The sequence below is a fragment of the Astyanax mexicanus genome, chromosome 14 (genome assembly GCF_023375975.1).
Source record: "Astyanax mexicanus isolate ESR-SI-001 chromosome 14, AstMex3_surface, whole genome shotgun sequence".
Taxonomy (NCBI): Eukaryota; Metazoa; Chordata; class Actinopteri; order Characiformes; family Acestrorhamphidae; genus Astyanax; species Astyanax mexicanus.
Window position 1 is genome coordinate 29,198,739 of NC_064421.1, and position 70,130 is coordinate 29,268,868.

The 70,130-nt window shown below is 40.8% G+C and overlaps 3 protein-coding genes across 3 annotated transcripts; 2 read left to right on the forward strand and 1 right to left on the reverse strand.

Annotated features, from left to right (window-relative positions):
• Positions 1-1,600: 1,600 nt before the first annotated feature.
• rin3 (Ras and Rab interactor 3) lies at positions 1,601-12,914 on the forward strand. The gene is made up of 10 exons (XM_049463993.1): positions 1,601-2,128; positions 3,223-3,839; positions 4,036-4,150; positions 5,120-5,192; positions 5,278-5,369; positions 5,867-7,324; positions 7,641-7,949; positions 9,304-9,435; positions 10,120-10,283; positions 11,593-12,914. Exons 2-10 carry the CDS (start codon positions 3,285-3,287, stop codon positions 11,929-11,931), a joined length of 3,237 nt encoding a protein of 1,078 aa, XP_049319950.1. The 5' UTR covers positions 1,601-2,128; positions 3,223-3,284; the 3' UTR covers positions 11,932-12,914.
• Positions 12,915-19,732: 6,818 nt separating this feature from the next.
• pth2 (parathyroid hormone 2) lies at positions 19,733-22,606 on the forward strand. Its single transcript, XM_015604624.3, has 3 exons — positions 19,733-20,207; positions 20,964-21,073; positions 22,180-22,606. The coding sequence occupies exons 2-3, from the start codon at positions 20,964-20,966 to the stop codon at positions 22,538-22,540; spliced, it is 471 nt and encodes a 156-aa protein (XP_015460110.3). The 5' UTR covers positions 19,733-20,207; the 3' UTR covers positions 22,541-22,606.
• A 3,036-nt stretch (positions 22,607-25,642) lies between these two features.
• On the reverse strand, positions 25,643-49,257 carry tmem121aa (transmembrane protein 121Aa). Its single transcript, XM_007244668.4, has 2 exons — positions 49,002-49,257; positions 25,643-28,375 (listed from the first exon to the last, which is right to left on the reverse strand). The coding sequence occupies exon 2, from the start codon at positions 27,841-27,843 to the stop codon at positions 26,896-26,898; it is 948 nt and encodes a 315-aa protein (XP_007244730.3). The 5' UTR covers positions 27,844-28,375; positions 49,002-49,257; the 3' UTR covers positions 25,643-26,895.
• Positions 49,258-70,130: the final 20,873 nt, after the last annotated feature.

Sequence of the window (70,130 nt, forward strand, 5' to 3'; positions counted from 1 at the left end):
TGCACTTTACACATACTCTACACATAATTTCCTCTCAGACTACACTTACTCTACATGCACTTTGCACTTACTCTACGTGCATTCTGCATTTACTCTACACGCACTCTACAATTACACATGCTCTACACTTACTCTACATCTATCTTACATGCACTCTACCCTTACTCTACACTTACACTACACATACTCTACATCTATCTTACACACACTCTACCCTCACTCTTTGTACACTCAGTCTACGCTTACTCTACACACACTTTTAACATACTCTACACACACACACTCTAAAAGCACTTTACACTTACTTTACACATACTCTACATGTACTGTACACGCACTCTACACATAATCTACATGCACTCTACATGTTTTCTACACTCAGTTCACACTTACTCTGCACATACTCTACACTTACACTACACACACTCTACACTTACACACACTTTACACACACTCTACACACATTTTAAAAGCACTTTACACTTACTTTACACATACTCTACATGTACTGTACACGCACTCTACACATACTCTACATGTTTTCTACACTCAGTTCACACTTACTCTGCACATACTCTACACTTACACCACACACACACACTACACTTACATGCACTTTACACATACTCTACACACACTCTAAAAGCACTTTACACTTACTTTACACATCCTCTACATGTACTGTACACACACTCTACACATACACTACATGCACTCTACATGTTTTCTACATTAAGTTCACACTTACCCTACGCACACTTTACACTTTCACATACTCTACACTTACACTACACGTACTCTACATGCACTCTACACTTACTATACACTTACTCCACACTTACCCTAAACATACTCTAGTCTTACTCTACATCTATCTTACAAACACTCTACCCTTACCCTACACTTACACTACATGTACTCTACACTTACTCTACATCTACCTTACACTTACTCTTTACATACTCCACTCTTACTCTTCATGTATTTTAGACTTGCTCTACACTTGCTTTAAACGTAGACTACACTTACTCCACATCTCTTACACTTACTCTACACATACTCTACAGGCAGTCTACATGTCTCTATACTTGCTCTACATCTATCTTACACATACACTAAACTTACTTTACACATACTTTACACATATTTAACATCTATTCTACACATACTCTACACATATTTTACATGAATTAATCACATACTCTACACATACAGTACTCTACCACTCTAATTGAAAGTACAGTGTACTATTAACTGTAATGGTGGGTAATATGGCCCTAAAATAATACCATGATATTCCATTATTATTGTTGAGAGTATGAAAATATATGTTAAATATTTCTTAACTTACAGAATATAGTACTGTAAAAAAATATGTTTAGTTTTATTTCAGGCAAGTCTGAGTTTGAAACATTATGCAAAAACTTTTTTTTTTTCAAACAACAACAATTTACCACAGCCAGGGTGGTTTCGTATAAAATAATAATAATATATCATAATTTAATAATGTAGCAAAAACTCTAGCTGGTGTGGGTGCGGCTTCAGCATGTTGCCCTGCATTCCTTGTGGACATTTTCATGGCCTGTTCAGCATCTGGAGCTGCTTAGACTCAGACTGTGGTGAGGTGGGGGGTTGGGGGTCTTTGCTTTAGATCCTGTTGAGTTCAGCAGCTCTGCAGCTCTGGTTTATGCTTCTCTAAACAGAGAGCGCGATGGGAAGGGAGTGTATTTGTTGGCGTTTCACAGGGTGACCATGTCGATATGTACGTTAGAGTTGGGCTGACCACCTTGGACAGCCCCTTCCTGACAGCCTCACTGTTCACACAGAGACAGGAAGTCGAGACGGAGAGAAGGACCAGCCAGAAAGAGAAAACTTGCTGGTGCTGGTAAAATTGCTTTTGTGGGCTTTTCTTCAGCTGATCGCCGTTAAAGAGAGAACTCAGTTCCTTTCTTCAAAACAGGAGGTGAAAAGGAGCGAGAGACGGAGATGGACAAGCTCTTCTGTCCCAAACAGGATTTCTGTATGAGGGACGACCAAGTCTGGACTATGAGAAAAACAGAACAATGAGAAAAACAGCTGTAACCCAGAAGAACACAGCTGCTACCAGAAACTGCAGAACGTCCAACGGGTGAGTCAGAAATAACACTACAAATACAAACTGTTCTCTGTTCTATATATACATGTCTGTACAAAGGTGTAGGAAAATATGTCCCAAACAAGAAACAAAGAAAGAAAGTGTTTCAGTGGGGTGGAGATGTTTGGGAGCTGAGACGAGAAGTGGAAAAGTAGTTTGTTGCCAAGAAAATGGAGAAAGATGAGATGTTAGGCTTGAGGTTTAGACTTGGTGTAACAAAACAAGGTTTTGTGGAGAGATTCCACCATAGACATACATACATTTATGTCATCATACACTCATCATCAAGAAAGGAATCCGCAAACAGGAATGAAACTTGGCGGGTAGATTTTGACATTGTAAGGCATTGCGGATCATTAAAGTTTCACAGACGGCAGTGCACATAAGCAGGGCAAGGCTTATCTTTGTACCTATATAAGGTGTCTCCATTGCAGGCGCTTTGAATCGAGCTGCTGTTGTGTTGCAGCGTAGTTTGTAGATGAGGTATAAATCCTCAGAGAAGATTTCCAAAGCAATTCCAGCAGCTGGAAGAGTTCCAGAGGGGTCGTAGGTCACCGCAGGGTCCGGGAAGCGGGATAGTCTTATCGACATATCACGCTCCGAAGCCTGGGAGAAGTATCTGGGATAGATCTACACACACCCTGTAAAGGGAGAACCAACAGATTGTCCTTCATGTGCAGAGTAAGCCAACTGCCATGATTGCGGACATTCAGCATTTAGCAGTTGACCTACATGATTCATCCTGTTATTGCCAGCACCGTTGGCAGACGGCTGCACAGCACAGGACTGCATGCAAACAGATCATTACAACAACTGCCCTTCCTTTACACAATGTCAGCATCACCAATGAGTGCACGATTGTAGTGTCAGACTGTTACTGAGTTACTCAAAATAGAAGGGTGTCATCTTCAGTGACGAGTCACACTTTTGACTTAATGGAGATGTTCATCGATTCACAGTGGTCATCGCAAAGATCAACGATTTGTTGTCTTTAGTCTGTGTAGAATTGCAATCCAACTGATTCTAAGTTATCTTACTTTCTCTCAGGCTTTTTTTTTAATATTGATTTGTACCTCATGTCTATACAGGGTCACCCAGAGGTGGTTATAAATCTGTGGATTGCTGCTCTTCTGATTCCTCATTATGCACCATGCTCTCCTCAGCACCAACCACAGCTTCTCCTATCCTCAAAAAGCCCACCTCGCCCACCTCCCTGCTGCCCAACATCTCTGCCTCACCACCTGACACATCACCGTCGCCACTTGTGGACATTTCCGTTGACTCCAATTCCAGTTCTGTGCTTGCAAATCCTCCTTGCAGCTGGAAAACTGTATCTCCGGCTCTGAGCCCAAAACACTTTCCACCATCTCCCACCCACAAACCCAAACCCATGTCTCCTCCTCAGGGACCTAAGCCCACCTGCCCACCGCTCCCCACCCAGCAGCCATCAGCCCTCCCCAAAGGGTCCTCCAGACCCCCACCACGCCCAGCTTCTAAACCGTCTTCCCCAGCGCTGCCCAGACCCCCACTACCACCACTGGTCGCAAAGGTCTCCTTCCCACCAGTTCCAGCTGACCAGCCTCAGAAACCAGCCCCTCCCAGTATAAGCATCCTGGACAAGCTGATCAAGACATGTCCGGTGTGGCTGCAGCTGGGAATGAGCCAGGACAGGGCTGTTAATATACTCAACAAGGAGTCGCCTGGGGTGAGAATCTCACAATTACCATGTTCATCACAAAAATCGACTGAAGAATAGTCCAGATATGTTCACCATACAGAATCACACACTTACACACAGCATCAGACATGAGAATGTGCTTCAAAAAGATCAACAAGATCTGCAACACATTTCCTCACATGCACAAACAGACTGTTCTGATGGTTTCGATTTGTTTAATCAGATTTTCGTTGTGAGGAGGGACATCGGACAGAAGCTGATGATCATGACAGTGCGTCTGCCTGACCAGCAGGGGGAGTCGCAGGTCCAGGAGCTCAACATAAAAGAAGAAAAGTCCTGTGAGTTCAGCTCTGATATTCAGAAATGATATTTAAACCATATTTATCACTATACAATATACACAACTATACACATACACTTTACTCATACTATATACTATACACATACTTTATTCTGTGCACTCACAGTGTAGTGTTGGTGAGGCAGTTGTGGGCTGTGTGTGTGTGTGTGTGGGTTGTGGGGGGGGGGGATATCTGACCATAGGCTTCCTGTTCTCAGCCCTGAACTGCTGCTAAAGGTGACGGACTTCCTGCCCCTCCTCCCACTCGTTTCAGTGTGTGTCTGAGTTTGAGAACGGGGTTTTCTCTGGTCTTCATAATATTTCTAACAGTGCTGGATCATATTGCCAAAATTCTATAAAATATATCACAACATATTTCTTCATTTCAGTTGATATGGTATAATTCAAATATGGATATGAACACTATAAAGCCTGTGGTGTAGCTACATACATATAGTAGATCATCAGCAGCCAGAGTCCGAGAGAGAGAGAATAGTAGGTCATCCTGTTTCTCTATCAGCAGCTGGAGTCTGAGAGAGCGCATTGTATTCTATGCTGTTTCGCCATCAGCAGCCCGAGAGAGAGAGAGAGAGTACAGTAGGTCATGCTGCTTCTCCATCAGCATCCAGAGTTTGACTTCATATGTATCGCAGGAGGCATGTGCTAGTCTTCACCCTCCTGGTGTTGAGGGCATTACTAGTGATAGGGGGAGTCCTACTGAGTGGGTTGGCAAAATGGCCTTCCACATGAAATGAAAATGAAAAAAAAAAAGAGGAGATACATATCAATACAGAATTATTGGCCAGCTCTAAGTTTAAATATGGTTTCTAAATTGTACAAAGATTTGAAACAATTAGTTTTAGTATTTTTTCAGCAGTTCAGTAGCTCCCTCCAGCACTAATCTGTATATCAGTTATCTTATCCTGAGGTCACCTTTGCATTTCTAATCATATGTTTTTCCCCACAGTACTTTATCTGGAAGGCTCTGTTTTGGTCTTTGACAACATCTTTAAACTCATTGCATTTTACTGCGTCAGCCGGTAAGTTGGGCTTCAGCTCCGCAGTTTTTTATTGTTTTGCTGAATTATTCAACACGTTTTAAACAGTATTTTTATCTTTATCCAGGGATATCCTCCCTTTCACCCTGAAGTTACCTCAGGCCATTTTGTGGGCGAGTAAATATGAAGACATGGAGGTGATCTCTACACTTGGCATAGGTAACACACGGCCTTCAAGCTCGACTTGAACTAGTTCCTTATGCATCATCATCCCCAAACAATAAAAAATACAAAAAATAGTGTTACTATTTTTTCTTGGTGTAAATGCTTAATGGTTAAAAGAAAATAAGTAACTATTAAAGATGAACAATGTCAGGTACTTTACACTGTAACTTGTGTTCCTCTTTCTGTTATTCTTTGAAGTTGTGATAGCTGCTTAAGTTGTGCAATTGCCAAGAAATGTGGACGTAGTGTGATTGTGGTTTCCGTCCTCAAATAGCCACATCACCTCACTCAGCAAAACTCCCTTCTGCTATAAGTTTAAAAAGTTTTTATATTATTTAAAATGAACAGCTGCCCTTTACATTTAAACAAGCTTATAGTCGTTTAAAAAAAGATTATGCTATATTAGCATTAGTTTTTTATAGACATACAGTATTAGCATGGACTGCTGTTTCTTGTTTGCTAATTGTGAGGTGTTACTTTTGTTTCTACAGAGTTCTGGAGCTCAACGTTGAACAGCCACGCTCAGGACAGGTTTGGTAAAAATGTGTCCGGCGGTAGCGCTCAGGACGCCACAGACCACAGTGGCTCCTGCGAGATACAGTTGTCTGCTGGCAGTGATCGTCTCTGGTACGTCAATCCCGTTTTTATTGAGGAATACTGCAACAGTTTGCCATCCAGTCCTCCTGTACCCATCCTCAGGACTCAGAGCCTCAATGCGCCCATTCAGGCCCCGCCAAAATACAAGAGGCCCCCGCCGCTGCCACCACGTCCCATTAGTGTCTCTGAAGGAGCCCTGGCTCCGATTTCCACGAAGCTGGCCAGAGATGAGGTGACGTCAGAAGAGCCTCTGCTGATCTCACTGAGCTCTTCTCCTCCTGTGGTGCAGAAAGAGGAAGGAAGCCAGCATGTGTTCACAGAGAGGGAGGGAACTCCAGCGCCCAACACCGAAACAGAGACGACCAAACCAGACAAGGCACAGCCAATTCAGAGCGAAGTGACGAAGCAGGTTAGTCGCACACCTTCTCACAGGATTCCCCCAGTACCGCTTCGACGCCGGCTGTCGGAGAACCAGTCTGTAGGTGAAGAGATTCAGCCAGAGCTTTCTAACAGCAGTGCCAGCTCCTCAGTGCCAGCGGAAGGGGAGGTGCCTGGAGCTCTTGTGGAACCTCTCATCTGCCTGGATGATAACATGGAACAAGTTGAAAAGCTTGTGGATGCCTCTGAACAGCCCATGGTTCTAAAGGATGAATGCCTGGTGGATCACTCAAAGATATCGAATGGAGCTTCTGCAGTGACCATGCTGTCCACGGCTCAGGCAAAGAAGCCTCCTGCTCCAGTGCCGCCTCCTAGGAAAAAACGACTGTCCTGTGCTGTGACCAAAGCTTCATCAGAGGCGGGTGATGCTCCTAGGGCAACCAGCCAACAGCCCACCTCCTCCAGTCAACAGACTTCCAGCGCACCCACGTCAACCAACCGCTTGGTCTGCGTCAACACAGGCCACCCCAAAGTTCCTGACGTCTCGCTGTTCTCCCCTGAAGGGGGGGCTCCCCAGCCTGACCATGATTCCTACTCCACCAGCAGCACAGAGGAGGAGGCAGACACTACAGTGACAGGGGCTTTAGTGAAAAGGAGCCCCACCATCATGCTGGACAAAGCAAAACAGCGCCTTTCAATGGTGAACTTCTCTACCGTCTTCACAAGCTTCATGAGTGCCGACCGCAAACTCCAAAAACGAATTGTGGAACTGGCTCGTGATGGAAATACCTACTTTGGGAACCTGGTGCAGGATTACCGGGCCTACACACTGGACACCATGCGCAGGCATTCCACCAGCACCGAGATGCTCCAGGAGATCAGGCAGATGATGACCCAGCTAAAGAGCTACCTTATTCAGAGCACCGAACTTCAAAATCTGCAGGAGCCAGCCACATACTCCGAGGATAAGCTGGGTAATTTATTTATTTACGCCTTCTATTACAGAATAAAGTAGCATAAAGCATAAAGGGCAGTGCTTCTTAAGTAACACATTTAGCTACCTAGTTACTTCAGTAACTATGTGTGAGAAAGACTTAAGACCTCAGCAGTACTACTCTAGTAATAAATGTACCTCAGCAGTTCGATAGAGTACAGTAGGTCATGCTGTTTCTCCATCAGCACCCAGAGTCAGAGAGAGAGAGAGAGAACCGTAGGTCATGTTGTTTGAAGCGGCTGTGTGAAGTGTGATGATGCTTATATAAACTGGTGTACATCCTGCTGTGTTCTCAGAAATCATCATAGAGGCAGCGCTCTGCAAGAGCGTTCTGAAGCCTCTGAGAGAACCGATCTACAACAGTCTGAAAGACATCCACTCCCGTGCCGGCACTCTGAAAAGGCTGAAGGAGAACCAGCAGATAGTGTTGGGCACCACCACCACAGATCTGGGGGTGACCACCAGTGTTCCTGATACACCCATCATGGAGAAGATCCAGGTGAAGCTGGGGAACCTGCATCAGGATTATTCCCCTCAGAAGAAGATCGATTTACTCCTTAAAACTTGCAAGATCATCTATGAGTCCATGTCTGTGGGCTGCCAAGGTCAGAATGATTAACTTCATTACCTTAGACATTTTCTCTAGATATAGATCAAACATACGGTATATCTGTGATTAATTAAGTAATTTTTATGATATTTTTATGGTATTGCAAAAAACTTCTAATAGGCAAGAGTCTCCAGCATGTGCTTTTAAATTAACTATTTAAATGAAATAAAATGCTCTAAAAAAATCATTGTGATAACAAAACCATACTATAATACCCATTACTGACTTGCCTGTTAGAACTTGAAAATGTTCAGAATATATAGAGTTTTGTCTCTTTAAACACAGTTTCCAAGTGAGAATTGAGAAAATAAGAGTGGGCTGCCTCGGTTGCTGTAACTCTTGTTGTTATTATTAATTCCTAATAAGGAAGCAGAGCAGCTGCAGGATGTTTGGGCTGGGTAAGGCTGTTTATTGAAGGGAATAAACAGAGTTTAGAGGGTGGAGGGATGAGGGGATGGAGGGATTAAGCAGTGGAGGGATGAGGGGTAGAGGAATGAAGCTGTGGAGCGATGAGGGGGTGAAGAGATAAGAGGGTGGAGGGATTAGGCAGTGAAGGGTTGAAGGGATGAAATGGTGAAGTGGTGTAGGGATAAAGCAGTTGAAAGGATGAAGTAGTGGAGGGATGAAGCAGTTGATGGATCGAGGGATGAGGGAGGTGGAGGAATGAGAGGGCGAAGAGATGAGAGGGTGGAGGGATGAAGCAGTGGAGGGATGAAGTGGTTGAGGGATGAGGGAGGTGGAGGGATGAAGCAGTTGAGGGATGGAGGGATGAGGGAGATGGAGGGATGAGGGGGTGAAGAGATGAGAGGGTGGAGGGATGAAGCAGTGGAGGGATGAAGTGGTTGAGGGATGAGGGAGGTGGAGGGATGAAGCAGTTGAGGGATGGAGGGATGAGGGAGGTGGAGGAATGAGGGGGTGAAGAGATGAGAGGGTGGAGGGATGAAGCAGTGGAGGGATGAAGTGGTTGAGGGATGAGGGAGGTGGAGGGATGAAGCAGTTGAGGGATGGAGGGATGAGGGAGATGGAGGGATGAAGTGGTGGAGGGTTGAGGGGTTGGACGGATGAAGCAGTGGAGGGATGAAGCAGCGCTTTTATATGAGGTTCTATGTATGAGATTCTGTATAAGATTCTGTATGAGGTTATATTTAAGTTCATATATGAGGTTCTATAAGAGTCTTTGTTTGAGGTCCTACAAGAGGTCCTATATGAGGTTCTTTAAGAGGTTCTGTGTGAGGTTTTATGAGACCTTCAATATGAGGGTTCTATCATTTCTGTACGTGGTTCTATAAAAACTTCTGTATGAGGTTTTGTATTAGATTCTATAAGAGGTTCTGTTCTGGGTGGTGCAGGTAAAGCTCATGGTGCTGATGACTTCCTGCCGGTGCTGTTGTACGTTCTGGCTCGCTGCAACATGGCGGCTCTGCTGCTGGACGTGGAGTATATGATGGAACTAATGGATCCTGCACTCCAGCTTGGAGAAGGTGAGCACAGACAAACAGAAAAATATACTGTCTACAAAAAACACACATTTCACACAACACACGTATCCTGTGCAACAGAGTGAACCCCCTGCTTTTTTTTTTTTGGGGGGGGGGGGGGGGGGGGCAGTCCTGATGAGTGAAGGATACTTTTAAAGTTCTTGAAATTTGAAGTTTCGGATTGACTGATTTACATTTCTTATTTCACGTATTTTATTTCTTTACTTGGTTGAGTAGTTCTTGTCAAAATATGGATTGGAACATTACTAAAATAGAGTATTCACTGTATACCACCAACTCTACCACTTAAAAACATAACTGATGCTCTTAAACACATTAAGAAGCAAGAAATTCAAGTAATTAACTTTTGACAAGTTCAGCACAGCTGTTACCTGAAAGCCATTCCAGGTCACTCTTCCTCGTAAAGCTGACTGAGATGTGCAGAGATGTGCAAAACACATTTCTAAACAGCTAAACATTCCACACTGCAGTTTAATGCAGTACATGTTTAATGTTTATCTACCAGCCACCAAATAGCCTTAATATATTATAATATAATAACACATATTCTTAAAAAAAATGAATTTGCTCATTCCCAGTCATGTGATAGGAGCAAATATAACCATTATCAACATTTTAGTCACACATGTATTCAGTCATATGTAATGTGTAATATGTCTTTCCCAGGCTCCTACTATCTCACCACGACATACGGAGCTCTGGAGCACATTAAGAACTACGATAAGCAGGCCATGACCAGACAGCTGAGTCTGGAAATCCAGGATTCTATTCACCGCTGGGAGCGTCGCCGCACTCTCAATAAAGCCAGAGCCTCACGCTCCTCCGTACAGGTACGAACAGCATTCAGCATAAATCCTATAAATAATTACTTCAGTATATTATACCTGCATTGGGTGGAGAAATAACACACTATATAATTTTTGGTTACTTATTATTCTGACATTTTCGTGGGTTTCAGACACATGATTTTGTTTGTTTTGGTTTGAATCATTGTTTTCCTGTGTTTTTCATTATAATTATGTTTTTCTCTGGTGCATTATATAATCTGAGTTTACTGACAAGACAACACAGCTGCCTAGCTAACACATTAGCACCCATTCCAGCAGTAGAGAAATAAACGTAAACCTGACAAATAGTATATCTGCTTTTTTATATGTTTTTATTTATTTAGCTAGCTACAGTGTGTAGCACTGGGGATTATTTATAGTATTATATTATTTTAGTTTATCTGGTAACACTTTAAAATAAGACTACCTTTATAAAGGTTTCATGAATGGTTTATAAAGGAGTTTAATTATGGTTATTAATTAGGTTGCAAATACTTTAAAACCTATTAATAAGCAGTTAATATATAACATAAATAGAAATGGCAACAGTGAGCTGAAAATTAGCAAAGTAGTAATTCCACTCTCATTTATACTGTCAAACCCCAGATCTTTCTAGATACTGATTTAACTTTGTGCTTTCCATCAATCAGCATTAAACCTGCCATATTAATATATTTCCAAGTATGTTTAGCAATTTACCATAAATTCAGCAAATAAGTTGCCACTGTCGCTTTTTTAATTGATGTGTTTATGTGACATTTATAAATCCTTTATAAAGGTAGTCTTATTTTAAAGTGTGGTACTGCTTAGCTTAACTTAGCTTATCTTAGCAATTTGGCTCTCAACATGTCTCTCTCTCTCTCTCTCTCTCTCTCTCTCTCTCTCTCTATATATATATATATATATATATATATATATATATATATATCCAACAGTACATATATCTATATTTATATTGTGATGTCATAGAATAGAATATTAAAACAGGTATGAATTAATAATGTGGCACTATTAAAGACCTGAATTTTGTAAACCAAAATATTTCAGGAAAAAAAAAGATTTTTCAAAACATCATATTAATGATAAGAAACATTAAATAAAGTAATTGTAATTGGTTGTTTGCAACTTGCAGCCTTCTGCAGTATCAGTGTTGCCAAGCCTAGCACTGTGATAAGGATGAATCCTGGTTGCAGGACCTCATTATCGTGATGTTGGGCTATCAATGTTTACTGTAATGAAGATCAAAGGTGATCTGTTGTATCATATGAAATTGTGCTGCTAACGCTCGACCCATTCCTTTCCTTCTGTGCAGGACTTCATCAACGTCTCCTTCCTGGAGGCCGGGTCCAACACTAAGACTCTGGGAGTGCGTCCCAACACCACGGCTCAGGACCTGGCGTCGCAGTGTGCGGATAAGTTCGAGGTGCTGGAACCGGACTCCTACTGTCTGACCGTGTTGGTGGATGGTCACTACCAGTCTCTGACCCCTGAGGAGTTCCCCCTCGCCATCAAATCCAGCCTACATCACAGCGAGCCGCGGAAAGAGTATTACTTTGTGTACCGGCATGGACTCTGGCCGGGATTGGACTCTGGCGACCTGGAATTGCCTAGTCATGAACCTGAAGGACACCAGGAGGACAGCTTAATCTGAAAACAAATTAATTAATAGCAGTGGATGAAAAATTGGCCTTTTTTCACAGGTTTAAAAAAAAACTCTTTATTGTCAAAGGTAAAACTGTTTAAGATTATTTCCGTATTTTTCTCATTATAAGGTGTATCGGATTATAAGACGCATTTTAGCAGGCCGATAATACTCACCTCTGAGCGGTGAAAGAGCTAGCACTTAGTGTGGTTAGCGTCTAATGCTAATACTGCTTCAGCAGTGCTACAGGCCGATAATACTCACAACTGAACGGCAAACAAGCCAGCACTTAGCAGATAATGCTAGCACTTAGCTAATACTGCTCCAGTTTTTGCGCTGAAGAACTAAACTGAAAGTGGCTTTACCGCTCTTTACAATCTGACTGGTAAAATTTATACATAAGGCGCACTGACATTTTTGGGGGAAAATGAAAGGATTTTCTATAAATCCTGCGCCTTATATTGACACAACAGGGGTCCCTTCAGTGTGAGCTGGTAGACTCATAGTTAGTATAGAGATACCTGTTCTTTTGAAATGCAGTAGCATAGGCAGTGCAGTGCCGTTTAGAGCAGCAAAAAACAGACATGAATATTTATGCAGTCTCTTTATGAATTTCAATATAATTTTTTTTAAATTTACATTACATTGTTGAAATCAGTTTTCTCTTTGACATTCAGGAGTTTTTTTTAGAAATTCCTTTAAAAATATAAAATAATATTGAACCCAATTCCATTTAGAAATGCAATAAAATAATTATTGCCATTACAGCATATGACCTGCTGAAAGAGAACATCACCAGAACTGAATAAACATAATCTCTGTACAGTTTGGACTGATCCCAGTCCCAGAGTGAGCAGTGATCAGTGGTAACTACTCTAGATCTGGGAAATCAATGTTCATGTACACATTTATTTGCCTTTAGTTTGCATATGTTTTGTATTTTTATATCTTATATTGCATATATTTGTACCTAATAAATTGTACAGCTTGTATATTTTAGCTGGAATACAGACTGAATAGGTCGTACTGTACCATCACATTTATCTTAATTGCAGTTTTCTGGATTATTATATATTCAGTTACCAATAATCGCATCATGTTTGAGTGTATGACTTAAATCACATAATTGACACAAAGGAAATGAGGGAGTGTATTTTTCAGTGTACACAGATGGAGTGCAACAAAACCAAGTTCACTATACTGTTTTGTATACTGTTTTTATGCTGTACTGTATTTCTTATTATTATGTTTTTTAAAGGTTTTTTTTATAAACAAAGAGTGATATTGTTCACAATCATTGTGATGTTTCACTGATTTGAAATGGGGAGAACAGTATCTTGTTGGTGCTACTTCGGGCTCAGAACGCTGTCTATATATACATATATAAATATATAAATATATATATATATATATATATATATATATATATATATATATAGATATATATATATATATGTATGTACACTATCGTTCAAAAGTTTGGGGTCACATTGAAACGTCCTTATTTTTGAAGGAAAAGCACTGTACTTTTCAATGAAGATAACTTTAAACTAGTCCTAACTTTAAACAAATACACTCTGTACATTGCTAATGTGGTAAATGACTATTCTAGCTGCAAATGTCTGGTTTTGGTGCAATATCTACATAGGTGTATAGAGGCCCATTTCCAGCAACTATCACTCCAGTGTTCTAATGGTACAATGTGTTTGCTCATTGGCTCAGAAGGCTAATTGATGATTAGAAAACCCTTGTGCAATCATGTTCACACACCTGAAAACAGTCTAGCTCATTACAGAAGCTACAAAACTGACCTTCCTTTGAGCAGATTGAGTTTCTGGAGCATCACATTTGTGGGGTCAATTAAACGCTCAAAATGGCCAGAAAAAGAGAACTTTCATCTGAAACTCGACAGTCTATTCTTGTTCTTAGAAATGAAGGCTATTCTATGTGAGAAATTGCTAAGAAATTGAAGATTTCCTACAACGGTGTGTACTACTCCCTTCAGAGGACAGCACAAACAGGCTCTAACCAGAGTAGAAAAAGAAGTGGGAGGCTGCGTTGCACAACTAAGCAAGAAGATAAGTACATTAGAGTCTCTAGTTTGAGAAACAGACGCCTCACAGGTCCCCAACTGGCATCTTCATTAAATAGTACCCGCAAAACACCAGTGTCAACATCTACAGTGAAGAGGCGGCTGAGGGATTTTGGGCTTCAGGGCAGAGTGGCAAAGAAAAAGCCATATCTGAGACTGGCTAATAAAAGAAAAAGATTAAGATGGGCAAAAGAACACAGACAGAGGAAGACTGGAAAAAAGTGTTGTGGACGGATGAATCCAAGTTTGAGGTGTTTGTATCACAAAGAAGAACGTTTGTGAGAGGCAGAACAAATGAAAAGATGCTGGGAGAATGCCTGACGCCATCTGTTAAGCATGGTGGAGGTAATGTGATGGTCTGTGGTTGCTTTGGTGCTGGTAAGGTGGGAGATTTGTACAGGGTAAAAGGGATTCTGAATAAGGAAGGCTATCACTCCATTTTGCAACGCCATGCCATACCCAGTGGACAGCGCCTGATCGGAGCCAATTTCGTCCTACAACAGGACAATGACCCTAAACACACCTCCAAATTGTGCAAGAACTATTTACAGCAGAAGCAGGCAGCTGGTATTCTATTGGTAATGGAGTGGCCAGCGCAGTCACCAGATCTGAACCCCATTTAGCTGTTGTGGGAGCAGCTTGACCCTATGGTACGCCAGAAGTGCCCATCCAACCAATCCAACTTGTGGGAGCTGCTTCTAGAAGCGTGGGGTGCAATTTCTCCAGCTTACCTCAACAAATTAACAGCTAGAATGCCAAAGGTGTGCAATGCTGTAATGGATTCTTTGATTCTTTGATGAAAGCAAAGTTTGATGTAAAAACAATGTTGTTTCAAATACAAATCATTATTTCTAACCTTGTCAATGTCTTGACTGTATTTTCTATTCATTTCACAACGTATGGTGGTGAATAAGTGTGACTTTTCATGGAAAACACAAAATTGTTTGAGTGACCCCAAACTTTTGAACGGTAGTGTATGTATGTATGTATGTGTATATATATATATATATATATATATATATATATATATATATATATATATATACACAATCAGTTTTTTGTATCTTGGTTTAGCTAGTCCAGAAATGCATGTTTAAAGCAAGTCTTAGGAGTTGCTTAAATTGTAGGGGAAGCCTATGAGCATGAAGTACCTATTTTCCGGCTTTAATAATTTATTTAAAAAAGAGGTTATCAGTACCAATAAATACAAAAGCCATTACATATAAGCCATTTCTTAATTTTGAGAGAAATCAGTTTATTTATTTTTGTGTTACAAACTCAAATCAGAACAGTGTGGAAAAGAAAGGAATGGTTAATGTTTGGTTGTTTGTTGGAAGGGCTAAAATGGAGCTGAATTATGTGATGTTTCTGCTAAACGCTTGCATGCATGATCGTGTTTTGTATTTATTGAGTAACTCAGAGCTCCTGATTGAGCTGAGTGAGATGAAACTGTGATGTTGTGCAGGCGGTGAGTTGTGCAGATTGTCCTGGAGGGGAAGGAAATGGGGATAGAATGTGACGCATTCAGAACGAGTGCTTTTCTTCAGGGGGACAAAAATACCTCATTCCTTCTGCTGACAGACTCAGTAAACGAGGGATAAAAAAACCAACTGGTACTTCTGGTTTGATGAGTGTCTCACCTGTTAACTACAGGAAAAGGAGTGGCCGTGAGCTATTAACTGATATCTAGCGGTTCTCTGTTCTACAGGAATGAAGGGCAGCAGAAGTTTATTCTGTTACTCTATGAGTTTTTAGGCTAATTGCAAAGTAGAAAAAAATACTGATTATAGTCTGACTGATGTAAATGTTACGCTGTTATCATCATCTAACCTCCAGCCCTGCACAAGTTTATTACAGAGAAGCGAAAGTTGAATCTTATTAATGAAATGATTTTCTGTTGCAGAAATATGAAGTGTAGATGTGTGTAAGAGAAGTGGATGAGTGGGCTGGAGGGGGAAGTGAGAGCTGTTGTGTAAAATGTGTAAGAGCGTATGACTCACAGGAGCGTGCGAGTCTCTACGATAACGATGACGATTCTGAGGATCAGGGCTAAGATCATTTCTCTTCTTCACCTCTGTCTTTGCTTTGACTCGGTCGAGTCGCCGTCACCGCCTTGCTCTATAATGAGTGTTAGGACCCTCTGGCCTGAAGCCAGGCCCTCCACCGCTGCCCATTATTTTAAATGAGGGCCAAATGAAGTCGGCCTATGGTAACGCGACCTCCATCGCCTTTATGCAAATGAACACTCTGTCCTTAAGGGTGGACTGCAGCTTTTAACAAGAGAAACACTCATCCACTCCTCATACTGACACAATGTTCACCTCCTTCGTGAACATTGTGAACATTGAACATTGTGTCAGTATGAGGAGTGGATGAGTGTTTCTCTTGTTAAAAGCTGCAGTCCACCCTTAAGGACCGAGTGTTCATTTGCATAAAGGCGATGGAGGTCGCGTTACCATAGGCCGACTTCATTTGGCCCTCATTTAAAATAATGGGCAGCGGTGGAACATTGTGCGGTAGATAGAACTGCAGACAACTGAGAGGAAATTGTTGTTTGATAATGCATTGGCACAAAATAACTTAAATAAAAAACTACTTTATATTTATTCATCATAATAAATAATAATATTTTAAGAGACTGAATAATAATATTTTAAGAAACTGAATCAGGGACTAGCTCGTTAGCACTTACACAACCTGTGAACTGTTCTGAGTTCTGAAGTGCTGGGTATTTTTCAGGATTCTGATGGTTTCATGGTATATCTCAGTATTTTTATTATTATTATTATTATTATTATTATTATTTAAGCATGACTGATCTTTAATTTAGTTTTTTTACTTACTCTACTGTTAGGAGTACATATAATCTAAAACACTAAGGCTTTGATTACTATTGAGTTTAAAAAAGAAATACTTTAACACAACTTCCTTTTCAAAACTCAATATTTTAAATATTTAAATTTATATTAAAGATTGACCTAAAATACTTAATTTAAGTATTCAAAGATATATTTCTCAAAAGCTCTATTCCACAAGCAAGACTAGTAAAGTTTAATATCAATTTATAATGTTATTCCTGAAGCCATTAGAGGTAGAGGCATAACAGTATTAAAATCAGCCAGTTCCCTTCTTTTTCCAGTTAATAAATAAATTCAGTTTAGTGTGCATTAATATTATACCTCAAGCTACAGTACTAATATACTAAAATGGGCTATAGTTAAATCTTTAAAGCTTTTTTTTCTTTGTGGTTACCTCCTTTTCAGACGTTTAGGGAGTTTTATCCCTTGTGCTGCACAAATTATTCCACGCCCAGGAGCGACTCTGGGCTAGTCTGGGGGAATTAATCTGAGTAAATATTTGCTGTTTGCAGTGGTTTTATATTATTCAGATGAAAACACTCATACAATGAGGGTCAGCAGTATGAGCTCCTCAGATAAAGTTCTGTTCTCAGCGAGAGACGCTGTGAATCCACAGAGCTGAGCTAGGGTACTGTCACTCCAGTTTATTAGCTTGTTATGCTAACTGGCTAGAGTTAGCTAGCATTCTGTATCTTCTTCTTTGGCAGTGCTGTTTTCGCCAGTGCTCCACAGCGCCTCTAGCGTTATGGTGGTATGTGAAAAATGCATACCGGAAGAACCAGTATACCGCCAAGCGCTAACTTAAAGCTTAGCATGTTCAGCTCAAATACCTTAAAACTATTAGCTTAGCAGAGTTTAGCTATCCAGCTAACACATTAGCACCCATTACTCCAGTAGAAAGCTTATCTATTTCAACTTCTAACTTTTATAGCTTTTATTCCCAAATCCCAAATCTCGTGTTTTGGGGGCTGTGTTATGTGCAGTGTGCTCTGCTAAACCCCCCAGTGCTGAACACTGTAGCTAATTATGACAAATAAATAAACGTACATCAAGACATTTTAACAAAAAGCTAATATTTTATTTTTGTGTTTTTTACTGGTAAAATGTGCACTAATTTATTAGCTGAGTGGCTAAGATAATGAAATACCCAAGCAGCTGTTTATGTGTAATTTCTCTACTAGTGGAATGGGTGCTAATGTGTTAGCTAGGTAGTTGTGTGGATTTGTGTTGTTTTGTCAATGAACTCAGATTATAAAACAGAATTTTCACAAAAAACATTAATTAATTTTTCAATGCACAGAGCCGATAAGTAGCAAAAGTAAGATGCAGGTTTTTGTTTTTTCTTTGGGAAAGCTGGAAATTAGGTCCCAAAATGGTGTGACTGACAGTTGATTTTGGGCCATTCCTTCAAATGGGTACTATTTGCTTGTTGAAACCAAATTAAACTTAATTTTGTATCTTTTTTCAACTTCAAATCTAATAACACATATTTAACTATTTAAAACATGTACTGCTCAATCTCAGGTAGCTTTACTTAACTTGTTACAAGGTTTCTAATCTGAAGATGTTTAATTTTTTCTCAGTCCTGTTACCTGTTATTAACTCATGTGACATTTAAAAAGCATGTTTAAAAGCAAATCCACAAATTCATTAGATTTTTCTCTCAAGAAAGTCTTTATTTTGAAGAAATTGTTGACTGCATGTTTAAACAAATGATATTTATAACAACAAAAAAAAACACTGTATATATGCATGCATACTGGTACTCCTGTTACTGGTACTTACTTCTGGTACAGGAACTCACTCCTATTACTGGCACTCACTGAAAGTAACAGGAAATAGGTTTTAGCACAGAATTAGCAAAAACATGAAAAATAGCTAAATGGCAGCTATTCTAATACCACGAGGACACTGCACATTCTAGTGATTTTACAAAAATGTGTATTTTAAAAATAAACAAATAATATCTAAGAATTAATTTAGGTAACAGGAATGGGTGTTGAGATTTACCTCCTCAGTCAAAGGTGCAATAAGATCAAGGAAATCAAAAAGAGAACTTAGTTTCGGTATTCTCATAATCTTTAGAAGAACCAACTGATGGCACTTCCTGTTGTAGATGTGACTTGTAGAATGTTCCAGATGTTTCAGATGGGGTAATGTTTTACGGTAACAGGAATGAGTTAAACCCAGGGACACAACTAAAATGTGTATTTTAACTTAAATATTATGGATTTGTTATGAAAAAAAATGTAAGCATATTTGGAGTTACACAATAATGCAAAAAATAAATACATCTCTGAAGGATTTTAACAATTATATATTATGGTAAAGTTTATAGTTAGAGAGTGGGGACAGGTAACACTAAACAAGCCTCTCTATTCTCTTTTCAAATATATTGATATTTGTCATTCCTTTTAAGTTGGCCATGTACATACGTGCGTTCACGACTGCGGCGGTGTCAGTAGGGTTGTGTTAACACATTGTGTTGTGGGCGATTGCTTGCATCTGACAATAGCCTAAAAGGACCTATCAAATTTAACGAGAGTAGTGTCGCGCATGGCCTAGAACTGTGATGTGTGCGTAGGCTGCTTGGAAAACACTGTAGACATGAATCTAAATTGGAATTTGCGTCCTTGTTACACACCGGTCTCCATCGCAATGACCTTCCAGGTTACACCTCCAGCGAAGGTTGTAAGGTTGTTAGGCTTTCGACAGAGTCGACTGAGGTCGAAAGGCATCGGTTCCACATGGCAAAAAAGAGAAGAAACATCTTGTTTTGATCATCTGACGACGTCGTGGGTGCTTGCGTCTTCCACTTGTTTTTTTTTTTCTTCTTTTTTTTAGTTTTGAGACATCATTAAACTCTGTGACGTCAGAACATATCGTCCATACTTCCTCTGATTCCTCTCTCTATTTTAAGGTTCCAGCTGAACAGGACATCTAGGGGCGTGTGACACGCGGCCTTTCATCTTCTTCTTCTTCTTTTACACCTTCTGCACCTTCTGACAAACGAAGGCAGTATATATAAAACCGTATGCAGAATTCTGGTGCATTCGATCAGAAGCGTAACTCACATCTACCTGTACCGCACCTGATAAACCCAGCGAGGGTTTACACCTGTGCAGAAGATCCGGCAGCGTCCAGCAGCAGCACCACCGCTCATCACTGGACCAACAACTAAATCAAAGAGCACCTAAAGGAGCTTCTCTACCTGCTGCACAGTGTATGGAAGATCTGGAACTACAGTTTGGACTTCAAAGACCAAAGCTTTGAGTTCCTCAGGAACTCTTTGGACGCAGCTTCACACATAATACCCAGGACCTTCACGTCTACAGGTGAGCGAGATATTATTTTATATCTAAAACACATTTTTACATTGTTTAAAGGCAGCAACTTCCCTTTAGACTGTGTGGACATCTTAAACATCATTAACACTGCGTGAATAATATTTAACTTCAAAATTCTCGTGTAAAATTGTTCATTTTAAGTGTGTATATCAATTATGTGATTTGCCCATGTAAATGTCACTTATTTTATTTATTTAACTTTTTATCCTTGCACTATTGTTCTTTTTCTCGAGCCTATACAACCCATCAGTATCAGTATATTGACAATAAAGTGAAGTTGAGTTGAATTGAATTGAATTAAGAACCATTTCGTGTATTGTGAAAAGTCTGGATCAGACTGAGTAGGTACAAATATCTTCTAATATGTTTTTTGGTCTGAAATGTTTTTGGTCTGATCTGTCAGCAACTATATAAATATACTGCTCTGCCTGTTCAATATACAATAAATCTACATTTCTGCTGAACATTTAAAAAACATAATAAATGAGTTAACATTATGCTGGAACATATTCACCCATATATACACATAACTCTACAATGATGATTTCTTTTTTACATTTATGATTTACCAATTCATTTATTCATTCATTTCTGACATAAAATAAAGATGTGAATACTTTATGAGGTTTGGATTTAACTTTGGATGTTCAGAGTATTTGAGTATTAGAGTCAATTATGTGGGAATTAGTTAATATATTTAAAATGATAACTGTATGGATATTTGTGTGTATGTGTCTGCTGCAGATGATGGACCTAACCCTGCCTACTCGTCCCACACTGCTGCTGATTGTCCTAATGACTTTAATCCTGGCGACGTCTGCCTTCCCTCAACCTCGCCTTCAACCCCTACCGAGGTAAGGGTGATCTTCTCCACCCTGATACCAATATATACACCAATCAGTCATAACATTACGACCACCTCCTTATTTCTACACCCATTATCCAGTTTCAGTTTAGATCCACTGAGCATATGAGACACTGATTAGCATGGTGGTGGTGTATGAGGTGGTCGTGTGTGTTGTGCTGCTATGAGTGGATCAGATACAGCAGTGCTGCTGGAGTTTTTTTAAACACATCAGTGTCATTGCTGCACTGAGAATAGCCCACCAACAGCATCCTGTAAGCAACGTCCTGTGGGCAGAGTCCTGTGGATGGTTGTCATATAGGAGCTTCAGTTTAGTTCTTTAGCACTGAGACTGGCGGAGTATCAGCGTTAGCCGCTAACTACGCTAAGCACTAGCTCTCTTGCGGTTCAGAGGTGAGTGTTATCAGCCTTTAGCCTGCTGCTAACCCTGGCTCGCACTGCTGGAGCAACATTAGCATTATCTGCTAACTGCGCTAAGCGCTAGCTCTTTCGCCATTCAAAGGTGAGTATTATCGCCCTGTAGCTTGAGTGTTTACAGTGTTAAAACAAGCTACGTGGGACGAACCGCTAGTTAATATTGCCCTGGCTTACCAGAAAACTCAGGGTTTCTCGGTGTAGTGCTGTCAGGCGGCATATACTAGCGCTAGCCATTGTCTTCTAATGCTAATGATGCTGCACCCAGCTGTCTGGAAATCTGGAAAGTGTTACTGTAAATAAACAAAAGCGCTTTACTCACTCAAATAAACAGTTTTTAGGAGAGAAATCTGTGTAGATCCATATCCAGCACTCATTTGACTTTTTTTTTTAAAGAAATGTAAACACTTTTGTTTACTTAGCTTAGCTATACAGGTCTCGTCACCAATCGAAAGGCCTGCTGAATAAGAAGAAAAACATGGTGGCACCCCTGTTTCTTACTAGTGTCACATAATGCACCTTATAATCCAGTGTGCCTTATGTATAAAATTGACCAGATAATAGTTATTTATTGATACTGCACCTTATAATCTAGTGCAAAAAAAAAAACGGTAATAATAGTTGCTCTCTGGTGATCTATGAAATGTGTGAAAATTGCAAACCCTTTTCCTTTGGTCACAGGAACTCACCTCCTGCTGGTCCAGACAATTCCAAACAGGAACAATGGGAAGTTCTGTACCCGTCCATCTCACTCCGTGACTGGAGCATCCAGATGTTGTCTGCCCCAGACTTTGGTGGAGCCAAGTCCAGGACCGAGCAGCTGGGTCTGGAGGAATGGAACCCCCTGAGCCAATCACCAGTAGAGGAAAATCTGGTGAAGGCATGGCCAGTTGACTGGTCACAGAGAATGGGCAACCAGGAAAAGAGAAACATTGTGGTGGCAGATGATGCAGCATTTAGGGAGAAAAGTAAGCTTCTCACAGCAATGGAGAGACAGAAATGGCTAAATTCCTACATGCAAAAACTGCTGGTGGTTAACTAAAAGCGAGTGAATGGTCTGTAAAAGAATGCACATTGCATGTATAAATAAAGCTGAATGTGAACTGTGTGACGAAGCAGGACATTTGTATTGATTTTTTTTTTTTTTTTTTTAATATGTATGTTGGTAAGGCATTCCCAGAAGTTAGACTAAATATCTCCTTTAATGGAGAATCTGTATTCACAATGCTGTATAGTCCAGGACAAGACTTAATCACAATTAATCCTAATACAACTGACTTTTTACAGCAGTGTGCATGTAACTGTAGGGTCAGTTTCCCAGTCTAAACAAAATACTTCTTTCATTTGGAGTACAGTTGGCTGGATGATCGGTAGGGGTATGGGGATGATGGAGACAGGGCTGGATCATTGATAGGGTATAAATATGATTGAGACAGGACTAGATCATTGGTAGTTGTTTGGAGATAATGAAGACAGGACTGGATCATTGGTAGGGGTGTGGAGATAATGAAGACAGATCTAGATCATTGGTAGGGGTATGGAGATAATGGATACAGGACTGGATCATTGGCAGGGGTATGGAGATGATGGAGACAGGACTGGATCATTGGTAGGGCTATGGGGTTGATGGAAACAGGGCTGGATCATTGGTAGAAGTATGAAGACAATGGAGACAGGGCTGAATCATTTGTAGGGATATGGGGATAATGGAGATAAGGCTGGATCATTTGTAGGGGTGTGGGGATAATGGAGACAGGACTAGATCAATGGTAGGGGTATAGGGATGTTCAGAAAAAGCCTGGATCCTTGGTAGGGGTATGGATATGATGGAGACAGTGCTGGATCATTGGTAGTGGTATGGAGATAATGCAGAAAGTTCTGGATCATTAGTAGGGGTATGAATATGATGGAGACACGACTGGATCATTGGTAGTTGTATGGAGATAATAAAGACAGGACTGGATCATTGGTAGGGGTATGGAGATAATGAAGACAGATCTAGATCATTGGTAGGGGTATGGCGATAATGGATCCAGGACTGGATCATTGGTAGGGGTATGAAGATGATGGAGACAGAACTGGATCTTTGGTAGTGGTATGGGGATGTTCAGGAAATGGCTGGATCATTGGTAGGGGTATGTATATGATGTAGACAGTGCTGGATCATTGGTAGTGGTATGAAGCTGATAGAGACAAGACTAGATCATTGGTAGTGGTATGGGGATGTTCAGGAAATGGCTGGATCAATGGCAGGGGTATGGAGATGATGGAGACAAGACTGTATCATTGGTAGGGCTATGGAGTTAATGGAAACAGGGCTGGATCATTGGTAGGAGTGTGAAGACAATGGAGACAGGGCTGGGTCATTGTTAGTGGTATGGGGATGTTCAGGAAATGGTTTAATCATTGGTAGAGGTATGAAGATAATGGAGAAAGGGCTGGATCATTGGTAGGGGTATGGAGATAATGGAGACAGGACTGGCTTACTGGTAGATAGTTTCCAACATTCACAGACTACATTCACCTTTCTTCTTTTTGTCTTTCCTTTTCAAGTATTTTTTTATTTTCATTTAATGTTTATTTGCTTTGGATCCAGAACTCAATAATTTCATAAAATTACAATGGGGCCTTGCTCAATTAAGAATAGAAAAAGAAAACATAATTTTTATTAATAAACTACAGAGCCCCCAAGAAGACATCTGCAAAAACAAAAAGATGGGCTCAACTTCTTAAGATGATTCTGTTGTGTGGCCACAATATATTAGAAATGATTCTCCACAGCTTTAAAAGTTCCTGGTTTAATGTTTTTGTTATTTTTACTTATACAGGATTTTACCTGAGGGGCTGCACTGTATATGAGTTTTTCCTGCAGAGGTCTGGCTAAGTGTTGTTCCATTAGAAAGTGCTGTTGATGGTCCAGAGTGTGTTTAATGGCTTCTTTTTCTTTGTAAAACAAAATAGGCCTCTTAGAGTTGTATATTCATGCTGCACATGAAACTGTTCTTCATCCCCCATTGTCTGCAGTAGCTAAGAAGCAGAGCCAATACTGTCAGTTTACAGCTCTGTTTACACCAGCTAGTAACATTAGCTGTCTTGTGTAAGTAAATATAGGTTTAAATCGGATTTCCGGTTGATTCTGCATTTTTACCAAGACCTGAAATATACACTAGAGAAGCACGGTTTGACAAGGTAGCTCGACAGAACAGCGGTCAAAGCCATTCGCATCGGATTTTATGATGAAGAGCGGACTCTGGGGCTTCAATGTGGTGAAACTACCCAAAGCACCGAATCACCAGATCTGAGGTAAGAGTTTAGTAGCATTAATTTAACCTAAAAGAAACACTATCAAACATATAGCTGCAAAATTGACTGTGGTGCAGTGCTGTTAGCCAATCAGAGGTGATATGTTTGCATGTATGAATATTCATGAGCAAAAGTCGAAATCCTGTCCATTTTCAGAGACCTCTAATTTAGTGAACTAAAGCCGGGTTATACAGAAACACCAGAGCACTTTTTTCACAAAAAAAACAGCTCACATGGCATTCATTCATACTAGAGAGATTTTAAAATGAATGAAAAAACAATGAAATTACATCTTTAATTAATGGAATCTAATGTGTGGGAAACGTGTGGTCGTTTGTGTGAGAAAATGTGTGAGGAATGATAAGTGGGGTGTACTTAGTGGAATTAGAGCCAAATTCATGAGAATCTAACATCCAATTTGTAGAGATACTGTTTCAGTAAATCTGCCTTAGAATAGTTTTAATCATGACTAAAGTGATACAGTCAGACTAATCAGAGCTGTGTTTTTAAACAGACCCTCTTTATTCCACAGAAGGAGGAAAACTGAATGAGACACATTTTATTTTAGTGAGATTTTGATTTCTTCTTTTAGCTCAGCTTTTCTTCATTTTAAGATCCATATTATGGTCTACAGGAAAACAATGTGAAAGAATAGGTTTAATTATAATTATTATACCCAATTTCTTATTGAGAATTTAGCCTCAAACAGTAAGAATATCGAACTGATAAATGTTACACTGACCCTGCTGGTGGTGTTCATACCTGACTTAGATTGTGATCGGATGTGAAATGATACAAATGTTGTATTAAATAAACCATGATCTTAAGTCTTAGAGCAAAATTCAGATATTATTAAAAAACATTTTAATATTCATTTAAAAAGGTCACAATTAAAGAATAATTGGAAATAATTAAAAAATCAAACATTAAATAATAATAACTGCAATCAATGGAGTGTATAAACAAGTTCTCAATATTCGAAGTAAAACATTTACATATTACACAGAACAATCCCATTATTAACTTCATTAATTAATATTACAGTGTTTACTTGTGTCCAGGTGGACGAATCTGGATAAAAGTTAAAACACTGTAAAAAAATCATTGTGGGGTTCTCAACTATGATAACATTTTTTCACACACAGTAACAAATTACCATCTCCATAAAACCACCCTGGGTTCTGAACACACACACACAGTTATTGTATAACTGTTTATAAAGAAGACTTTTATCCATTATTTTGAGTATCCAAGTACAGTCAAGTATTTAGATATTGGAACAATTTCATAATTTTACCATATTACTTTCCATTGCTAAATTATAATAATAATAACAATAGCAACAAAAAGAATTACAGCATCACAGTGCGCTCTGAGAAAAGCGCCAGATCCCCTGCTCTGATACATCAGCTAACAGACACCTGTACCAATCAGCTGACTGTAATTCATAAACAATCCCTAAAATAAAAGCATTTTTAAAAAATCTTTTTTGTTACATCATAGATTTCAGATTTCAATCCTTGTGTTTTATAATTATGCTAATGTGTACAATTTGGTTTTTAGGGTACTTTTCCTAAAATAAAAAAAGCATTTTTAGGATGAGGGCCAAACCATTTAAGCTGAATATTTATTATATTATGATTGCTTTGTTTCAAATATACAAATTTAATATAATAAATAATAGGAATAAATAAATAAGAAACAAGGTAAAATATTTCCAATTTTTACTTGTTGTATCCAGAATCCCAGGATCACATTCTGAACTTTCTAAAGCCAACAAGCTCCAATCAATCCTAAATTTACTCTCTTATATGATGTGTCCAATATCTGTGCAGCTTTATTCATCCTACAGGAATTAACATTTAAACAATGTCTGAAAATGAACCATCCCCTACAATATCTTAGACTGAAGAAAAAGGACAGTTGGATTTTAGAGAATAATAATAAGGTAAGATAAAAACACTCTTTAAAAACAGAATCTCAGCCATTACCCATTTCAGGGTGATAAACATTAGCTTGCTGGGAACTGGAACTTCAGCAGACACTAAAGACTCAAGGTTCACAGTCTTTCAGAGATGTCTGTGCCAGGTTTGGTCACGTGTCAATGACCTCGTGGGGCGACGGCTCCTCTGGCAGGGTGGTGGTAGGATTCGGCAGAGTTTGGTTGTGTGGAACTGAGTTGTGCTGGATCTCCATTGCGATGCCTGCAGGATCTTGTGTGGGAAACTCCTTGACCTGCCGACGGTACTCCAAAAACGTGCAGGCCTTAGTGGCTATGGCCACCACGTTCTTACCGATAAAGATGGTGGAGACTCGACTGTCCTGGAACAGCACCATGTTGACCCCACGGATAAGAATGGTAACGATGTTGATGGTGACGAGACTGAGCACCGGGTAGAGCATCATCTTCTGCGGAGAGACGTGCTCGCCCTGAACACTGATCTCACTCAGAGACACACAGGGTAAAATCAGCAGCAGGATGTAACAGTAGAAGAACATCAGACCCTCGGCCCAGATGGGCAACCCAGTCCGCTGCGGCTCCCAAAGGTTGGCTTGTATATCTAGTACGTCCAGCAGGTCCAGGGCCACCCAGAACAGCCTCCCTCGCATGTCTTCTTTTTTTCTGAAGGTCCTCACGTACTCCATGCTGTCCAGAGCGACCAGGACGAGGTAGAGCCCGGGAACACAAACCGAAAGCAACAGAGTCAGAGCTTTCCGCGCCACCGTCTCCAGACTTCTGCGGTCGGCCTTGTAGTTCTGAAACACGAAGTAGAGCTTGATCTCCAGGACGAAGATGTAAAGAAACCAGAGGATCATCGCGTAGCCGCGCTTTGCAGTTTTAACCTCAGCCCCGACCCACACCGCGACGTAGCGCAAAACGATGAGGAAGCAGATGTCCCCCACCAGGACTATGATGCAAACTCCGATCTTCCGTGGACCCTGGTTCTGCTCCACCAAGTACGCATCCATGAAAGCCATGCTGGTCATGATCACAATGGTGGTTAGACACACGTGTCGCTTGTCAGGGGGTGGCAGGACCATGGTGAGGTTCACCTCTGCTCTGCTACAATTCAATTTAAAATAAAAAACGGAAATCCTTTATGGACAAATTATTTCATATTTAGCTTTAGTAGTTACCCATAATGCTGGTGTGAGGGTTTGCCCGCACTGAGTGGTTTGAGGAGAGGAAGCAGGTCTTGCTGATACAGTGGGAAACTTGTGCATCTTCAGCGGAGTTCCATGGAGTCCGCCGTGTGCTGTTCCTCCTTAAACCTTTCCCCCGGAGCCTCCGCGGCCGAGGAGGTGCAGCAGAACGTCTGCACACCAGTATCTTTAACTGCAGCGTCTGCCTGACCCGGACCGACAGAGACCCGCTCATCTGTGTCAGCTGACCCAGATACGAAGCATGGCAGTGCTGATGAACCCAGAGCCACTCCTGCACAGATACACTTAACAGTGGGCAGAGAAGAGCCGGCACAGTGTCCTGGAGTTACTTCCAAGTTCGGTGATGATGCTCGGATGGGAAACCACAGGTTCTTTTATTGGGTTTGATGGTTTAGAGATGATTGAGAATCTGTGAAAAGACAAGAAATAATCAGTTCATTCTACAGAGAATTCACATGCACTTTCACTACTAAACTGTAGGGGTCACTGGTGCACTGTGAATTACAAGTAGAGCAAAAATATTTTCATCCTTATTCACTTCAGGCACATTTGTATGTGTGTTGGGGTGTGTGTATTGAGTGTGTGTGTGTGTGTGTGTGTGGTACAGGAATATCTCTATATAATAGTCCTCAGGCTCTGAGCTGGTAGCTTCCATAGCAACCACTTCTATTAAGAAAGTGATAATAAGTGAAGATGAGTGTGGAACAGCGGGATGCTGGGGATTCTGGGAGGTGTGAGATGATGCGCTGAGTGATGCTGCACTCTGACTGTAATCACTGTGTGAGGTAGTGAGAAAAAAAAGGGCAGCGACATTATTTAGACTTTTACAGGCTGTTTACACAGGAATACTGGTTTGTGGACATTTTATCTCCACTTAAGAATCTTATCGTAATTTTACTGCCAAATTAGGTAAAAAAATACCTAATTTGGCAGTAAAATTACGCACACCCTGTTCATATGAACTCTCCCTATCACTATTAATGATACCGACAATTGGAAATTAAGGTGAGTACACGCCTCCTCCAATACATGTACATTTAAGACCACACCTCTTTTCCAACTGCAGCCACAGTGCGCTTAAAGAAAACCGCTGAATCCCAGCTCTAAAACATCAGCTAACAGATGCCTGTACCAACCAGCATCACAATGAGAGTGATGAGGGGAGAGAGAGTCACCTACTGTACCCACCCAGAGAGAAAAACCATGACCTACTGTACTCTCTCAGACTCCGGCTGCTGATGGAGAAGCAGCATGACCTACTGTATTCTCTCTCAGACAACAACTGCTAAAGGAGAAGCAGCATGACCCACAGTACTCTCTCTCAGACTCTGGCTGCTGATGGAGAAGCAGCATGACCTACTGTACTTACCCAGAGAGGGCATGGCTAAATGATTGCCAAAATTTTTCACATCATTTTTGCTGGAGGTAGGCTAAAGGTGGGGCTGGAGATGGGCTAGAGGCAGGGCTAATGGCATGCCTGGAGGTAGACTAGAAGCAGGGCTGGAGGTAGGCTTGAGGCAGGAAAGGAGGTGGGCTAGAGGCAGGGCTGGAAGTGGGCTAAAGGCAGGGCTGGAGGAGGGCTAGAGGATGGTCTAATAGCATGCCTAGAAGTAGGCAAGAAGCAGGGCTGGAGGTAGGCTAAAGGCAGGGATGGAAGTGGGCTAGAGGCAGGGCTGGAGGTAGGCTAGAGGCAGGGCTGGAGGTTGGCTAGAGACAGGGCTAATGGCATGCCTGAAGGTAGGGTAGAGACAGAGCTAGAGGCAGGCTAGAGGCAGGGCTGGAGGTAGGCTAGAGACAGGGCTGGAGGCCGGCTAGAGGCATGGATAATGGCATGCCTAGAGGTAGGCAAGAAGCAGGGCTGGAAGTAGGCTAAAGATAGGGATGGAGGTGGGCTAGAGGCAGGGCTGGAGGTAGGCTAGAGGCAGGAAAGAAGGTGGGCTAGAGGTGGACTAGAAGCAGGGCTGGAGGTGGGCTAGAGACAGGGATAATGGCATGCCTGAAGGTAGGGTAGAGACAGAGCTAGAGGCAGGGCTGGAGGTAGGCTAGAAGCAGGGCTGGAGGTGGGCTAGAGACAGGGCTAATGGCATGCCTGTAGGTAGGCTAGAGGCAGGGCGTGAGGCGGGCAAGAGGCAGGACTGGAGGCAGGGCCGTTTGCAGTAAGAGTGTTTCAGGTTTTTGTGGGTGGAGTCCTAAGCCAGATAGTAGTGTGCTCAGCTAACCCATGCGTATGGTGGGTGGAATAATATTGTAGTTATTACGTATGTTTTGGCACAATGGACTGTGTTTAACACTCACATCCATCTCACATTTATGAGACACACCAGCACATCTCCCCCGCTGTACTGGACTCTGCAGAGAGGCTGTGCAGACTTTAAATCAGGAGTTAATTAAACTGGTAAAACACATGGGGACGAGTGCATATCTGAACTGGAGCGCTACACAGTGAGCTCACCACACTAATCAGTGCCCACAAAGCGCACATGCCACCCCACCTCCTCTAAAGCAATGGCCTTCACCAAGTAAAAATTCTTTTCAGGTTATTGAACATTTCAGATGAACCAGTGCAGTAAACCCAGTGATAGCAGATGACCATCTACTGGATTATTGGTCTTCACCTCAGAGTGATTATATTATATCATATCAAAGGACAAGCATCTTTACTTCTCAGAAACTCTGTCTCTCTAAAATGCTCTGTTTATATTCAGTCATGTGACTTAGTGTTGATTATTCCTATTGCAGTTGTTTCTATTAGTACTAATTACTTTTTTTGTAAGCCTTTTGTAGCTCCATCACTACTTTTCTAAAGTTCTAAATTACTTTTTTTCATTAGAGCTGATGTCTGTTAATTTTGGGATTTGGGGGATTGAGGGCCCTCTCTGGTGAGAATGGGTAACTGCTCAGAGTGTGCAGATGAATCATTTTACATTACATTACATTACATTTCATTTGGCAGACGCTTTTGTCCAAAGCGACTTACAATAATGAAGTACAAAGTAATAGGAATTTAGATAACCCATTTTTAGATAGGGCTTAAAGGAGGTCGAAGGGAAATAAAGGGATAGAGAAGTGAAGGAGGGGAAGAAGGAAATGAGGTTAGAAGTAGTTAGTGTGTTAGAGGTGTTAAGAGAGTAAGTGCTCTTTGAAGAGCTCTGTCTTCAGGAGTCTCTTAAAGATAGTGAGAGATTCTCCTGATCTGGTAGTGGAAGGTAGTTTGTTCCACCATTGGGGAACTCTGTATGAGAACAGTCTGGATTGCTTTGTGTGAGTGTTTGGCAAAGTGAGGCGACGTTCATTGGAGAATGAAACTGGGCGGGTGTGATGCGGTCTCCTTTCAGAGCTGATGAATCCAATTCCAGGTTATATTCAGTCAGAGAGAGATAGAGAAAGCGAGAGCTCACTCAGAAAATGCTGAGGGAAATTTCTTCAGAGGATGTAAGAGAGTTGTAATATACGGTTGTCAGTTTTGTACAAGTAAATACTGTATATTAGCTAAAATATTTTTAATTCAGATACTGTACATATTGTGACTTTTAGTTTGGGTAAAAGCGTTTTAATGAAGATTAATGTAGCTAAATAATTTGCAGTGTGAAATACAATTCTATGTTGTAAAGTATATTTTATACATTTTAGATGAAATACAATAATAGTTGATATTTGACTATGTTCATTTACAACAGTTAAAGCAAATTAGACTGATTGTACAAAATAATTGACATATTTTATGAATACTACTGAATATACCATGTCTGTTTTATCACAATTACTATATTTAATGAGACCTAGTATATGTAATCTACTTTAGATTATCAATTAAACTATACATTATTTATGAAACCTGACCTGAATAAATCATCTCAGTGATACACATACTTTTATTCTAAGCTAAACTTTTGTAGCTTTTTGTTAAAGCATGTATTTATTCAGCTACTTATTTCATAAACATATTTATTCATTTGAACAGCTCTAACAGCGACGGTGCTCAGTGCTACCTAAAGCTTCACATACTCTCTCTTTGTACCTGGATACAGTACCTGTCTGCAGCACCAGAGTCGCCCTAAAACAGCTCCACACATGATTCCGCTCTGCCGGTGTGTACAGACCGAGTGAGTGACTGAGCAGCCAGCCGCAGCGCTTGGGCATTACGCACTGACCCAGGCGGAAGAAAAAGTAGTTCCCACCAAGCGCATACCATTTATACAAGATCTCAATAGTTTAGTTACTTTCCACTGTGTTCCTGTTAGTTATATATATTGCCTCAACTGACTAAGGTTTCAAAAGTATCGATATTTTGATTAAAAAAAAAAGATTTTAGAGCATAAAGATCTGGTATCGGAGGTATCGATATATCACTAGTATGTGTATGTGAGAGAGAGAGAGAGAGAGTGTATCCTCCCCTAAATGTAGCCTCCCAGTTGTACTACAATAAAAGTGGTTCTGCTAATATTCAAAATTCAGTCTCCCCTGTTGTGTTATCGTACTGGACTCGCTACCATATGGTCACCCAAATGGAAGTTTTGGATAAGAACTCTGACTACACAAATCATATTTATAGCTCTTGCCTGTCCAGCAAGACGAAACTCAGCATCACTTTTAAACCCTTTCAGGTCATGGACGCCAGTCCAATATTAATCATGGTTTTAGCACAGGCTCTTCTTTGTTTTTACTATAAGTAAAAACTGAGCTCTAAGTCTCCCCTTCTGAAGTCTCCACTGCTCCACCAGCCGCTTACGCTTAGTAAAACTGAGCCGGATCCTCTTTTCAAAGCTGTACGTGTGACGTAAGTACGTAAAGACGTGTGACGTGGCCGGAAGAAGCGACCCGACACCCCAGTTTTTAGAATGAATATATTAGGCTTAGCAGAGGAGGTGGTTCCAGCACACTGGTACCATTAAACACAATATTTTGTCCCTTTTTCATTTAGAAATGCTTCCGCTTTCACTTAAGAAATAAAATAATACAGACTGCCACTTTAAATGGTTTACAAATGTACAAATCATTGCATTATGTTTTTATTGACATTTATTTGCATTTTACACAGCGTGCCAACTTTTTGGAATTGGGGCTGTGAAAGCATATGAAACAAGTAAGACTCTATAAAATATTATTTTAGACCTACAAGGCTTCGCTTATGACAGTGATTCTGTGCTGTTCTTGGTGCAGTGGGTGCTTTGGCTGCTATCTGATCATCAGCTGGAGATGTGGTTTGATTGTAGTTTGAGAACAGACTGTATGAGGTGAAGTTCAGCAGAATAATGGATATTATATATTCATTTTTCAGAAACTTTTTCAGTGTAAGAGCTAGTTGAGTCTCAATAGTCAACTTCCTGTCTCTTATACTGCTCACTTCTAATCAGTGATCACTTTCTTCCTCCACAGTTTCTAAGCGTCTCCTCTCAGAATCTGAATCTGCCTCTTTTTTATTCCTCCTTCTTCTCCTTGATTGACCTTTCACTTTCTCCTCCAGATTCTTCATTGTAATTAATGCAAGGAGCGGCAGAAAGTGGAAGACTCAGAAAGTAATGAGGCCGGTGTTCCGCCTGCAGTTTAGTATTAGCATCTAGCACTGAGTGTACACTGGGTTGAGTGTGTACCAGACTGAATATACACAGGGTTAAATGTACGCTGGGCTCTGGGGTAAGTTTGCTTTGGGTTAAGTTTGCTCTGGGTTGATTCAGTGCGCTCTAAGTTGAGTGTATGCCGGGTTGAGTGTTTGCTGCAATAAGTGTACACTGAGTTAAGTGTGCTCTGGGTTGAGTGTACACTGGGCTTAGTGTTGCTCTGGGTTGAGTGTACACCGGGCGGAGTGTAAGTTGGGTTGAGTGTTTGCTGGGTTGAGGGTGCTCTGGCTTGAGTTTGCTCTGCATGGAATGTGTACTGGGTTGAGTGTGCTCTGAGTTAAGTGTACGCCAAACTGACAGTACTCTGGGCTCAGTGTACATAGAGTTGAGTGTATGCTGGGTTGAGTGTACACTATGTTGAGTGTATGCTGGGTTAAGAGTTTGCTCTAGGCTGAGCATGTTCTGGGTTGAGCATGCTCTGGGTTGAGTTTGCTCTGGTTTGAGTCTGCTCTGGGTTGAGTGTGCTCTGGGTTGAGTTTGCTCTGGCTTGAGTGTGCTCTGGGCTGGATCAGGCGCGTGTGTGTTGAGCGTGTAATGCGTACCCTGTGTTTGGGTCAGTGCAGGACAGACAGGTCCGTAGGGAAGGAAATGGAGCTAAGCAGAATCGGATGCGAGCCCGGTCCGGTCCGCAGGACTCTCCTGTTATCATATCACCATGCTGGCCTGGGCTGGAGAGCTCGATGAACAACAGCTCCCTGTGGAGCTCCATCAGCAGCAGCAATCTGAGCTCAGCAGCACAAACTCATAACACTGTCCTCATGTCCTCCAGCTCACACACAGCTCATCCCACCCTCGGCACCGCTCGAGTAGCAGCCTGTTCTAGCAGCTCCTGCTCACCATGAGCAAAGTGAAAAAGATAATAGCAGGCTCAGAATACACAACTTTTTGAGAAGTCAGTAGTTGTGCTGTTCACACTACACGACTGGGTGTGCTGTAACCGTCCTTCAGTTGTCGAGACTGATCAGTGACACGGGGTCACAAATTACACAATTTTCACCATGGGAAATCACCACCAGGCTGCTCTCCAGAAACACATTTATCACAAGAACATGCCAAAACTAAGCACATGACAACTAGCGACGCCAAGCCTGAGAATCTCCACAGAGGAGAATACCCACCTGAAGTGAGTCTAAAATGATTGATTCATATGGAGCAACTTTATAAATGTCAATAATAATTTTTGTACTGAAATATGTACTTATGTTCTCAAGACAAAACAATATCAAATTCTTTCTTTCTTTCTTTAGTTTTTATTGCATATTACACACAATACAGTGGACCCAGCAGTGCCCCCAGGTGCATGACCCAACATTAGTGCAAGAAAGAGCCTAATCTACCTTCTATTATCATATGGGATGTTTGATATCTCCCAAATAAGTTAACATAGTTAATGGCGCTAATCCGGTATCAGAGGAAATTCTGTGAATGTAGCGTTATGCTATTTACAAAAGGAGCAGAGAGCAGTAAGAGCAAAGTCGGAGGACTGGTGGTATTTGTGAATGATATGTGGTGTAATTCTGGGCAAATCACTATTAAGAGCATTGAACTGTTAGCCATGGAGTTCTGGCATTGGTTTTTATCGCTCACATATGTTTAGCGTTGACGCTGCCTGTGATGTCCAGCCCCCCCAACTCCAGCACTCACCCCCTTCAGGAACATAAAGACCAGAAAGGCTGCAGCTGTAGATCAGATTCAGTGCAGATGTACTTCCTGCATGGTACCAATGCCAAAGACCTCAACAGTTACAGGCTGGAGGAATGGACTTCTAATCTAATAAAGACCCTACAGTGCCTGGTTCCTGTCTGACCTTCTGGTGAGTCCATCACAGTTCTCATTCTGGAAGCACAGTGAGAATCATGGTTTTTTTTTCATGTTTTGTGCTTTTAATAACATCCAACCCATGCTCCTGAAAGGCAAGCTGGAGAACACAGGGATCATTAACACTCCACCAGGAACCTGGACTATGTCATAAACCCGCCACAAAATGTGAGGACACAGAGCTGTGAGTCTGAGGCGGTTGTATGCAGCAAAGGGTCTCCACAGGGAACATCTCTTCCTCTTTCTCTTTCCATACAGCAGACTTCAAGTACAGTTCTGTCAGTTGCCACCTGTAAAAGTAGATTATCGGTATACTATCTGTAGGAATCATCCCACAGATCTACTGTACTTTATTCGGTAAACAAATGTTTAAACTGTTTAAATTTTACTCATAAATAAAGTACAGTGCACCCCTTTAGCAATGAGATTTCATTATTGATACTATCGGAATGCAAGCTGCCTCGTCTTTTTCTTCATCATTTTTGTGCTCAGTTGAAGCTCAGGAAGCCGGCCCAGCTGCTGGCTGCGCTGGAACACTTCTGTGACTTGGCACAGCGTTCCCTCCACTTTCAATATGCTTTCACACCACCCAGTGCTGTTCAGGTGATGAATGTGAAAGAGGGAACATTGAGGCGGTCGGGGGTTTGCCCACAGTGGCACTGCCTCTTCCCTCCTGCAGCTGTGACCTCATTCACCTCGTCCTTTAGGCTTCAGATATGTGCAGAATGAGTTCATGTGGGAGATGACGCCACCCTTACTGACCAACATTACATACATTATTATAAACCTGCTGGCCCATCTATTTGGGAATAAGCCTGTGGTATGTTGTAAGAAATGATATCAAGATGCCTACATCCACTTTTCCACTGCAGAAACCAAGTGGTTATCAGCCTTGTCCAACATCACCTCTGGCCTTGTCCCGTATCACTACAAAAATTGTCCTGCATCACTACCCAACTCGTCCCGTATTACTTCCAAACTTGTCCCACATCACTACCAACCTTGTCCCACATGACTTGCACATCACTACCAGCCTCATCCTGCATCACTACCGCCCTCTTCCCGCATCACTTCCCACAAAATTACTAAAATAGGTACTGCCAGATATAATTAAACCTCTGTTAATGATAGTAAACTCATCGCTCACCCTGGGCCATGTACCCAAAGCCTTTAAAACAGCTGTAATTAAACCTCTGATCAAGAAACCAAATCTTGATCCTAGTGTACTGTCTAACTATAGACCTATTTCAAACTTACCCTTTATTTCTAAGATTTTAGAAAAAGCTGTAGCCCAACAACTTTGCTCTTACCTGCAAAGAAACCAGATCTATGAAAATTTTCAATCTGGATTTAGGCCTTATCATAGCACTGAGACAGCTTTAGTTAGAATAACAAACGATCTACTTATAGCCGCCGACCAAGGCTGTGTTTCCCTACTGGTACTTCTCGATCTGAGCGCAGCCTTTGATACAATAGATCATACTATCCTTTTAGAAAGACTAGAGAACATGGTCGGTGTAACCGGAACTGCCTTAGCATGGTTTAAATCGTACTTAACCGATCGCTATCAGTTTGTGAGGTTAAATGATATGTCTTCCAGTTATACCAAGGTAAGATATGGAATTCCACAAGGCTCTATATTAGGACCGTTATTATTTACATTATATATGCTCCCACTGGGCAAAGTTATTAGAAAACATGATGTGAATTTTCATTGTTATGCGGATGACACGCAGCTCTTCATATCAGCCAAACCTGATGACAGAGTGAGATTAAAGAAAATCGAGGATTGTGTAGAAGATGTAAAATCATGGATGTCGCACAACTTCCTCCTATTAAATAGTGATAAAACAGAAGTTCTCCTATTAGGCCCCAAAGCTGCTAGAAATAAATTATCAGACTTAATGCTAAATCTGGCCGACTTCTCCGTCACACCTGGTTCAGCAGCTAAAAACCTTGGAGTTATCATAGATTCAGATCTAGCATTCGATAAACACATATCTAATGTTACTAGAACAGCTTTTCTACACCTACGTAATATTGCCAAGCTAAGAAATGCCCTATCACTGCATGACGCAGAAAAATTAGTACATGCCTTTATTACCTCAAGGCTAGATTATTGTAATGCGCTACTGTCTGGATGTTCCGGCAGTAACTTAAATAAACTTCAGCTAGTTCAAAATGCTGCAGCCAGGGTCCTTACTAAAACGAGAAAATTTGACCATATTAGTCCAGTACTATCAGCACTGCACTGGCTTCCAGTCAAATTCCGCATAGACTATAAAATTCTCCTGTTAACGTATAAAGCCCTACACGGGCTCGCTCCTGAGTATTTACAAGACCTCATCTCCTGTTATGAACCACCGCGATTACTTAGATCTCAGGGTGCTGGTTTATTAGTAGTTCCTAAAATTCAGAGGAGCTCTGCAGGAGGAAGAGCTTTCTCTTATAAAGCGCCTCAACTCTGGAATAATCTCCCCGAATATGTTCGGGACTCAGACACAGTCTCAATCTTTAAGTCTAGACTGAAAACTTACTTGTTTAGTTTAGCTTTTGGTAATTAATGTTTTTCCCTTTAGATAAGGCTGCAGATTCAGGGGTTCATGGACAGAGGAAATTGTGGTAAACTGAGATGCTGGTGCTGTTGTTCTCCCACTGCACACGGTCACTCAGGTTTGTGGACGGTGGAGTGGGTGGATGCCAGTGTTTCAGGGAGCCTCCATGTCTATGTTACCTTCTGGCTCTCTGCCTTTAGTTAGGCTGTTTTATTTAGATCTGCCGGAGTCATTTGCCACACTCTGATAATGTTTTATATTCTCTGTTTTACATAAATCCAGTCAAAACTAATTCCATCTCTCTGCCTTCCTCCGAGTTACTGACTGCCCACCTGTCTGACCCGATACCGCGGGATGTTGGACCCTCAGGCTCTCATGTCCTCTGTCTGGCCAGACTGGAAGTTACTGAAGTCAGCTCTTCTCCATCCACCACCACAGATCAGCTGCTCATCATCCATCTCACTCTATAAGCCATTAGTGGAGCTGCTATACACCTGAATATATAAAACCTATGTGGATGTATGAAAGACTTTTTAAAATTAATTTAAAAGCCATTTGACCAGTGGTAGGATGGTCCCCCCTTTAATGTGAGTCTTGGTCCTCCCAAGGTTTCTTCCTCCTCCTGCAGCTCTGAGGGAGTTTTTCCTTGCCTCCGCGCTCACTGGGGGTTCTGCATTATGTATATTCTATGTTTAATGTTTTGCCTGATTCTTTGTCCTGTAATCATGTTTCTGTAAAGCTGCTTTGTGCCAACACCAGTTGTAAAAAGCGCTATACAAATAAATTTGATTTGATTTGATTTGATCACTACCGCATCACTACCGGCCTCGTCCCACATCATACCAGCCTCGTCCCAAATAGCTATCAGCCTCATCCCACATCACTACCGGCCTCGTCTCACATCACTACCACATCACTATCGCCCCTGTCTTGCATCACTACCACATCACCCAGCCTCCTTTAACTGCATGTCCTTGGTTCACAGCAATAGCTTCCACATGTACCTGCCTCATCCCGCATCACTACTGGCCTCGTCCCACATCTCTGCTGATCTCGTCCCGCGTTACTATCACATAACTACCGGCCTCGCCCCACATTACTACCAGCTTCATTCCAAATAACTACCGCCCTCGTTCCACATCACTACCAGCCTCGTCCCAAATAACTACCAGCCTCGTCCCACATCACCACTGGCCTATCCCACATCTCTTCTGATCTCATTCCTCAACACCACATTAGCAATTACAAACCCACCAGACCATCTGCCCAGACTCCTTTGACTGCATGTCCTTGGTTCACAGCAAAAGATTCCACATGCAAATGCCACACCTGGAATCAGCTTCAGACCTTTTACCTTATTTACTGATAATGGATTAACAAGGGAATAGCTTGTTAATCCATTATCATTAGCTTATGAGCCAACTACTTTTTTAGCCCTAAAATGAGGAGGCTTAGAGGAAGAATTGTTGTAATTCCTAAAAACATCATAGAATTTTTTTTCAACCTTTTGAATTAAATCTAGTCTGTCTGTCTGTCTGTTCAGATAATCAGAGTTAGACCCACTGGTTTTGCCTAGATCTGCTCAGCAGTCTGCAGGGATTCTGCAGTGACCTTGAACAGCTGTTAGAGAAACAGGCTTGAAGAGCTAAGCAAAGCAATTTCATGAATGTTTTTGCTAAGGTTAGCTAGATGATTTTGGTATGGTTAGCTAGATGTTTTGGTGAGGTTAGCTGGATGTTTTTGGTAAGGTTAGCTAGATGTTTTGGTGAGGTTAGCTGGATGTTTTTGGTGAGGTTAGCTGGATGTTTTTGGTGAGGTTAGCTGGATGTGTTTGGTGAAGTTAGCTGGATGTTTTTGGTGAGGTTAGCTGGATGATTTTGGTGAGGTTAGCTGGATTTGTTTGGTGATGTTAGCTGGATGATTTTGGTAAGGTTAGCTGGATGTTTTGGTGAGGTTAGCTGGATTTTTTTGATGAGGTTAGCTGGTTGTTTTTTGTGAGGTTAGCTGGATGTTTTTGGCAAGGTTAACTGGATGTGTTTGATGAGGTTAGCTGGATTTGTTTGGTGAGGTTAGCTGGATGTTTTTGGTGAGTACTCTGGACCGCTCCCGGCTCCTAAACAGCTTACACACTTCACCAAATGTGACGAACCCGCAGAGAAAGCACGCCCGGCACTGATGAAAAAGGCTCTTAGAACTGAGCGTGTGAATCTGCTCGGTCACTTAGTCAAGAGCCCTACTTACAAAATCAATTTCCAGGCATTAGCATGACGACGTGCTCCCTCTGCCAGGATTTATCTATTAATTTCCCTCTTTGTACCTCCTCAGCTTTTCCGCCGGCTCCTCTGCTCAGCCTTGCTTCTCAATTCTAGACTTAGACCCGGGTGGGAGGTGAACCCTAGGAGCAATTGCTTACTGAAATGCAGCTCTTCAGTCCCTCGTTCTGTCTTTAGTTGTCTTGGCTGGAGATGACAGGGAGAAGAGCAGCAGCTGAGCCGGAGTAGGTCGGGCGTTTTGGAGTCCGATCACGTCTGGGAGATGTTTCAGCTCGGTGTGACATGGCTGTCCCCGGCGTGGTGCGGTGAGGATGTGCTCTTTTCTATTCTCTCTGAATCTAACTCTGATTCTGTCATATCTACAGACACATGCAGATACACAGCAGGGCCTGAGGTGAAAAGTATAACTAGGAGAAGGAGCTGAAGATCAGATAGTAAACGCAACCGGCTGCAGAAAGTCACCTGACACCAGTTGAGTTATATTAGACACCCTTAAGCTGTGTTCAGACTGAGAGCCGACATCTGATTTTTATTGTGGGGTTCTTGCCACGAGAAACATAGCTAACTCCTATCCATTCACTGTCAACAATTTAACAATTATTTATCAACACCATGACAAAAATATTAAATATATCATGGCAAACACCTGGAATACCATAGCATCCACTTGGCATATCAACCAACTAACCAAACCCAAGCAATCACTTACCAATGCCACAACAAAAACAGGAAATATAGTGTAGCCCTGTTTAATTTTCAAGTTATGTAAATTAAGAAAATTCTAAAAACAAGTTCATTTTTATTTTTATAAAAGTTTTTTTGTGCTTACTCACGGTAGTTAATAAATAATTGTGTTTACTCATGTTAAAAAACTTCTGTTAAAATATATATATTTTTTTGGAGCAAGATAATTGGTTATTTTTCCTGTCAGTCAGAACTCTTGAGAAGTGGGTGGAGCTAGCAGCTGCGTTGTGAGCAGCAGGGGGGCAGCAGGAGAGAGAGAGAAGGAGAGAGAACTAAGCAGAGTCAGCCATGCAGCACAGGAGCTGTTTGTGCTCAATATAAGTCCAAAATGTGGCTAACGGCCAGTTTAAACCACTTGTGTAACTTTTTGTGGCATCTTTGATGAGGTAAATTGGGATTTGTTCACATTTATATAAGATTTGTCAAAATAGTAACTCTTTACACTCTATTGTTTGTAAGCTAGTCAAAATGGTGTGTGTTTGCTAACCCAGTAACACTGAATATGGTCTGTAGCTGCTTTTGTGCTTGAAATATGGTTAAACACTTGCTTAGCTAAGCTTAATTATGTGAATACAGGACACGGACAGTGTTTCTGACGAGCCCAGTGAGCTACATAGAGCTTTAGTGCTGACGAGGGAGCTGTTTCATGACTTCTTGGCTGTTCCACCATTCCATGAGCCTCACTCTCACCCTAAACTTCTACCAGACTGCCTAAACTACAACTTCGCTGATTCTACGTCGTCCTGCTTTCACCAGACACCCAGAACATTCTCTAGAGAGGTCGTGAGTACTGAGTGTGCACAAACAAATATTTTATTTTGCTTACTTTAAGTGAAGCGGCTATTAAAGTTCTGAGCCTCACCGTACCCAAGCCACGACTCAGGCCTGCAACTTTTTGTTTCTTTTATTTTTCTATTACTTTTCTGAGTGTGTGTGAGTGTGCGTGTGTGGGCCCACAAGTTAGGTATTTCTTTGTTTATTTGTTCAGAGCTGTTATTTACATTTTTGGATAATATTTTGGGTTAAATTATTGTTAATTAGTATACTGGATAAGCTACAACACATATGTCTAAAACCTTATTTATTTCATTTATAATTTAAAACTGTGATACCGTATCTGCCGAAATTCATACAATAATCTGAGTAAAAAGAAAGGAAGCTAAACATTAAAACTAATTTTTGTGGTTAAAAGAGTGTTTATTTCATTAAGTACTGGTTATTTATTTATTTATATTTCTTTATTTTCCTTTTTGAATAATCTCTATTAAAATAGGCTGAGTGTGTGAAACGGTTTTTATACAAAACGGTGTTTATACAAAATTTTAAATACATTAGTCTGTACCAATAATCATTGGGACCCAGGGCCCTGCCTTTAATACATAGGTGGTTAGGCAGGGTGTTACATAGTATATTATAGCAAACACTAGGAATACCATAGCAGCCACCTGGCATATCAACCATCTAATGACCATTTATCAACAACATGACATAAATGTGAAATACCATAGCAAACCCATCTGGAATACCATATCAGCAACATGGCATATCAACCACCAGCAACGCCATGGCAACCACTTACCAACACCATAACACAAACATGAAATATATCATAGCAAACACCATAGATACCATACCAGCCACCTGGCATATCAACCATCTAACAACCATTTATCAACAACATAACATAAATATGAAATATCATAGCAAACGCATCTGGAATACCATAGCAGCCACCTGGCATATCAACCACCAGCAACGCGCTAGTAACCACTTACCAAAACCATAACACAAGCATTAAGTATTATAGCACCTGCCACCAGTTGAGTTACCATAGGAGCCACCTGGCATTTCAACCAACTAACAACACCCTGGCAACCACTTACCAACACCACATCTAACAACCATTTATCAACACTATAACATAGATATAAACTAGCATAGCAAACACCAGGGATCCATAGCAGCCACCTTACATATCAACCAGGTCCGGGGGTACCTCCCTGAAATAAAGTTTTGCAACTTGGGATGTCTGTATGTCTGTTTTCACTCATGCACAGGCTGAGACATCCCAGAATACTCTGGTTAAGAAAAATCTGATAACTGAGAAAATTCCTGATCTCTTATTCAGATTTTTACCCCTAACTTTGATCTAAGAACTCAGAGTATACTGTTTACACGACTATATAAATAATAAGATAACCATAATAATCTGTTTATGAGACATATATCAGTATATATCAGTAAACACGCCTACATCTTTGTTGGTACTCACAGTTAAATCAGATTCCTCTGGGTTGTGCAGATGTGTGCAGCTGTTATTATGAGTCTGCACTGCAGTTTGGAGGCTCATTGGGCCCTGGCCTTCTGCTAAAGCTCACATGCTTCACCTGGAACTGTCGAGCCACTGACAATTCAACCACCCACTTCACTGTGTCATTTTCCAGTTGGCAGGAACAATGATAGCGCCACATTAAACTTCCAACACACAGAGCTGCACAATGTGACAGGCTGGGATTTGCTATGCAGAAAAAGTTCTGTCACTGTCGGGAGAAACAACAGACCACACAGCACTGCAGATATACTCTTACAGAACAGGCTGAAGAGGAACATCAGGAACTGTGGGATAATAATGGGTGAAAAAGCAAATCTTTCTGAGATACTTAGCAGATGATTGAACACTGATCATACCAAATAACAGGCCAAAATGAGTACAGTGTTTTAAAGATAGGAGATAAGAGATAATTTATTTATTACTCCCACAGCACAGAAACTTACAGCATTACAGCAGCACAGAGGACAGAACTGAAGAAGTGTCAGGACCAGGGCCATGCAGAGACCAAAGTCAAAAGGGGGCACATATAGCTTACGATATGACCAGTTGATTTGTGGCCTTACTGTGGTATTACTGTAAACTATAAATGAACAGAAGTCATGTTAAATCAGTGTTTCCCAACCGTGTTCCTGCATATTCTACGGCATATTCCCACTGTTCTGCATATTCTACAGCTTTTTCTGCTTTAAAGGCACTTAATAAAATAAGTGGGGGTATGATGTGTCTAATACACTGCTGGATATACATAATGATTGATTTATGGTCTATAGGAGGCTAAGGGGTTTTAACAGGTAAACTCAATTAATAAACTGATAAACTAGATTTTATGGCAGTGATCAGGATTAAGAAACTGCTTTAAACTACCAACATAAAGTATTTTATTAAATGCTGGCTCTCCACAACATCCAGCTTCTAGATAACTAGTTATCAAAATGGATTTTCATTCATTATGGCTTACAGTAAGTCCTGCAATCCTGAACTAAAAAACATGATTTAAACGTGAAATAATTGTTGGCTGATTAGGTACATTAGTTAAACATTACATTTATATATTTTTCTTAAACCTTGACTATCTGTCCAAGATAGCCAATTCCAAATTTAATCTAACTGACTATTACAAGCTGCATTTCATATAACACAAGTCTTTTATAATCACAGTTTACATGGTTAAATACTGTTACCTTTCTTTTATGAAAATCACTGTATATTAGTTTAAGGTCAGTAGCAAGCTGATTGGCTGTTTCTCCTTAAAGGCAGAACTTTATCCTTGAACCAGCACCGTGATTGGTGTTAAGAGATTTTCCATTCAAACAGCGGTCAGTGGTCTGTCTCCTCACTAATAATGTTCTTTTTTTCCCTTTTTAAATAAAAATAAAATACAGTAGTTTCCCAGCAAAAAAAAAATCACATATACACTTAAAAATAAATAAATAAAAAAATGACAAAAGAGCACTTTGGGCAGAAAGGGCCAAACAGGCAGGTGCTCCAGCCCCCTCAGTGGTTTGGGACCGGACCAAGACCATTTCCTCTAGTAGGTCTTGGTGTGATTGTTTTGGTCTGAACTCGAGTGTGATTACTGCTTTTACACCTGCTGAAATTGAACAGCATGAAGAGTGCAAATCAATCAATTTTTAATGGGATCAAATGGTGTTGGTGTAAAAATATAATGGTAAATAAATGGTTCCTAAGTGGTTCCAGGCCTGAATGTGTTGTGTAAAAATGTACTATTCCTTTATTGTATGATAAAACGTTAATTTAATCATGTTTTACTCTATCACTTTCAGTGTGCTTCACTCCAAACACATTTTAGGTGTGTTATAAATTAACACTGATCACAGAATCAATGTAGTAAATTACTCTGTATATCGAGCTGATTAAAACAGCATGCAGTTTTTTTAAGGTACATGTGTTAAGGCTTTTTCCCCGCTGTTAGTAAAGTACCAGCTATGATGTGTGATGCAGGTGTCCTACAGGCGGATGTGTATATAGCTCCGATCTGAAAATAAGCTGTTACTGAAATTGGCTTTGTGGTTGAGCCACAGCCATTGATTGAAAGTGCAGACTGTCAGGCCGGAGAGATGCTGCTGTTTGACAAAGCGTAATGCTCCAGCAGGGCTGGACACCATGCACCATGTAAATGAGCTGCACAAAATACTCTTCCAGCATAACATTATGACCACCCACTCGTTTCTATGCCAACTGTTCTTTTTTCCAGCTCTACTGATCATATAAGACACAGAGAAGCTGTAGGTAGCAGTGTGTAATAGAGTAAAGGACAGTGAGTGAACACTGTGCTTAAAAACTTCAGCAGCACTGCTGCATCTGATCCACTCATACCAGCACAACACACACTAACACCTTATACACCACCACCATGCTAATCAGTGCTAATCACTGTACACTCCCCTAAACACACTCCCCTAAAAACACTTTCCCCTAAACTCATTCCTCTAAACACTCTGCCCTAAACACATTCCTCTAAACACTTTCCCCTAAACTCATTCCTCTAAACACTCTGCCCTAAACACATTCCTCTAAACACTCTGCCTAAACACACTCCACTAAACACTCTGCCCGAAACTCATTCCCCTAAACACTCTGCCCTAAACTCATTCCTCTAAACACTCTGCCCTAAACTCATTCCCCTAAACACTCTGCCCTAAACTCATTCCCCTAAACACTCTGCCCTAAACTCATTCCTCTAAATACTCTGAGCTAAACTCATTCCTCTAAACACTCTGCCCTAAACTCATTCCCCTAAACACTCTGCCCTAAACTCATTCCTCTAAATACTCTGAGCTAAACTCATTCCTCTAAATATTCTGCCCTAAACTCATTCCTCTAAACACTCTGCCCTAAACTCATTCCCCTAAACACTCTGCCCTAAACTCATTCCTGTAAACACTCTGCCCTAAACTCATTCCCCTAAACATTCTGCCCTAAACTCATTCCCCTAAACACTCTGCTCTAAACTCATTCCTCTAAACACTCTGCCCTAAACACATTCCCCTAAACTCATTCCTGTAAACACTCTGCCCTAAACTCATTCCCCTAAACACTCTGCCCTAAACTCATTCCTCTAAATATTCTGCCCTAAACTCATTCCCCTAAACATTCTGCCCTAAACACATTCCCCTAAACTCATTCCTGTAAACACTCTGCCCTAAACTCATTCCCCTAAACACTCTGCCCTAAACTCATTCCCCTAAACACTCTGCTCTAAACACATTCTCCTAAACACTTTGCCCTAAACTCATTCCTCTAAACACTTTGCCCTAAACTCTAGGGGTGGGAATCGATTACTATCTCACGATTCGATTCGATTCCGATTTTGGGGGCCACGATTTGATTCAAAATCGATTTTTGATTCAAAACGATTTGAATTATAAAAATTTCTGCTTCTGGCTTATGAATCTTATTGAAAAAAAAACCCTCCATAATATACACTGGTCCTGGAGCAAGTAATGTGTTACAAAAACAATAAAATGTGCAGGAATGTGGGTCCTCAGTGACAGAGGAATCACTGGGATATCACAATGACGTTAATGAACAATAAATAAATAATAAATAACACTGCTTTATTACCAGGCTACTAGCGGTGGTGTGTAGGTGACGCTGCTGGGCTGATGTGATGATAGCAGTGGAGCGCTAAAGTTCAGGAGCAGCTGCTGATTAACTAGTTAATTTAAGGTCGTTGTATTTCTTCAGAAAGGGGGCAGGAGGTGGAGAAATTAATTCATATTGTCCATTCCTTAATTCCTCTGTGATGAGGAGCTGAAATGAGCTCTGATTAGCTTATTGTTATTTTTCCGTTCCGCCTTAAATGCTGCAGCCCGCAGCCACCTGTAGCGTTATTTAAGGTGGAACTGGAAAGTTAGCTTGTTAGCTAGCTAACAGTTACTGAAACTAACTACTAGCGATCTTTTTTATGCTTGTTATGAAGCATTCTGCCATAAAACATTAAAACTACACGTTAATCTAAGGTAATATAGTGCTTGTTCTGCCATCTTACCGGTGATTCTCAAACACCTACTACGCTCTGTGTGGGTCTGGAAGACCTCGGTTTGAAGGGACAAGCGGGTTGCCAGGTCCAACAAAAATACCCAGCCCAAAATCAGTCCAAAACCCGCCCCTCAGAATCGATTTTGGGACATTTTAAATCGATTCTGAATCGTAGTAAATGAGAATCAAGATTCTTATGTGAATCGATTTTTTGGCACACCTCTACTAAACTCATTCCTCTAAACACTCTGCCCTAAACTCATTCCTCTAAACACTCTGCCCTAAACTCATTCCCCTAAACACTCTGCCCTAAGCTCATTCCCCTAAACACTCTGCCCTAAACAATCTGCCCTAAACTCATTCCCCTACAAACACTCTGCCCTAAACTCATTCTCCTAAACTCATTCCCCTAAACACTCTGCCCTAAACTCATTCCTCTAAACACTCTGCCCTAAACTCATTCCCCTAAACACTCTGCCCTAAATAATCTGCCCTAAACTCATTCCCCTAAACACTCTGCCCTAAACTTATTCCTCCAAACACTTTGCCCTAAACTCACTCCTTTAAACACCCTGCCCTTAAAACTCTGCCCTAAACTTATTCCTCTAAACACACTCTACTAAACACACTTCCCTAAACACTCTCCACTAAACCCTGTGCCCTAAACACACTCCCCTAAACACTCTGACCTAAACACACTCCCCTAAACAAACTCCACTAAACACACTTAAAGACATCCCCTAATCACACTCCCATAAACACATCCCCTAAACGCACTTTCCTAAAACACTCCCCTAAACACACTCCCCTAAACAACATATCCAGGCTTACAGGGCAGAGGGCATCATTATATATTATGATTAGACCCACAACACCTCCAGAATCTCAGTAGTGAGTTCTGGTGATCCAGACTCACTCCTCTTAGAACTCACTACATAGAACATTACAGGATTTACTCACAACGCTGATACCACCATGCAACGTCACACTCACCAAACAGCCCATATCCACTGTACACTTCCTAACATCAACTAACATCACTCCTTCTTCTTCTCTATAAAATAAACTATCCACTTCCTTTCTGAGAACAATATCTGGCCTCAGAGAAGTTACAACAATACAGCGTGGAACCTCTAGCTTCTTGCTTATAATCCGGTAATATTAATAAAGATTTGTTTTTAGTGTAATGTTAGATTTAAAATTCTCATTGAAAATTAGGTGGAGAAAATGCTATAACATGAACAGTGAGGCACTCCTTTTCCTAGGTTAGCCAGGGGGATGCCTACACACTGACAGTGAGAGTCAGAAATTGGGAGACTCGTCCAGTATGTAAATAATACCAAACCTGTGCCAGAAGCCAATGGAAAAGAGGATGCAGGCTAAACTCATTTATTATAATTTGATTCAACTCAAAGATCTCATTTGAATGTATATGTGGCCGTACATGTTCACCTAAGTCAAACTAATTAAGAAAATGTCTGAAAAAGCTGTTCTGCACCCTTTCACTACTCTGGGAATATAACATACTGTTCATCACACACACACACACTATACACACACTACACCGACACACACAGACTCTCACACACTCACTATACATGCTATACACACACTACACACACACTCTCTCACTCACTATACACACTATACACACACTCGCACACACACACACGCACAGCATGCGCTGCTGTACCTGGTGGCGGGAGCTGTCCGGGTGCTGAACCGCTGATCAGATCCGCTGTTTGGGATGAGTTAATCCGTACAGAGCGCGAGGCAGAGATACCGGAGCAAGACTTATACACACATCATCAGAAACACAGAACCACCAGAAACACAGAACCTCCAGAGCCTCGTAAAACTACGGGTTAAAAATACAGAGGAACCTCTTCGAGTACCAAGCCAGAGAGCAATCACATCCACACACGCTCTCTGTCTCTCTCTCTCTCTCTCTCTCTCTCTCTCTCTCTCTATCACTCTCTCTCTCTTTTTCTCTACCGCTCTCTCTGTAGCTCTCTCTCTCTCTCTCTACCACTCTCTCTCTCTCTCTCTACCACTCTCTCTCTCTCTCTATCACTCTCTCTCTCTACAACTCTCTCTCTGGCTCGCTCTCTCTCTCTCTTTTTCTCTACCGCTCTCTCTCTAGCTCTCTCTCTCTCTCTCTACCACTCTCTCTCTCTAGCTCTCTCTCTCTCTACCTCTCTCTCTTTCTCTACCGCTCTTTCTACCACTCTAGCCCTCTCTCTCTAGCTCTCTCTCTCTATCCCCTTCTCTTACTATCTCTCTCTACACCTTCCTCTTTATCTACACCTCTCTCTCTCTCTTTGTCGCGAGCCTGTCAGTCCTCCGTCTTCCCGCTCTTTGCAATGGTCAGTATTGTGAGTGTGCGCGCGCGCGTGTGTGTGTGTATTTGGAAGGAAAGATGTGTCTCCCCCTCACCATCAGTGTGTAGTCATTCCCCCAGACCCTTTTTCTTCATTAATATTTTAGTAAATACATCTTTATAATGTTAGAATAAAAATAGCTCCTTTATTAAAAGTAAAAGCAACTTCTCTGTAATTGTCACATTGATTAGCACAGATAAATTTAGTTATTTTGAATGTATAAACAATAAAATAATTAAGTAATTCTCTGTAGACTTTCATAAGTAATAGGTGCATAATAAACTAACCTGTACAGGTTTTTACCTCAATTACCTCAATTCAACTCAACTAAAGTGTGAGTAAACTACAATAAAACTATTAGTTAATACAGCATAGAATGCCTGCTAAGGCAATTGGTTAGCATGTTTTTTTGTTTTTAACTAAGGTCATCCAGTTAGAATTTACTTTAACTTGTGGTTGGAGTTACATAATGTTATTACACACGTGATAGAATTGGATAAAATGACTCTAAATTACACCTATAAAACAAAAACAACATATAGAACAATGCTGTGTGTGTGTGTGTGTGTGTGCGCGCGCACTGCTGTATGACTGTATAAGCACCCTGGCTGTTTGGCTTCAGCAGCTGCAGAAACAGCGACGTTTATTGGAAGTAGTTGTGACTGCTGTCCCACTCAGAGAGGCGGCATTTAGGGCACAGACTGGCATGTAGATTTAATTACACATCACTCTGATTTCACACGCTCTGCTACACTCACACACACACACACACACACACTGCCTCCCATTAGCCTCAGCCTAGCCTAGCTTGGGCAGAACTCATTAGCAGCAAGGATCTGTGTGAGTGTGTGTATTTGCTCCATATCCCCAGCTCTGATACAACAGCTAACAGATGCCTGTACCAACCAGCAAGACAATGGGAGTGATGAGTGGAGAGAGTGCCACCTACTGTAAAAATACTATAAAATACCGACAGTTGTGGCACAATTTGACCATTTTTACTTTCACAGGGGTGTACTCACTTTTGTTGGAGATATTTAGACATTCAGTAATGGCTGTTTGTTGATTTATTTTGAGGGCACAGTAAATTTACACTGTTATAAAAGCTGTACACTGACTACTTTACACGGTATCAAAGAGTCATATTTTCACTTTTTCCCATGAGAAGATATAATAAAATATTAACATAAATGTGAAGTGTGTACTCACTTTTGTACATGTATACCTAAGTAGCCCAGAGGCATGTGGAGTGACTTTATATAAAGATAAATAGATCATTCTCTCAGAACAATAAATAATGTATTTTTTCACCCTGCAAGGTTTGGTAAGTCGCCACCTGGATTTAACTAAGCATATGATCTGGGGTTGCTGCAGTTGGTCAGGTCTGGGTTCAGTAACAGTATGTGCTAAAAGAATAAGGTCAGCTGATTACCTGAATATACTGAATATAGACCAGGTTATTCCATCAATGTTTTTTTTTTCTTTCCTAAAAACATGGGCATATTCCAAGATCACAATGCCATGATTTATGGGGCTGGAATTGTGAAAGAGTGATTCAGGGAGCAAGAAATAATTTTCACACATGAATTGTTCACTACAGAGTCCAGACTTTAACTCTATTGAGAATTTTTGGGATGTGCTGGAGAATGCTTTGTGCAGCGGTCAGACTCTACTATCATCAATGCTACAAGACCTTGATGAAAAATGAATGCAACACTGGATTGAAATAAATCATGTGACATTGCAGATGTAACATTGAATAAGAGGCAGGATGCAAATGCAAGTGGCTTTTATTTTCCATAATGAAAATAAACAAAGAACAAAACACTAGGGACAAACTAAAGAATAATGTTACTTAAACAAACACTATAAAACAAAGGATAAACTAAAAGACTTAAACAAACAAGCAAAGCAATAACAAACAAAGAAACAAACTACATAAAGCAAACCTTGAATACTGAAGACAAAAACACAGCAGGTATGAGGCTTAAACAAAACAGATATACAAGATCCGGACAGAGTAAAAGGACACAGTCAAACAAAGTGCGACAGAGAACAAAGGAGCACATGAGGTATTTATACACAGGCACACACTAGGGACACCTGTGGAGGTGATGAGGTGGGCGGAGTTACAAATGAGACAGGAGGGGTTACAGATGACAAGGCGGGGCTAAGTGCGGAGACAAGACCAAAACACAACATTAGCACATGGCTGGGAAACATGACAGGTAAACAAAAGAGAACAGAGGACAGGAGCAGGAAGGAACCAAAAAAAGCAAAGACACTGGACAGACACAGGCTAAGGTGTGACAGCATATCGAAACAATTATTATTATTGCCACTGCAATTAAAGCTAAAGGCTGTCCAACGCAGTCCTGTCACAGTTTGTCTGCTTGACATGGACTCTAGTGCTCTCAATAAAGACTCCACTTCTCAGGATGCACCTGCGCTCAACCTCCTGGATATGCTGGATGACATGACGCTTTAGCCTTCCGGCTCGCCATGCTTCTGAGATTGCTCACACCTGTGTTTCCCAGTATAAATAGCCCCTGCTTTCTGGAATTGAATCTATTTCTATAGCTCTTCTGCCTCATGTTTCTTTTGTCCTCGATCGTTTGTAAAATACCCATTTTTGCTTCTCTGACTCCCCTTTTTGCCTTGCCCTATATCTCATTGTGGATTTTATGTGTATGACCTCCTTGCCTGCTCACTCTGATATGTTGTTTGTTTATACTGCCTTTTGGTTATTGACCGAGTTAGTAAAAAATCCCTTTTTTACTGAATTGTGTGTTTGGTATACGTGCTTGTCTTTCTTGTGTTTGGCCACTGTGACAATTAAAGTGTGTGACCTCTTTTTTTTTTGTAAATGTATGACTTTTTTTGACCAGGCAGTGTATTAGATCTTACAGTGCAAGTGTGCAAGTGTGGTTTTTAATATGCTTTCTTTATTATGCCTGTCCTCAATTCTTCTTCTTAAAGCTTCTTTCTCTTATTGACTCTCACAGCATCTGTTTGATAATGGTTCTCACTCAGGCCACTGCACTACTGGAACCCAGTAATTGTCTCCCAGTTGGCCCAGCGTCTAGAGAGAGCATTTTGCAATGCTGATTTTTGGAAACCAGTAGGAATGTTTTAGATGGTGCTGTGGTGAGAACAGTACAGCTGCAGATAGAGATTAGTATTCAGCACGTAAACTCAGACAGATCTCAGAGATCTTACCTTTAAAGTGATGATATTATGGCTGCGAGGTGTGACATCATACATAATAAATGACTGGTGGGAATTGAAAACCCAACACACACACACACACACATACTCACTCACACACTCAGATGTGAATATAAGCTTGTATTGTGCACAGGAGTGACAGTATTAAGGAAGATCAAAGGTAGAGTATGAAAGGATTTTCAAAAAGACCTCAGCTTTGACATGGGCACCTATCAGCACATATAATCAAACTGTGAATATACTTGTGTGCTTATCACACTGTGTGTCAAACTACTGCTAATTACAATGGCTCGCAAAAGTATTTATACACCTTGAACTTTTTGTCTAAATGTATTTCATTGAGATTTTAAGTGATTGACCAACACAAAGTAGCACATAAATGTGAAGGGTAATGGAAATGTTCCATGGTTTTCAGAAACTTTTATCAAATCAAATAAAATCCAGTGCAATTAATTGCCTTCAATAGTTCTGCTATGTATGATTCAGTCTTAGTATAAATACACCTCTTCTGTGAAGGCCTCAATGGTTTGTTAGTGAACTCTAGTAAACAAACAGCATTATGATGACCAAGGAACTCATCAGACAGGACAGAGGTAAAGTTGTGGAGAAGTTTAAAGCAGGGTTAGGTACTAAAAACATATTCCAAGCTTTGAGCATCCCAAGGAGCACTGTTTAATCCGACATCCAAAAAATAAAATAAAAAGTATTCTACAACTGCAAACCTACCAAGACATGGTTACTGATCAGAGAAGCTACAGCTCTACAGATCTACAGCTCAGGTGGGATAATCTGTCCACAGGACAACTTAAGTCGTGCACTGTGTTTGCCAGTCTATTGTGCACAAAATAATCATGCATAGCTCGGTGGAGGAACTGGAGGAACAGCAGCTTGACAGTAAACCCTTTCTCCCAGCCTGTAGGGGGAGCCTCATAGGTAAACCAATCAAGGATTGCATAGTGTGCTTTTTAATGCAGTGCAGTTTGTAGCTTCATGCTGTTTCTAAACAGTGTTGACCCATTTCCATGCTCCAGAATCTGACACCCATGAGCCCCACGTGTCCCAAGGCAAGCTCCGCTCTTCAGGATTACAGAAGGACTCTTTGACCACCAGCTGTCTCATTAAGGGACCTTTATTGATTGCAGCAAGGCTTTTGATTCCGTTAAGAAGGAAGTCCCATTTGTTCTGGCTTTACAAAATCCCAGAGCAAGTGTTTAAGGCCTCCAGTGTGCTGTGCAGCAATTCCCAGAGTTCAGTGCTAATGCTCAGTAACATATCCTAACCTCTAGAAGTGGCAGCAGGAGTTATTGCATGACTCGGCCTTTGAACGAAGGCCTATTTCCGTTCTATGTACAGTATTTGCTGACTGCTTCACTATGAATGCAACTTCAGATGATTGATTCTGGGGCCATATTACTGGCAGCACTATTTCCTGCAGTCTGGCTTGATGACCTTTACTTCAGCAATGCTTCATGAATCCAGCGAGTTTCGAGTCAAGAGGGTGCTTATCATCAATCAAATAAAATGTGTTTATTTTGCATTTTTACAACTGATTTAAACTGATTTTACAGCTTCGCTAAGTAGCTTCAGAAAAACATTAAACGTACAACACAGAACCTTCAGTGAGTGACAGAGGCAAAACTCCCTTAAAGCTGGAGAAGGAAGTACTATTACATATACTATCAAGGCTAATATAGAGTGGGTTCATTTCAGTCACATTTCGTCATCTTACAACCACAAACTTTCATGTATTTCATTGAGTTTTTAAGTCACAGACTAACACAAAGTAGCAGTAATTAAACCTTTAATCAAGAAACCAAATCTAAATTCCGGGTCATGCTGTTTCTTCATCAGTAGCTGGAGTCCAAGAGAGAGAGTACAGTACACCATGCTGTTTTTTCATCAGCAGCCGGAGTCTGAGAGAAAGACTACAGTACGTCATGCTGCTTCTCCATCAGCAGCCGGAGTCTGAGAGAGAACAGTAGGTCATGCTGTTTCTTCATCAGCAGCCAGAGTCTGAGAGAGAGTACAGTACATCATGCTGCTTCTCCATCAGCATCCAGAGTCCAAGAGAGAGAGAGAGTACAGTTGGTCATGCTACTCCTACATCAGCAGCCGGAGTCCAGAGTCTCTCTGTTGTGCTCTGCGTGACTTTAGTTTTTGCCCATTCTTGTTTTTCTGCCTGTTCTTGGGCTCTCTATTTCCTTATAAGGGCGTTTTTTAGTGTCCCAATTCACTAGTCGGGGCATCAGTAATGTCTTGGACTGCGACCCTGACGACACGGGTTTGATCTCATGTGAGGAGCAGTGTGGTTTTTTTTTTTTTTTTCCTTTCTTCTTAGGTTTACCTGTTTTGAGATTAACTGTTCTGCAATTGGGTTCAACAACCCTCTGGGCTGGAGAGCTACTAGTCTGTAGCACTCCATCCCATTACACTTGATTTTCCAAAACAAATTTTTTTTGTAGCCCGCCATGTAACAGCTTGGAAAATATCTGGCCCGCAGCCAAACTTAATTGCCGACCCCTGCCGTAAGACCTTGAGTGTAGATATCTGCTCCTGTTGATAATACTCTTGATCAGAGATCTTACCAACAAACCCTGAGCCGGCAATATTTTCTCTCTCTCTTTCTGTTAGACACTCCCATCCATACACATTTTGTCTAGTGCCTACAGTAATGAAGCATTAGCAGGAGAACACTTTATAGTGTGTGTGTGTGTGTGTCGTTTCCTGTGCTAATGTAATCACAGTCCGGCGCTGGGGGTTGGGGATGGAGCTGTAGATGATTAATATGGCCATGGTTCTAGCTTTGTAGCAGCAGCAGCAGGCATTCATTGTCTTCCCCCAAGGACTCCTTTCTTCTTTGGAGTACAGCAGCAGCCCCCCCAGGCCTGAGGCAGGACGAGCAGAGCCGTGACGGATTTACAGAGCCGCAAAAGCGCTGACCTTTCAGTCTGGCTGGACCTGCAGCATGGAGAGTCGCTCTGCTGGGCGGATGATACAGGCTGGACTCACCCTAACCTACAAAAGTTGCACTATTTCCAGACACGTTTCCCTGATCTCCACATCTCCTCCAGTGCTCTAAATTCATGGATCAGTATTTGGCTGCATATCTAAATCTGTAGTGCCAGAGAGCATGTGTCTCTGTTAGACTGTCAATTTTCACCCCAGACAGGTCTGACCAGTAAGTAGAGAAAATATGCGCAAGTACTTTGTTGTGATGCATTTGTTACGCTTGCAGTTTTTCTAATGTGAAACCAAAAGAAAAAAGGCTCAAAGTTAAGGCTAGGGCTAGAAATCAGAATTAGATTTAGAACTCATGGGGTTCTAAGTGGTCGGAGTCCGAGAGAAATTATGGTAGGTTATGCTGTTTCAGCAGCCGGAGTCCGAAAGAGAGTACAGTAAATCATGCTGTTCTCCATTAGCAGCCGGAGTCCGAGAGAGAGTATAGTAGGTGAGTTTATTTTTCTGTAGAAATAATGTTCTTTTACTTGAAATAACCACGTAAATTCTATTAAAATGTTCAGACTGCCAGCACAAATCTGATATTTTACATATCTGGATCCATATATATGCATCCAGATTGACATCCATGCAGACCAGCGTAAGAGAAACGTTGATCACCATGCTGCCAGTCCAACTGCACTCACTCCACAAAGCTGAGCTTTGTACAGTACCCTCACTCCAGTCCTAACACTGCATGCTTTATTAGGATATACTGACAGATAAGGTAGATACTGACAGATAAGGTAGATAAGCGTTCTCTTTAAATAAGTATAATTATATAATCCCATAACCCGCACTGGTAGCGCATAACTTCCACGCTTTCAGTGGAGCCGAATGAAGAGAACTCCAGAACAACAATATCAGGAGGACCAGAAATCAGTACCATTGACCACTCCCAGCTCCAAACAGCTTTCACACTTAATCACTAAATGTACCGAACTCATGGAGCAAGCACACCCAGGTCCGGGAAAAAAGGCTAGTTTAAAAACACCCTTCAATTGTGATTTAAGGATTATTTAAGAAACAGACTTTAGAAGAAAATGTTCCTCAACCCACTTAGTTTCAGACTTATGAACCCCTAAATGTTACTTAAGGAATTTATAGTTTCAGGAGTATAAAAAAAAAGCCCAGATAGGCGCCGAGTGGTCCAGCGGTCTAAGGTGCTGCCACTATGAGCAGGAGGTCGCAGGTTCGAACCCCAGCTTATGCAGCTTTGCCATCAAGCTGCCAGCGTCAGAGGGAGCAAAATTGGCCCTGCTCCCTCTGGGTGGGTAGATGGCGCTCTCTCTCCACATCACTCCAACGGTGACGTCTGTGAGCTGATGTACCGGAGCCGAGCCGCTGCGCTTTCCTGCTCAGCAGCAAAGAAGTGGTGGCTGACTTCACATGTATCGGAGGAAGCATGTGTTAGTCTTCACCCTCCTGGTGTGTTGGGGCATTACTAGTGATAGAGGGAGTCCCAGTGAGTGGTTTGGGTAATTGGCTGTGTAAATTGGGGAGAAAATGGGAAAAATTTGAAATAAAATTATAAAAAAAAGCCCAGATGAAATGAGGAGCGATATCAGTGGCTATGTTTACATGCAGCCAAATAATCCGTTAATAATCAGAATAATAGCTCAATCGAAATAATGTAAACACCTCAATTGGAATAGAGTAGTCTGACTGAGGCCATTCCAAATACAATTTGTATCTGATATTTTTTTAAATAACCCGTAAATAAAAGAATAATAGCCATATAACCACCTGTACCCGATTAGATCCCCAATCTGTGATATAAGAATGTTTAAGTATGTATGGCACATGTACATGTGCAGCACGTCACTTTCATCCACTGGTTCCTAGTCATGGTTGGAGGGACTGGCATCCAGCTCTCTTGTCTTAGAATGTTCAAAGAAATGGAAGACATAAGCTCTCTGCCTCACCCTTTCTTTAACAAGAAAATGTGAATTAGTATGTCCTGAGTCCACCATAATTTTAAAGCTGTTAAAAAAAACAAACATACCAACTGCAAACTCTGGAAACATTGATTATTAGCTCTTCTCACGCTGGCTGGCATCACATGATGCTCATTGTCATTGTTATGGTTACGTGTACACTAAACGATACTACCCATGTGCGTCATGCACTGAAAAAAAAAAAAAAACGTAAAATTGACTTAAAAACACTTTTGCAACTTTCTGCATTTGCTTTTTAAAAGTAAATTTATTTTCAGATAAATTAAAGTAACTTCAACTCGGTTGTAACATAGAGTAACTTCAGTCAATCCTTTCTTTTATTAAACTTTACTTAATTTCTGCATGCAATATAACCTATATTACCTAATTTATATTACTCAAATAATTTATGATACATAATGTATTTTTTCCTAAAATGTTTATATTTTTAGTTAAAACATGCATATTACAACACATGGACGGCATGTAATACATGTTTAGTTTAGTATACTAAAAAGAATGTATTACATGCCTTCAATGTGTTGAGACAGTAAGACTTGGTCTGTTTACAAAATAAATGTTTGAGATTATGTAAATATTTGAATGTGTGTTTTAACTAAAATTGTATATAATAATATTGTATAAATTAATTTTAATTAGGTAATATTGTATGCAGAAATTAAGTAAAGGTTACTAAAAGAAAGGATTGATTCAGTAAAAATAAATGAAGTAAAGTTTACCAAAAGAAAGGATTGACTGAAGTTCTGTTCACTTATTTACTCTGTTACATTTAAGTCTTGAAACCGAGTTGAAGTTACTTAAATTTGCATAAAATTAATTTTACTTAAAAAAAGCAAATGCAGAAAGATGCGAAACTTTTTTTAAGTTAATTTTACGCATCATTTTTTTCAGTGTGTTTGATCGGAATAGTTGTAGCATGCACATAAACGGAGAGTTTATTTAGAATATTGGGGAAAGTGTACATATAAACATCTCAGTCAGATTCTAGAATGAATTCGTAATGAATTCATTTGAATTGGAGGAAAGCTTTGCATGTAAACATTGCGAGACAGTGAGTGCACTGATGAGCTTGATTGTTGATTGGGTTGTCGTCAGTGCTGCTAAGCCCAGGGGCTCAATATCCCAATATATCCTAGTTCCTATTGAGCTGTACCGTTTCCACTGGCACAACATCAAAATCAAAAATGAAGAGAGAGAGCGAGAGGAAGTGAATGAGATGGATTCAGAGTCAGTGTTCAGGGCTCCCAGCTCTCAGAGAGTCCTCCGCCTCCGTCAGTCACTCATTAGTCTCTCTCTTTGGCTCTATCTGGACCATACAGATATAATTTGAGATAGAGTGAGGACACGGCAAGGGCAGACAGAGGTAACGAAAAGATATAAGGGAAAGAGAGAGAGAGAGAGAGAGAGAGATGAACACAGGACGGCCGGATGTCTCTGGGGCGACATGCACACTCTGCAGAACGTTATCTGTCCAATCTGGGAAGCTCTGGTGGATACATGGGAAGAATTAGTCAGACTGATTAGCCCTCGAGCCAGGGATAAAGACGAGCCAATAAGACGAGCTAATTGATAAATGGCTCCATCTGATGGATGGGGGTAATAGTGAATGACTCATATTAGCAGGAATATGATCTAATTTGGTGGAGATGCTGTGGAGGGAGATAGGTTTGGGGAACCGTCACTCAGAACTTGAGAAGCCTGTCGTGCCGGGTTCTGCTAGCTGCCAGCTCTCGTTTCCGCTGCACCTCGGAGATGACACTTCCACATTTATCCTCCTATCAGATCCGTACACAGCTACTGAAATCAACACTCCTCACTACTCATCTGACCAAACACTCTTATCTCCGATACTGGGAGATATGTGCATGTCTTAAAATGTGACGGCTGGAATTGTTCACTGTGCAGACCAGGATCCCTTCTTATCTGGATATTCAATAAACAATTTTGTTAATCTTTCAAAGATCAACATGCTAACGTGAATTTTTAACTCATACGATATTTTTAAACTGCACTGATAAACGGTTCAGAGTACAGTTTCTGGAGTTCCTGGAGTTCTGGAGGTTTTTTCATTCAGACAAGATTCAGCATGGGACCAGTTTTCTTGGCATGGTTAGCTAATTGTCCCTGGGTAATCCCTGTCGCCAACATATTATTTATCCTCTATGGACTGTCTTACAATTCTGGAGAACATTTGTGTCAGTCTGGACATCCTGGTCTTCAGCTTCACTAAAGGGCGGTGAACCATACAGTCATACGGTATTTCATCAGCTTTCAATCCCTGAAATATAAAACAACATTAAAATCCTATGGTTTGCACCATATGATCTAGAATTGTTGAGTTTAATTATGAACGTATTCCATATGACGACTCCAGAATAGTTGCCAGCTGCATCTATATATACCCTCAAATATTTATACCACATCTTCACTAATCTCCTCCTTATTAATTATCAATGGAAATGGATATGATTCCTGAGGGAGACCATTTTTTTTCTCTTTTGTCTCCTTTGTGTTAATAATCAGTGATTACACCAATCTATTTACACTTTCCTAAAAAGCATTTTTTGTTTCACTCCCTGTTTTCAAGGCTAACATTGTTGAATCATCTGAAATATTCTAAACAAATTAATTTAATTCTTGAGCAAAGCAGCCATTTGTATACACTGTAGGTAAAACCGAGAACTAAACACAGAGCTTACGTGTGAGGATAATCAAGATGTTTTGCTAAAATTGTGAACCCTCTCATGCAAATTGCCATAACAAGGTGGATGCATGCAAGTGAAAAAATAAAGCGATTATGCTGAAAATGAGATTTCTGTGTAGTCTGTAAAGTCTGTAATATTATGAATATTTAAAACATGTAAAAATCATGGTCATTTTTTGAACATTCTGAGAGCTAAAAGGCACAGTACTCTGATAATGACCCAGAACCCTTTTTGCTCTGACTGTACGTTTCATTTCTCTCTGCTTAGAAGACAATGATGAGGGGACAATATGCAAATGAGAGAGGATGAGAGAGGGTGGATAATGAGACAGATAACAAAGAGGAGAGAGCGCTGACTCAGCTCAGACTGCTTTACACCCTACAGTCATCCAAAGGAGAGCCACTGTTTCAACGCGTCTAAATAGATTTCTTTAGTGAAGCCAAAAAATTAAGGCAGAAGGAGACTGGAGTGATCCAGAAATCACACTGTTTGCTTGTTGGGACTTTGGAGTTTGGGTCTGAACCAAAATAACAGATGTGACCAGTGCAGTGAATCATGGTTTGGACCAAAGAACCAAAATTTAGGTTAAACGAAAACACCAGATCTAGATCCGGATCTTTTGCAGTGTAAAAAGATTTTCAAGATTTTTTCCAGATCACTTAGAGGACGTTTATAGAGTCGGGCTATCATCGCCAATTAAAGGAGAACTCTGGTGTAAAATAGGCATTTGGTGCAGTGAAACATGATAAAAAGTACTTATATTTTATGCATAGCACACCTCCGTTCCCCCACAGTGAGATCCAGAAATTTCAACAGTTTGTCCAAATACCCTTTAGACTGAGTGACATGGGGCATAAATGACTTTTTCAACCGTTATCCAGGCTCAAAGTAGCTCCATGTTATTTTCAGTTCAGTAAGGGCGGCGCTCGGAGCTGAAGCTAGCGTTATAGGATGTACACAGTGCTTTTTAATAAAAAAAAAAATCTGGATCTGGAAACGCTGTGGGAGAACGTTGGTGTGCTATTCATCAAAGGTAAGTTCTTTTTAGCATGTTTTACTACATCAAAGGTCAACTTTACACCGTAGTTCTCCTTTAAACAATTGAAGAAGTAAAAGAATAGGTGTTGGGCTGAAATCTGTTTTACTTTGGCGATGTGCAGAAGCGTCACGCACAAGCAGTACGGGTACAACAGATCACGGTGCTGGTGATTCTGTATCTACTGTAATTGTAGATTAACCCTTATTTATAAGCACAAATAAAAGGAATTTGAGAAATCTGTCACTCTCATTCACTCGAAGGATAGAGACGTATTCTGGCAGGGAGGCAGAATTCATCACAACACCTGTAAAGAAAACTTGCTAAACTAACAAGAAAATTGTTCTAGAAATCAGAGTGTTGAGTTTAGGGAGACTCATAGCTGTCGTAGGTGATGATGACTAAATTCAGTACAGAATAGAATAGAAACACACACATGAGACTTGGTTCAGACTCTGGTCTGGACTTTCAGGTGTGAAAACACACTTAGATCTAAGCCTGATCATTGCATCCACTAATGAGAGCCATCCATCAGGAGGAAAACAGAGAGAGCGAGTCCAGCAGAATTGGTGAAGAGACATGGACAGTTAAAGTGGAGCTTTTTACAGCTTGGAGAGAGAGAGATGGAATGGCATTATAACCCCCTTTTCCTCCACACAGGATGTGCAGCCGAGACGGGGTTTAAATGTAATTAAATGCTTGAAGGCTAATCTCAGTACTTCCAATTATGCAGCCATTTCCTCTGGAGATCCCTACCAAAATATGTTTTCTCCTCTTCCAGGGAGAAAGTGCAGAGTGAGTGCATGCACCGGAAAGATATTTTTTCATCCCATATAGTAATAACAAAAAGACACTGCTGAGACAAAACTACAGAATCTAGACTTTATACAGGAACTTTATCATTCAGTGCCATATTCTGTATATTAGAGTAGCCTATAAGTTTCTAGTTCAATTTCTAATTGGAATGCACCATAGTCTATATCAATACAAACTATATTGTCTCTTCTTATATCCTGTATAATTATATATATCTATATTTATTTTAAAAAACCTTAACATATCACCCAGCCATAATGTTGAGCTGTTGCTAATTGTCACGATTGACCCAGGCAGGGAGACGAGGAGACGGACGCAAGTGCAGGTTGGGCGAAATAAATAATTCAATAAATAAATAACAAATAAACAAAGAAACAAGGAACAAGTAAACACGTAACAAAGATAAACGAATAACCAATAACCAAAACAAACCAGTGAAACAAGAGAACATAAACTAAACCAACAAGAGATAATAATAACAAAATAAACAGGGAATATGTACAAGGGAATAAACCAGAAATAAACGAGGAAGTAGACTATAAACAGGAGAACAAGAAAATAAACGAGGAACAGAATAAGTACTAAACTAAATAGGGCAGGGATAATATACAACAACAAACAGGGGGAAATTAACTAGGATAAACAAGAAGATAAATCAAAAACAGAACAAGGAACTAGGGCTATGAAAACGAAGGCAATGAAAACAGAGAAACGAGGAGAGACAAACAACAGGGGAAGGTGCAAAGACCGACGAGGTACAAGTGGCACAGGGGATCTATTTAAAGAAACAGGAAACACACTAGAATTGGAAACACCTGGGGAAGGGGCGGAGCTACAAATGAGACACGTGGTGGAAAACTACTCAGGCAGGAGACACAGAGGAGCACAGGTCACGTGGGGAAAACACACAGAGACATGAGACAAGGCCAGGACGTGACACTACTGCAGAAACAGGTTATGAGTTATGAGTGTGAGCACATGCTCAGTGTTAAAGTCCAGGCAGTTTAATCATTCGTCTGTATGTTTCCATATGCAGGTTTGTAGAGCAGGAATGCATCAGAGTTGCAGCAGGACAGTGGAGAGCCAGACTGGGCAATATCAGGACACAAAAGGATGAACAGGGAACTCTGTGACATTAATGTTCATTCCCACACTGTTAACCCTCCTGTTATGTTATGGGTCAAATTGACCCGTCCAGAGGTTTGAAGAAAAAAAAAAAGTATTTTTTCAGTATGAAATATATTATATGTAATCAACATATAATATGAAAATGGTTAATCTTAAATATTTGCAATCACCCGCTGCAAAAACTAAACTAAAACAAAATTGCAATGTTGTGTTTCAATATTATGTAAAAATACTGTTTTATATGTTGGTCTTACAAAAGTAATAAAGTACGGAAACATTAAAAAAAGTATTTTTTTAATAAAAAACAAGTGAATTATCCTAATGGAATCATAACCTGTTAGAGGTAAGGAACACTATTGAACTAAATATTAATTATATTGATAATAATTAGCAATGGAGTTAGTAACGAAATATTCACACTGCTTGTTAGGATTTTTCTCAGATATCGTTTGGATAATTAAACATGTGACGGGTCAATATGACCCGGAAACACCACTGCTGATTCTGACAAATTAAAATAATAGGAGGGTTAAATGAATGTACTTTAATTGTACAATTAAAAAAGGTTAATAAAAAAACAAAGAGAACCAAACTGCAGGATGACAAAACGTTTCACCTCCACGACACAGGGGGTCACTCTCTCCCCAGTTGGATGATAGTTTTGCTTACCTGTTTCCTGTCTGTTCATTATTAGCAATTTTTAGGGACGTTGCACCTTAAACCTGAAACCTGGTATTGGAGTTTTTCAGTTTTTAAGACCTTGAGTTTTGGTATTCTTTGTTTCATTAGCCTGTTTTTTTCCTGTTTGCTGTAATAAACCTGCATTGGTGTGACACATGAACTGAGTTAGAAAATGTTAGGCCTATTTTCTCCCTTCTGCAATAGATTCCTGCAGCCCTGTCTACCATTTCTCCACTTCTGGTGCTTGTATTTCAAGTCTGCAAGTCTTTTCTCTGTTTCGCAGTCTCCTCACCATGGTGGATCTGTTACTGCAGTGCTGAACGAAGATTATAAGAAAACTGAGCCGTGTGAAGTCGTTTTTCTCTGTGAGCTTTTTCTGGAACTTCTGGAACACAGAGTGAAGCGAATAGTGCTGGAATGTTCTTCGCTCCCTTCAGCCTGGGGTATGTGTTCCTGTGATCTTCTTCACGGGGAGGAGAATCCATCAAGTGATTGAAGGAAGAAGAGCAGCAGAGACCTAACAGGCATCAGCGGAGGTCAGATGATGCGAGCACAATTATCTGTTCACCAGGCGCTCTGTCGATCGCACTAATCCAGGAGCTGTGGCGGTGCGGAGGGGTCTATTAGGGCTCTGTAATTAGTGAGAGTGAAGCCTAAGCATTTGCCTGTTTAACAGCTGATATCCAACTACATAAGGGTCTATAGAGGACAAAGACAGTATGAAATATAGCCCTGTAGACAGAAAGTACAGTTTTTGATGCAGGGATGACCTTCATTTCTATTGACAGCCTTTTCTAGAGGCAGTCTTTGGCCAGTCGGTGGCTTGGTGATCAGCATGTTTACCTCTCAGAACTGAGATCCGTGGTTCAAGTCCTTATTTGGGTGAAGATTTCATGTTCTCCTCATGTATATGTGGGTTTTCCTCTCACTGTCCAAAAAACGTGGAGACCAGGATGGTTGGTCTAGCCCATCCATATCAAAACTAGATTTTATTTATCATTTATTAACCCTCCCGAGTTAAACCGCGTGGCTCATCCATGGTGACGGCGAAGACACAGGACAGAAAAGTGGTGGGGACATTTCTGGGAAACCCTTACTTGTGTGTGGGTAAGCATTATCCTGCTGAAAAAATGCTGTCAGTTTATAGTTCTGGCATGAGAGGCAGCAGCATGTGTCTGCTGGATGTTCTACACATATCACTGAGCTGTCAGTGTTCCTCGTATCACTACTAGGAGTGAACGACTGCTATATGAGATGCTCCCCAGATCATCACACTCTTTTATCTGGTGAACATTATTCCAACAGTAAGTTCTTTCACTGCCAAACTACCCATTTACCACAGCTCTCCTTTAACAGGGGGAGGCTCACCTCGGGTGCCCTCTGAGACAGGCATCATGCCGTCTGTGTGTGTGTGTGTGTGTGTGTAGAGGGAGCTGGCAGCTGGACCAGCTGAACTTGTACTGAGCAGATGTTCCCATCAGACCTGCAGCCGGAGGAAGACGTACCCTCAGCTAGCCATGTTCACTGAGTTACAGCTCATCCATATACATACACACTCACACTATACACATTACACACACTAATACACTATACACACTACCACTATAAACACTATACACACTCTATACACTATACAAACACACTATACACACACACAACACTGTACACTACAGAAACACACACAACACTATACACCAGTGGCGTGCACAGACATTTTGGGGGGTATGTGCTCAGGGGGGAAAAAGGGCACTTTTTAGCACACGTGGAACACTTCTATATAAAAAAAAAACGTTATCTATCATTGATTTGGGCTGGAGCGGCTAGTTTATCTGGTGACCAGTCGGCTAAAGATGCTTAGTAGTTTGGTGCTGTATGAGACATTTTACTGCACAACAAACTGATTTCACGTTGGGCTTAGAGGGCAAACGGTAGGATTTTACTTGATGTGTATGTTACCTGGCTGGTGGGACACGGGGGAGAAGAAGCCTATCTGTTGCCGTACGTGCTGTGCTGAAGACTCGCTGAACTGAACTGCTGCTGCAGCGCATCTAGCGTGCCTTGCGCGAGAGGTCGGGTATGTGCGAGCTGATTTCAGGGCATTCTGTTTTCACTCGTTTCTAATCGCTCAGGTTTTCAAAAGATCATTTTAAACCGGCCTCAGTAAAATCTTAATAATAATAATATTTAAAAAAAAAAAAACGAAGTTTCAAAAGGGCACCTTGGTTGATAAAGAGTTGGTGGTGCTTTAGTCTATGTCTGCACGCCTCTGCTATACACACACACTATACAGTATACAATCATACTCTACACTAAACACTCACAGTATGCACTATACACACCCACAATACACTATACACCCATGGGGGGTAATCTGTGTGCATGGTGTGTATGGGGTTGTGTTGAATGTTTAGTGTTTGTGTGCATATACTGTACTGTATACTGTGTATGGGGGGGGGGGGGGTGATATGTGTGTGTGTGAGTTGGGGGAGTCAGTATGGTGAGTATGGGGAATCCCTGTGAAAGTGTGTGATGTACTGCCGGGTCTGAGAGTCTGTCACTGGTCCAGTAGATTAATGGAGCTGAGTAATTAACTTAATTACCCTCCAGTGTGTCCAGCTTACCTCAGCAACAGGCAACGTGTGTGTGTGTGTGTGTGTGTCAGACTCAAAACACATTCCACACAAACGTTGGGACAGGTTTAATTTAGGGCTACCAATGAGATAAAAATAAATAAATAAGTAAATACTGAGAAATTTGAAAAATTATGTGATTTCAAATCAAGTCTCTGAGAAATTAAGATGATCAGAGGGTCCAGTGTGTGTAACAAATGTGTAATAAAATAATAGAAATAATTAAAAGCAATGTTCCTTTAAAGAAAGACTGAAAGAGATTTGCACATTTCTCCCTCTACATCCCATAATATTATTAAACCATTTGAGGAATGTGGAGGAGTTTCAGTGTGTAAGGGGTAAGAGCGCTAGGCTAAGCTGAAACCCCACACTGCATTAAAAACAGTTATTCAACAATATGGTAGAACCACATATACAAGACATGACTTTACACACCTTTATCATTAACAAGCTCACTAATACAACTTACAACTTGTACTGTACACAACACAAGCCTTATGTTCACCATGTCCAGAAGCTCCGCCCACTTCTCTACTGGACTCTGAGGAACCTGGATAATCAACAATCACACAGTGGAAACACGGTGTAGTGAAATTAGATTGATTACAGATTATTACAGATCTTGTTGTTGTGGAAAAAATGCTGTGTAAATCAGCACCAAAAATGAAAAGAACAATCCAGACTGTTCTCAGCTACAATCCAATCCAAAAGCTGAGTTCTATCATGATATTCACGTAAGAGCATAAGCTAGTAAAGGCCTGGCTGATCTAAAAACAGTTTTCTCATCATTGAATCAGAGCAGTATATTTTTATTAAAATCCTATTACCGAGTGAGCTGAGCTCTTAATTTCACTGTGCATTCAAGCACTCTCTCTTTTTCACTGGGGCTTCCTGAGCTCTTTCGGGGAAAAAACTAATTTGAGGTGTAATCCAAGCGTGTGCTACATGTTCCTGCTCTGTTTTCATCTCCATTGTACTCCCTGTAGTAAAACTCTCAGATCCTCAGTCTTCTGAGAAAGAACGAATCATCTGAAGAAGCCTTAGAGCACTGTTTCGCTTCATTCATACAGCACCAGTCAAAAGTTTGGACACATGTCTTCTCATTCAATGTGTTTTCTTTCTTTTATGATTTTTGTTTTTTACATCGTAAATTTAATATTGAAGACTATATTAACGCTATACAGGAACGCATGCTGAATTTTTTAGAAACCAAAACGAGTTAAACAAAGCAGAATATGTTTTATTTTTTAGATTCTGCCACAATTAGCTTCAAGGACAGATCTGCACAATCTTGGTATTTTAATCTCAGTGTCTTCATGAGGTAGAGTCATCTGGAATAGTTTTCTCAGTGGCTTTAACAAAGTTTCTGAAGGTGCTGAACAATAGTTGCTGCAAGGGGCGCACAGTACCCAGATAGAACCCAAGCAGGCAATAGAAGAACCCACCAAACTCCTTACACAGACCAGAGTAACCAGAGTGGGAATTGAACCTACAACCCCAGCCCTACCATTCCTTATAAATCATCTGCATGGGCGCATTTATAAATCAGTATTTGGTTAAATGGATCATCAAACTCAGAGAAAAAACTCCTGCCATGTGGCACTACAACACTTTTGGCAAGAAATGATCAGAATATTAACTGCATTCTTGAATATCGCTATCCCTTTATGTTAACTAGGAGACACAACAGCAATCATCAGTACAACAATGTCAACCACCACTGCTTTACTTACAGCTCTAACCATCACCAAGTAAACTATCCTCATCACCTGGAAGTCAAAAAACAGCATCACTATCAACCAATGGAAACATCTATTAATAGATCACATGTCAATGGAAAAATATCTGCTTCTGATAAAAATAAAATCCCTGAATACAATTCCATCCACAAAATCAACCAATCCATCATGAAAACAACTGAGATCCAATACCCAACCCAACTGTTTACCTAACAAATAATCTCCCTCTAGTTGTGCACATACACTAATACACACACACACACTTACCAACACCTACAAAAATACATAACAAAGCAACACTTGGTATTAGGTATTTAGGAAATAATTATTTTTTCCCATTAATTACTAAATTACTATCTTTATCTAATATTTCGGTTTGGTTTTTTGTGAGTCTCATGTTTGCTTATGTCCCTATCCTTCCTCACTGAATAACCAATAAAAATAAAGTCTTGAGGAGGGGTGGTAGCGGCCCCCCCCCCCCCCCAAAAAAAAGTCCACCATCAGAAGGCCGCTGAACAACAGGGGTGTGCATCCTAGGGCTGAGAGGAGAAAGCCACTGCTCTCCAAACAGAACAATGCTGCTCATCTGCAATTACTAAAAATCACACAGACAAGCAGTATCGCTTTAAGGCATTTTGAGAGCCCAAGCAAAATGGCAACAGATCTTTGTGTTTTCCTTATCCTGTTAACATAACATATAACAGTGTGTAGCCATATTATTAGCCAATTTCAGTTAAGCTACACAAGGTAATTGTTCTAGTTCATTACCAGTGTTGTTTTTAAAGGACAGTTTTTCTCTCTGATAAGCTACAGAATGTTAAAATGTTGTTTCACCATGTAAATAGTATGATCTACTTTTGCTGTCGCTCTGCTGCGTGCTGAGGGAGTGCACGCTCAATCAAACAGCACTCTTTATGCTGTTAGAGTCTTTTTTTAGTTTAGTAAGCTAATGCTGCCTGCTGCAGCCACTGTCCAGTACTTAAACTTAATTTATCTTCTTATCTGCTGGAAAGATGTTTAAGACAAAAATAAAACACTTTCTGTTTATATAATAGCTTGTGTGTCTGATTTTATTCCAAATTATTCTTTTTCTTCTGAATTATTTATTCTGAAAGACAATTTCAGAACATTTGTCAGTTTGCTGAATCTCAGGAGTAGGTAGATCATGCAGCAGGACAATGACCTTAAGCACACAAGTGATTCTACCAAAAAATGTATAAAGAATAAAGTCAAAATCCTGAACATAGTCCAGTAAAAAAATGTTGTGGGTGGAGCTAAAGCAGCAGTTCACAGAAGTTCATGGAGACCCACCAATGTAAAAGAGATGAAGCTGTTCTGTATGGTGAAATGGGCTAAACCATTGTGCAGTCACTAAAAAGTCCTTTGGGAATTATTATGGCTATTTTCTTGTTTTTACTCTAAAGGAAGAAAGAAAGAAGAAGAAAATCTGACTAAGTGCCTTCCTCTGTCCTTTTGCCCCCTGCACTCCATCAATAGATGAACTGTAGTGACCCTGTAAAATG

Coding starts and splice junctions, on each gene's coding strand:
- pth2 (XM_015604624.3), top strand. CDS start 20,964: ATGATGGACCTAACCCTGCCTACTCGTCCCACACTGCTGCTGATTGTC. Junction 21,074..22,179: donor CGCCTTCAACCCCTACCGAG/GTAAGGGTGATC, acceptor CTTTGGTCACAG/GAACTCACCTCCTGCTGGTC.
- tmem121aa (XM_007244668.4), bottom strand. CDS start 27,843: ATGGTCCTGCCACCCCCTGACAAGCGACACGTGTGTCTAACCACCATT.
- rin3 (XM_049463993.1), top strand. CDS start 3,285: ATGCTCTCCTCAGCACCAACCACAGCTTCTCCTATCCTCAAAAAGCCC. Junction 4,151..5,119: donor CATAAAAGAAGAAAAGTCCT/GTGAGTTCAGCT, acceptor TTTTCCCCACAG/TACTTTATCTGGAAGGCTCT. Junction 7,950..9,303: donor CATGTCTGTGGGCTGCCAAG/GTCAGAATGATT, acceptor TGGGTGGTGCAG/GTAAAGCTCATGGTGCTGAT.